The sequence below is a fragment of the Vigna unguiculata genome, chromosome 3 (genome assembly GCF_004118075.2).
Source record: "Vigna unguiculata cultivar IT97K-499-35 chromosome 3, ASM411807v1, whole genome shotgun sequence".
NCBI lineage: Eukaryota > Viridiplantae > Streptophyta > Magnoliopsida > Fabales > Fabaceae > Vigna > Vigna unguiculata.
Window position 1 is genome coordinate 23,272,614 of NC_040281.1, and position 72,089 is coordinate 23,344,702.

Consider the following 72,089-nt stretch of genomic DNA (forward strand, 5'->3'; position numbering starts at 1 on the left):
TTATTGAATGTAGTTTAATGGATGTGAAAGATGTAGTTGAAGGGTGTAATGAAGGAAACCAAGATTGAGAATGACCAATGTGAAATTGTGCTGTCATGTATTTTGTAGGAATATCTGATTTTTTTGTTAAGTACTGTTAGCCTTAAGGTCTTTAATATTCATTGGTTCTGGGTGCAAGGCTTATGACATAAGTACTGCTAACCCAGGTGAATGATTTTTAAAGAAATGTTATTTTTGCTTCCAAATAAGAGTGTGCAGTTTATGTGTTAACCCTTGGCTGCATAACTACTAAGTAGTAGTACTTTGTTTTCAGTAATATTGAGATATTGAGGAGGCCTTTAATATTGATTGTACTCCATCCTGCAATACATTACAGTGATATATGCACATGCTTATGTTTGTGTTCATTGGTTTTGTAAGTGCAAAACAATGACATAAATCTAACCCAAGTGAATGATTTTTAAAGAAATGTTATTTCTGCTGCCAAATAAGAGTGTGCAATTTATGTGCTAACCCGTGGCTGCATAACTGCTAAGCAGTAGTACTTTTTTTTCAGTAATATTGAGATATTGAGGAGGCATTTAACATTGATTATACTCCATCCTGTAATACGTTATAGTGATATATGCACGTGCTTATGTTTGTGTTCATTGGTTCTGTAACTGCAAAACAATGTTTGTGTTCATTGGTTATGTAAGTGCAAAACAATGACATAAATATTGCTAACCCAAGTGAATGATTTTTAAAGAAATGTTATTTCTGCTGCCAAATAAGAGTGTGCAATTTATGTGCTAACCCGTGGCTGCATAAGTGCTAAGCATTAGTACTTTGTTTTCAGTAATATTGATATTGTCAAGAGGCCTTTAATATTGATTGTACTCCTTTCTACAATACACTAGAGTGATATATGCGCATGCTTATGTTTGTGTTCATTGGTTTTGTAAGTGCAAAACAATGACATAAGTACTGCTAAACCAGATGAATGATTTTTAAAGAAACTTTTACATGGCTAACCCGTGCTGCCAAATAATAGTGTGCAGTTTATGTGCTAACCCGTGTGTCCGTAAGTGCGAATTTGTATGGTTTACAATTATTTGGGTTATGTGAAGTAAGACATAATAAGTTTTCTGTTCATTAACTTTTTGCTTGTATCATTAAACGTTTGTACATGGGAGGTATACCACCATACAATGTCAACAAATCGTTAATGCAAAATATACAAACAAAGTGCAGACATGATATTATGTGCAAACCTACAGCAACGTATGTGTTAAACTACATTGACAAGAATGTGTGTGTTTAATGTCTGATACAAAAAAGTGGAGATAACAGCACAAGTGCACAATTAACCTTCATCCACCATTTCATAATGAAAGATATAGAAGAGGTCCAAAAGTTGTCTTTCTACATTGCATAGTGTCCAAAAAGAGAATACAAAAGAAGCCTCCAAATCATGTTAGTGATTTCTGCAACCAAAATTTAAAATCATGACATATGTTCACTGGTTTGGATGTTAATAAATAATAGTAGTGTGATATGTTACCTAATGATGTCTTCATTTCCAGACATTTGAGTATCGATATTGTGTTGTAATGACGCTAGGAGAGACATAAAACTTGTGGAAGGTGTGGGTGATAAGAGGTTGTGTGAATTACCCGTGGTCGTGTCTACCTGAACTGTGGGCACTCCACTTTCCATGTTAAGTGAATTGGGTGTAATGAAGTAATTTTAAGACAATCCGTTTAAATATATTTATAAAGTGGATGAATTACTTACATCAAGATTCCTTGTCGATTTTTTCGATGCTGCTCTACATTTCCGTTTCTTGGAAACCTTCTCCACTGTTGATTGAAGCCTATTTGTTCGGGATCGACCCTTCCTCTTAACATGTGAAGGGCTTCGTACCATGTTGTCCATAGTGTGCATTGGATGTTGGGTTAATTTTCCCTTCCCCTTGTATGAAGGAAGACTTACTATATTGAATATAGATAAGTCAAGAGTTGCATGCATGGAGTCAAGTTGGGTTAACATAGACTTTGTCCCATTCTCAGATTGACATGCAACTTCTGTAATTTCATAAAATCTCTTACACATGAAGTCATACCTTTCTACATGGGGATCGTCCTTATTATGTTTGTATGACGCTCTTATATAAGTGTTCATCGTCGAATGTGTTTGCACCACCTCTTCAAAAAGTACTTCGATGATACACTTTTGACCACCTCTTGTGCTAGTACAAGAAAGCTGTGTCGGCATAAAATACCTATAAATTCAAACAAAAGACAAATACATCTAATTTGTTGTGTCACTTTATCAAATACAACTTCATTCATTTTGTCATCACTTTGTCCATTACGTATGCACTCCTCTTTAAACATGTACTTTGAATAGATTTCATCACATTCACAACTTTTGATATTGCAATTAATCTTACTCCTTAACTCTTGCTGAACTTCAGCTAGCTTTGCATGAGTGTATTCTTCTTGGAATTGCCTTTCAATAAATGATTGAGTGGCACAAGGTAGGGTGGTATTGGAGGAAGCAAAATCGACTTCAATTTCCTTTTCGGCTTCGACCGTAACACATTGTCATATTGGACGAAAATTTGTTTCAATGTTGTGGTTGAATTTATGAAACCATCAAAGAAGGCATTCATACCCTCACTTCTGAGTGGTGGACATACCAGCCCAAAATTGACACCTCAAATAACAAGGAACCCATCTACTTCTTTCTTCGTAAAGCGTTGAAAGTCATTCGTTATGCTGTAAGTCGAAATTGGATATGAATTGTTCCCAACCTAGCTCAAAATCAATAGTGGAGGTGGACTCGTATACTAATTGTTTCAAAGCATGCTTTATTGTCTTGTAGGTTGTCAATCCACCTAACTTTTTGAGGACTTCTTCATGATGTGCCACAAACACCAGCGATGCTTGGTGTTGGGAAATAAAACAACAATAGCATTTTTCATTACTTTGCATTGGTCAGTTATGATGTCATCTGGTGCCCTGTTCCCCATGCACCTCAACCAGCATTGAAAGAGCCATGTAAAAGTTAATGTATCTTCTGAAGACAACAACCCACATCCAAGTTGAATTGATTGCCCATGATGGTTAACACCAACAAAGGGTGCGAATGACATGTTGTATTTATTGGTTAGGTATGTAGTATCGAATGAGATTACATCACCAAAGTCCACTAACGTGGATCTACTCCTTGCATCTGCCTAAAAGACATTAATGATTCTATTTTCAGCATCAGTTCAATTTCATAATAGAAGGAATTATTCAACTCTCTCATTCTGGAGAAATGTTGCATCAAAGCCTACCCATCTCCCTCCTTGCCAAATGCTCGTCTTTGCTGCTCGATGTAGCTCCTAGCATCACGCTCAAGAAACTGTAAGTTGTCAAAACCTCCCACATGACTAACCAACGACCTAAATGTCTTGTTCAAATGTACAACAACCTCGTCGTTAATATCAAGTGTTCGCTTTGCATGTAAATTCAATCTTTTATTCCCACGTATTAACCTCGATTTTGTTGGATTAATGTCATGATTGTGATCATGAACCACATCTCACAGCATGTTGCTTGTAGAAACTCTTAACGTCTTCTGCACTTTCAAATTGCATTCTAACAGTGGGCACAACACCCTCTTGACTGTTGTTAATGACTTAGGCCTTATCATACGTATCATCTCCATCAGATGTACCTAGACCATATTCTTCCTTAAGTAAAGCAATATCATCCAAGCATATTGGGTCATCTTGTTCCCCATTTTGCATTTGTTCATCAAATTAAATTCACATTCAGTTAAGTTCAACCATACATTCAACATCCTTATGGTCATTTAATGAGTTACGGTATTTTATTTATTGGAATAATTAAAGAATTGTGTTTGTGATTCATGTAAAGGGTAGCATTGCATTTTAGAAAATAAATTTTACTAAGCTTAAGATTGGATTTCAGAAAATTTCACAAAATAAAATACATATTCATGAAGTATAACGTCAATGGAAGACTTTAAGAAGAGAATAACACACCATTATAAGTGGTCGAAGTTGGTTGTTGGTTAAAGTTAATGGTCGTATTAACTTCTTCTTTAACATCTTCAATGTTGTCCAAATTCTTTGCCACTGTTACCAGCTGAACATTAATTCCAGGTTCAATATGCTTTTAGTGGCTTTAAAGGTGTTTTATTTTTTTAAATTTTTTGTAACCTGAAAATTCAGACCATGCCCTTCATTGCAATGAATGCAATTAAATGTTGATGGCTGACGGGACGAGTGTGTGTGGCTTGTTTAAAAAGTCACAGAAGAAATGCAACGGGACAGTCTTTGGAGTGGGAAAATGTCATGTCACTTAAATTACCACTTTGCAAGGGTATTTTCGTCAACAACTTTGCATCAGACCCACTTAATGGGTTTTCTTCAGCTGGAATTAGAACGTTGTGTGATTTTGCATCAGAGAAAATGGAACCATGGGAGCCTCTTGAAGTAGACGAAGCAGAGTTGCAAAGCTTCATGCGATAGTGCAGTGGAAGTACGTCTTTTATCCCTAGTCCAGCAGGAAATTATCAAGCTATGATCATGAACCGTGAGGCAGGAATAGCGCAGTCCACGCAACAATTTATGGAGGACATTGTTGCAACAACATTTGCTCGAGACTTTGAATCAAATGCTTGGAAATGGGCGACCGTGTTCATAAAACACCACGGTAATTTATGATTGAAAGACTCTATTATACATATATGCTACGAACATGTTGTCATGACTCATGACTGATAAAATATGACTGGCCTAAATAATGCAAAATGCAGGTTTGGTGGAAGGGGGTGACATAAAAAATGTTACTCCCATGTATACGAAAAAGCTTTATGACAAATTGCCCTTTGTGGCCTGTGTTGTGAAAGGGTATAAGGCAAATGGGTTGGGGATCGACTTCTAACTATTAAGGTTTTTAAAGTTATATTGTGTTCTTAATTTCCTAAATATTTTGCCCACATAAACTACTAAAGAAAGATTATAATGGTGTTGAACTATTTTATCAGGACCCAAAGCATACTACCCAGGTCAGCGTTCACAAAAAAGCAATTTCACATCCTCAATGTGGTGCACTGATTGGTATTAGGGTTGTGATTTTACTGAAACAAGTGTCTGTATTCAATCCTAAGCCAAATAAGTTGTACTTAAATATCACACTAAGGAATATTGTTAAGGTCTGATATTTAATACCTTATTCATTATTTTGTGTCATGTCCAAACACATTGTTGATTATGTTGTCATCAAATGCATAGGTGTTCAAGCATGATATCAGTGATCCAACAATGGAAGAGGTAGCAACTTCCCATACGGTTGATGTAGAAAAGGAACCAACCCAAAAATGTGTTCAGCCACATATGAACCACACTGAACCAGTTCTTGTAAACAATGATGTTGAAGCAATTCTTCAGCAAAATGTGAAAATGAATGTGGATCCAAATATGGAGCATCTAGACCAAATCCTTGTGAAGACAGTAGAGGGTATCAGTGAAGAAGAGGACATGACCTACATCAGCATTTATGACAAAATTAAAAGCCTAATTGATCCTTTCAAGAAATTCAAGAACACTCAGCTAGGGCAATTATCAAAGTCACAACCATATGGGCAAATATTACCCCTTATATATTATGGTTTTGGATGTCAAGTTGAACTAAATGTTAAGTTTAGTTTTATTCGGTGAAACGTTTACTTATGTGATTGCTTATATTGTGGTTGTGGTAGACATTTCATGTTCGTTGGCAGTTAGGTTGTCAATGGAGTGTGGACCTAAATTTTGCTTCGAAGTAAACTTCAGGTTCGCAGTTACGATAACACAGTTTTGCACTTAAACTACAACTTTTTCATATGCAATAAGTTTAAACCAAACTCCAAAATATATAAATATTATTGTTTATGAATTATTGTGAGCCAACCATTTTAATGAAGTCTATAATTTAGTCACGCCTCCAAACAGGATACTTATCATCAAAGCCAAGAAGTGTTAAACAATTTTGTTGAAATCATATAAGGCAGGTTAGCCGATATGGAGTCCTGGATTGGCACTTACGTTGTAGATCACTTTTGACAGCACCACCTACTGAAATGGGTACATGTTGTACCACCCACCTCATCGACAAAAAATAGATGTTAAATTCCCAAAACTTAAGAGCTAGTACTTCTTTGTGTGTGAGGGAAAACAATATTATGCAAAAAAGTTCAGGTTGGCACTTACGCTAATTGTAACATCCCTAAGGAATATTACTAATTTTTTATAATTAAAATTACAATTAAAATAAATACCACATTGATTATAACTATTTCTCCTAAAACGCAGGAAATTTAAAACTATCACTGGTACCATACATAGTCTGAATGTACAATATCGAGAAATAGAAATGTTATTAAAACTCATCATAAAAATATTTACATCAAAATAAAAACTATAAAGTTCCTTCAAAATCCCAAGTAGCCCATGCTCTCCGTCTCTAAGCATCTCCTGGCTCACCTGTCACATCATCTGCTCCCGGATAACAAATTAACCGATCATCGCCAAACACACACAGATAGGGTGAGTTATGCACAATAAAAATATAAACAGATATATGAAATAAATATGTTTTCCCCAACCCAAAAATACATAATTAAAATCATCATACTTTCCAAATCACCCAACCATGACCTCATAGTCCTTCATGAGTCATATGCATGAACTAGGTCTTAGGACTTCCCTGTGCTCCCACGAAACTAACTCATTCGTGGTCCAACCCTATGAGCCTATCCCGCTCATAGTCTTGCCCTACAGACTCCTCGCCTGTAGTTTAAACATCCAAGTCTCATAACTTGGACCCTGGCACGCACGCAATCACCATACTATGGACTCCTCGCCCAATAGTAGCCGACGGGAACATCACATTTCCATGCCCATCGTGCGCCCGAAACATGTAATCACCATACTAAGGACTCTTCGCCCATTAGTAGCCGATGGGAACTCAACCAGTTCCATGCCCATCATGTGTCCAACCACCGAGCACATCCCAGACCCCTAGTGGATTTAGTCCTTCAAGCAAAAACATTACACCACATGCATATACACCTAACCATGGTATAAACAGCCAAAACACACTCTCAAGCACATAAAAACATAGTAATTCGCATAAACTCACTTAAGCTAGGGACCCCTCGCCCAAGCTAGACCCTCAGTCTCGCTTAGGCCAATCCACCTCGCCTGAGCGAGTTTAAATCAGCAACAATAGCAAGTCATCTCGCATAGACTAGATCCTCTCGCCTAGGCGAGATCGTCTCTCGCCCAAACACCCGTTTCAATCTCGCCTGGACTAAAACGCAAGCAAAACACCACACATGACCACGACATCTCGCTTAGGCGAGGCCATCTCGCTTGGGCGAGACCCTGGTTCGCTCAAAACCCACAAAACCCTCGCCTGGACGAGAAGTCGCGCTCAACACGCGCAACTCCTCCCTTTCTCGCTTAGGCGAACATCACTCGCCTGAGCGAGAGTCTGTGTCGCTCAAAACCAATCCTCTTCGCTTGGGCAAGAACCTCGAGTACGTTAAGAATGTGAGTCCCTGCATGTCTCGCCTAGGCGAGACCCGCCTAAGCGAGAATTGCACGTTCTGATACTGTTTTACGCACACAAGCACTGCACTAGAGAACCCAAATACGCTCCCAGATCACAACAATTCAATTTGACAATCTTACACTCATAAAACAACAAAGTACAAACACCATAGCGACTCCCACTCTCACTTTTCATACCATACGAGTATACACACCACATCATAACAATCATAAGCATCAATTCACATGAAATTGGCAATAAAACAATACCCAATTACCCCACCCCGAATTCACCCCACATTCAACTCGAATTCTCTGCCAATAGATCACCAATCTCATACAAACAGACCAAAAACTTAACAACAAGGGTTCAACTCCCCTAACCTGAATTCTTGATTGAATTTGCGAAGAGACTAGGGATTCCTTGGTGCACCAAATTCTTTGCTTCCACCTCTCTCTCTCACTCAGCCCTTGCACTCTCACTCTTCCAATCTCTGCTCTCCTCTCACCCAAAACGAAAATAGTTGCAAAAACCCCTTTCCACCTCAATTTTTGCCTTTTATATGTGTCTTATTATTGGGTTAAAGGGCTGGAACGAATTTAGGCCTTTTGGGGTGATTAAGTCTCATTTAATTACCTTTATAAGATGATTTCCAGCCCCCTCCTTGGCTGCCCCTTCTAGGTTTACTGTTGCCCTCTCATATTCCCTCCAAAACTACACTAAAAAAATAAAATTCAAATTTCATTCCCAACCAAGTTTGAACCCATGACCATTTAGTCACCCCTCAAGTGTATAACCAATTAAACCAATTCATATTCCAATCATGATAAGATTACAATGTCAATTCCATACCCATACATAGTATAAAAAAAATCATCTGCATGAGTCCTTCATGAGTCATATGCATGAACTAGGTTTTAGGACTTCCCTGTGCTCCCACGAAACTAACTCATTCGTGGTCCAACCCTATGAGCCTATCCCGCTCATAGTCTTGCCCTACAGACTCTTCGCCTGTAGTATAAACATCCAAGTCTCATAACTTGGACTCTGGCACGTACGCAATCACCATACTATGGACTCTTCGCCCAATAGTAGCTGACGGGAACATCACAGTTCCTTTCCCATCGTGCGCTCGACACATGTAATCACCATACTAAGGACTCTTCGCCCATTAGTAGTCGACGGGAACTCAACCAGTTCCATGCCCATCATGTGTCCAACCACCGAGCACATCCCAGACCCCTAGTGGACTTAGTCCTTCAAGCCCAAACATCACACTACATGCATATACACCTAACCATGGTATAAACAGCCAAAACACACTCTCAAGCACATAAAAACATAGTAATTCGCATAAACTCACTTAAGCTAGGGACCCCTCGCCCAAGCTAGACCCTCAGTCTCGCTTAGGCCAATCCACCTCGCCTGAGCGAGTTTAAATCAGCAACAATAGTAAGTCATCTCGCATAGGCGAGATCCTCTCGCCTAGGCGAGATCGTCTCTCGCCCAAACACCCGTTTCAATCTCGCCAGGGCTAAAACGCAAGCAAAACACCACACATGATCACGACATCTCGCTTAGGCGAGGCCATCTCGCTTGGGCGAGACCCTGGTTCGCTCAAAACCCACAAAACCCTCGCCTGGACGAGAAGTCGCGCTCAACACGCGCAACTCCTCCCTTTCTCGCTTAGGCGAACATCACTCGCCTGAGCGAGAGTCTGTGTCGCTCAAAACCAATCCTCTTCGCTTGGGCAAGAACCTCGAGTACGTTAAGAATGTGAGTCCCTGCATGTCTCGCCTAGGCAAGACTCGCCTAAGCGAGAATTGCAGGTTCTGATACTGTTTTACGCACACAAGCACTGCACCAGAGAACCCAAATACGCTCCCAGATCACAACAATTCAATTTGACAATCTTACACTCACAAAACAGCAAAGTACAAACACCATAGCGACTCCCACTCTCACTTTTCATACCATACGAGTATACACACCACATCATAACAATCATAAGCATCAATTCACATGAAATTGGCAATAAAACAGTACCCATTTACCCTACCCCGAATTCACCCCACATTCAACTCGAATTCTTTGCCAATAGATCACCAATCTCATACAAACAGACCAAAAACTTAACAACAAGGGTTCAGCTCCCCTAACCTGAATTCTTGATTGAATTTGCGAAGAGACTAGGGATTCCTTGGTGCACCAAATTCTTTGCTTCCACCTCTCTCTCTCTCTCACTCAGCCCTTGCACTCTCACTCTTCCAATCTCTGCTCTCCTCTCACCCAAAACGAAAATAGTTGCAAAAACCCCTTTCCACCTCAATTTTTGCCTTTTATATGTGTCTTATTATTGGGTTAAAGGGCTGGAACGAATTTAGGCCTTTTGGGGTGATTAAGTCTCATTTAATTACCTCCAAAACTACACTAAAAAAATAAAATTCAAATTTCATTCCCAACCATGTTTGAACCCATGACCATTTAGTCACCCTTCAAGTGTATAACCAATTAAACCAATTCATATTAGTGATACATTCCAATCATGATAAGATTACAATGTCAATTCCATACCCATACATAGTATAAAAAAAATCAATAATAAAACAATCAACATATAATTGTCATACATAGGACTTGAACCTAAGTCTTCTCACACAATAAAAGTACTCTCAACCATTTGAGCTAGTACTTTTCCACGTCACATAAACCAATAAATACTGTCATAAAGGTGCTTTCTACCCACATTTATTAATTAATTAAATATTTAATTAATTAATTTTTACGGGTCTTACACTAACACAACTTTCCACTAAAACTGGAAGTTTTTAATATGCAATAACTGTAAAACAATCTCCAAAACATATAAACATGATTTCTTATCAATTGGTGTGAGTTAACCTTTTTAATGAAGTCCATAATTTACTCACGCCACCAAATGGGATACTTATCATCGAAGCCAATAAGTGTTAAACAATTTTGTTGAAATCATATAACAGCTTCTCATTTACAACATTTGATGTTCTAAAAGTATCAATCTAGTGTTGGGAAATCAAATGTGTTGTACTGAATGGCGAATAGAACAGTGTCGCGGTGAATATTTTCTGCATCTAGAACCCAATCGCATATGTAGTCTTGCCTAAACTGTTGCAGCTCCGCCTGCAATCATAAATTAAAAACTTATTACATTCAACTTAACTTTTCACATCAATACATGACATAATAATTTCCTTTTTGCACCTTGAACTTACCCCACTATAAGTAGGCATACTTTGGCCATTGTACTTTTTGTTAGGTTCCCAATGCTCAAGATATTTGAGTACCATAATACCACATTCGAATCTGAACATGAAAAACAAATTCAGTAACATTAATGATTACTTTGAATGATAAACAAACATAACAACTTACAAATCTGGTCGTTGTGGCAGCTCTTCAATGATTACTTTGAAAGTTGGTTTCTCTTTGGGTGGGGGAGACATCAGCATTGAAAACTACAGCTTCAGATTATGTGCCTTTAAACATACCAATTCAAGTAACATGTCCTATTACTTAATAGACAAAACAAACTAAAAATCAATTCCACATACTGAACAACATAACACTACTTACAATATGGTTGTCAATTTGTTTTCTCTTAGGACACTTGTGTCTTAGGGAGTCAAGCACAAATAATTTTTTCGATTCTCAATGAAGGACATAGCACCACCAGTGGTTGTTATGAAGCACGGGTGCCATTAGCTGAAAGAAGTAAATCAAGTTAGGAGCACATAATTGATACACACAAGCTCAATATAGCTAGAACAAAGAACATTAACAATACTAACATATTTTGCTGTCAAAACATCATCTATAGAAAGAAGTCAATTTTGAAAAAATTCATTGTAGTCCGGTAAAGACCACACCCGTCTGTTAACTTTCCTCTTTGCACAATTACATATCACCTTATCCTGCATAAAATATGAATAGAATTAAGTTTGGCAAACAAATTGAAATTGTGTATAAATAAAGCACTACACATACTATGTACATTGGACTAAAAATTACTCTACTAATACTCTCAGTCTGACATTTTTCCTTATACATAAAGTGGCCTGCTGCAAAGAAAATGGACTACATACACACAAAACAACAAAGTAGTCAGCACCAACCTTACCATGTCAAATTAACTTGACTCACCAATCTTACCATGTTGTCAATTCATTCACGCTGCGCAAAGTTTTTCGTTTCAGAACTAGTCAGAATCTGATCATTGATTTCAACAAATAAACATATGTCATGTGAACAAGTTTATATTAAAGTCACTAAAATAACACAAACAATAACAAAAAATAAAATTGATTCCCATTACCTTTTGATTTCGAAGTTACAACTTTATACAAAACTAACTTCTTCACGTAGGGAGCAGGTACTTGAGAAAGAGGAGTAATTGGTTCACCAACATGACTATTGGTTGAGTAAAAGGACTACTGGGTTTCACGTAAGGCGCAATGGCTAGGCTATCCGGGTTCTCATAACCCACTTCAATGTTCATCACCTTTTCTTCCTTCAACATAGCCTCTACCACCTCATAAAGGGAAGCATGGCCTTGTTCATCACAAATCTGCACCAAATTTCAGACATGTTACAAGCTTCCTACTAAAAATATTAATTATTAAATTAACAGACCTCTCTATCAGGTGTGTTGTCAGCTTCTAGATCGCCTAGCTGCTACGAAACAAAGGTCAATGCCTCAACAATTATCAATGCATCGTCACTTAAACTGGAATCAATGGCATCCTTGTGCTCTTCAACAGTTTTCTCTTCTTCAGCACTTGGGGCTCTTTCAGTAGTATTTTTAGCTTCCTCAATGCCAAAAGTTGGTACTTCAGGACTTCCATGACTTGCACCATTCTTAGATTGAGATGTTGCGCCAATGTTAGTAGATTCCAATTTTGATGCTACAACGACTTCAACAGCTTCATCAATTTCATTTGTTGCATCAACCAATATCTGCTCACTGTCAATTGCATTTGCATTTCGTTGGGCGTCTGCAGCAGCTGTGTTGTCAGCCTCAATGTTGCCCTCTTCAGCATTAACATGTAGAGCATCATCTCTGCCACCACTCACCCCAACCGCATCAGAACCAGCAGGGTGTTCCTCATCAAATCCTTGTGTTGCAGCCCTGCTGTAAAAATATCTCTTCATCCTCTCCAGATCTTCTTTCATTTCCACCAGAAATTTGGAGTTTGCATTAAGCTTCTCCAGTAATTCACTTTTCTTCTTCTTTTTTTCACTGGAGGTGCCTCATCAACCAAGATTGGAAGGTTCATTTCCTCTTGGGTTAGTGCCCAATCCATTCGAACCTGCACCAACATTGAGTTTGGATCCAAATGGCAAGTCACATTTCTCAACAAACAAAAACATAACAAACACTTGTTCATATCACATGTTATGGATTTGCAATTACAAAAACACAGGTTTGTAGTTAAATACATTGAACTCAGACTGTCAAATTAAAATTCAAGTCAATTCTGCAAATAATTTTGCATGGCTTAGCAAATACCCACTACTAAACAACCACATAATTGATTCTGTATAAGCACTCAATATATTGCACTTATGCAATTCCACACTTTGCTTAGTGCTAAATTACGAAATCATAGAAACAAATAAAAGTTCAATTTTTTCCACCACCAACATCATATTTTTCTAAATAACCTTATGTAAAAATCAATTCTAATGGGTTCGTAGTTATACACTTCATACTTAGCATAAAAAGTTCTAATACACAAGTACTCAACAAATGAATACATATATGTTGGCAATTCTACACTTAACACAACTATAAACAACATAAGGCACCTGGTTGCGTTCAAATTACTTCTTGATTCTTTCTCCTCGCATTCTTAACAACGACAAAGACAAAAATCGAGGGAAGGCAAGTGTATCAATTATATCTCCCAAAGAAATCCTCTGACACGCCCACACCTTTAACAAAGTTGCCATTATTATAATAGCTCCAAAAACAAATACATCAAGTTATTATTACAATATAAACAAATCTGTACCTGAACCACAACCACTGAGCTAGACACAAATATAGTGTGGTCATTTGATTTCTCTCTATACACTATCGATGATCTATTCAATGAAGAAATCAGAAAATTGTGAACATAACTAGCCCACCGATACGTCCTCAGTGTATCTAGGTTATCTAATAACCTAAAAGGTAGGTTTGTCAGAGTCCTAGACGTCCTAGGAAAAAACAAAACAGCAACACATACAAGCCCATAAAGTCGGCAAACATTCTCCACATCATCTGCCTCACTAACCAACTCACGCATCCTTTCAATTATGTCACTGATCTTTATTTCCTTTGAAGGAAAAATCAACACCACTTCCCCACACAAATCACTATGAAAAACAACATCATTGCCCGTTGAACTTAAGCCCAAACATATACTCACATCTAAAGTACTAAACTTAACCAACTACTACCTAACTTGGATGAATTCCCCGTTCGGAACCCACTGACTCAAAACCTCTCTTAACAAGGCACATTTGATGTTCAGCTCCTTCTTTATCCATCGGCAAGAAGAAAAAGGGGTCAATTCAAGTCTGGCACAGTGATTACTGCTAAGTAAGGCATTTTCTTCAACAATGTATTTAGTTTGGCATCGGTGCTCAATGCAGACCTAAAAAAATAAATATATTTCAACTTACAATTAACACAAAGGTCAACAATGTAACAAATATATGAAATTTAATGCATATATACATTTATTATTTAAGTTACCTCTTTGTTATCACAAGCTTTCGCATCACTCACATATGCTTTCTTTGTGCTACAAAATGTCTTTCCTCTATTCACATCCTTCTTCAATTTCTCTGATCATGAATTTCTTTTTCGTTTCCTTTCCATTTCGCTTTCAACAAAAACCAAATCAGTAACAACTAGCTTGCACCCAAAACTAAAATGTAGTAACCAAAGAAAATTAAACCCCAACAAGTAACCTCATTTCTTCCTTCCAAAACAGTAACCAAAACACTCGAACATGGATATAAATCAACCCTAAACGAAATAAGAAATCCCCTTTCAGAAACAAAATTTCAACTACATCACAACCCATCATGGCAACCAAAGATAGAAATGTCGAATGAATGATTTACTTACCGCGCAATAACTTCTTCAAAACAAAAACCAAATGTACCTCCTCCAATATTCACACCAGTTACAACAGTAGTGCAAAAATGGCAGCTTTCAAACAGAAATGAGAAGGAGAACAAGATTGAAAATGAGATTCACCCACCCCCAACTTCAGCAACTCTGTCAACCTACACTTCTTCCACCAACTACATCGTGGCCAACAATGGAATGAAAGGAATGAAACGACAAAATGGGGTTTCACCTGAGGTGAAAGGAATGAGCTTCACTGGAAGACGAAGAACTTCAGAGCAACAGGAAGACGAAGCACCTCTAACTGTAATGCCACTTGATTGTTTCTGCAACACAAGGTAACTGCTATCCACTCCTCACACGAACACAAAAACCTTCATTCTCTCGCGCTTCTTTCAAAACATGGCTTACGTGGATTTAAAAAAAAAATTCTCTCATTGTTGTAAGACCCAAGAAATTTAAATAATTAATTAAATAATTATTTAATAAATACGGGTAGTATGAGCCTTTAAGGCATTTAATGCGGAGTGCTATGACGTGGAAAAGTACTAGCTCAAGTGGTTGAGAATACTTTATTGTGTGAGAGGACTTGGGTTCGAGTCCTATGTATGCAAATTGTATGTTATTTTAATTTGTGCATTATTTTTAATGATATGTTTGAATGTGGATAGTGATACTGTAATCCTAAAATTTTAGGAATTATCACGAGACATGTATTGGTTGAATTGGTTGTGCATTGGCTTTGTAATTGAGTGGTTGTGGTTACAAACCTTGCTAAGAACGAATTAACTCTCTTTTTGCCAAATTTTCTTTTGGCATGGATATGAAAGGGTTTAGGAACCCTAGCAGCCAAGAGAGACAGCTTAAGGGGGCAACCAAAGGAGCTGTAAAATAACAATAATGGGCTTTGAATAGCCACTAATCCCATGATTAAGTCTAGAATTCGTTTTGGGATCATTAACCCTCATTAAGGTGTAATTAAGAGAGAGTAAATTGGTCAGAATAGGGAAATTTCGAGATTGCAATTCATGAGTGCTGGTGAGGGAGGTATTCAGAGGAATCATTGGTGTTTTGGGAGAGGGACATCTGAGTTCTTAAGAAATAGCAAAGAGAGGCCCTTGGACATCATAAAATAAAGGCTAGGAGACCAATTAAAGTGAAGATTTCCAAGTAAGAGGAGTTGTCTTCGTGTGTTTCTATTATATATAATATACATTGCATTGTGCGATCCATATTATATGAAAATTTCCCCTATCTGTGCCATTTATCGCAAGTTTATGGGTTTTCGCCCAGAAACTGCCTGACGGGTTTGAGTATACTGCCAGGTGACACATCAGCACTAACCCAGTTTTAGGTTTTGTGACATAAGCTGCCTGGCGGCGACATGGAACCGCCAGGCGATGCGTGTTGGCTTTCACTGTTTCATTGTGTTACTGCGAATTTTATGAATTTCAGAACTTCCCATTGTTTCTTTTATGTTGTGCGATTGTATAATGCCATGATATATTTACTGTTTGGGTGCTTGCGAGTTTAATTTGGAATATGGACAAGGAGAGTTTGTATTAAGACCAAGAGGTCATTTTGAATTCTGGATTCAAGGAAGATTAAGATGTGATTAGAAGTGTTTGATAGGGTGGTATAATACTAGTGGGATGGGTCTAGTAAACCATGTAAGATTGTTGTATTCTGTTATAATTGGATGCTGGATCAAATTCTCGGAATTTGATATTCTTCGCAAGTACAAAAATCTGGGATTTGTACCCATGATCTGATGTACCGCTTGGCGGCCAATAAGATTGGCCACCAGGCGATAGTGAGTAATCAGGGTTGTTTTGGGAAGCTTGGAGTAGTGCCTGGGAGAGAGGTGAATGGTGAATCCAAGGTGGGAGGAATTTCGGTTCGATTAGATGATAAGAGTGGAGGAATAGGAATCTAGTCATTGTGTAGATAGTGCATGATGTGGGGAGGGTAATTAGGATGCATTGATGTCAATTAGGTAATGGAAACTTTAGTGAGGATAATAAATCTGATATAAGAAAATGGTGGCAGGAGAGAATAACCAGATTTAAATAGTGAGTGTATGATCTTGGGTCTTAGTAGGACAATTAATAATGGTTGAAGGATAAAAGAATGTATTAAATTGGTTAAGCATAAGAATTGGAGCTGAATGGAAGTATATGACAGTGGACTTAGAAAATTATTTTGATATGAGCTCGTATAGCCTAAGGTGGCAACTGAATTATAACTTTCAGATTGGAGTAATTTCATTTGGTTGGATTAGGCAATTTTTTTAAGCTTGATTGAACAATTATGCTTGGAAGGAGAACTTGGTGAATCACATAGTTAGAATAAATGAACATATGAATGAGATATAGGGAGTTAAAGTGATAGTGGGATGGCTGGAAACTAGCAGGTCCTGAAAAGCAATGTGTAATATACCTTTCGAGCAATCGGGATAGGAGAACAAGTCATTTTGGGGTGCCAAAAACCAGCAGATTCGCTACTGATATAGCTTGGCGACACTGGTAGTTGCGTTAGGCGATAGGAGCTCTAGGGAAGCCTCTGCACCGCGTGGCGCCTGGCGGCAGGGTGTGCTCTGCTAGGCGACAAACCCTAAAATAGTGGGTATGTTTGGAGCATGGCGCCTAGCGGCGAGGAGGTTCCACCAGGCGGTCTGTGCAGGTTTTGCCTAGCGGCGCTTAGGTTGCGCCAGGCGATAAAGCTGCAATTTGGACTTGCGTGCGTTGCTTTTAAGCGGTGATGCTATACTTGGATCAGGAGATGTTGTACCATGAGCGAGTAGGTTCATGGATGGTGGTGAACATGTGATGATATGAGTGGGGAGGTTCATATCCAGTTACTCTCGTGTGGGGATACGAGCGAGGTAGGTTCGTATGTTCCGTGCTCACACTTGAGAGATGCTGCGTGCATGGAGGTACGTAGCTGGTGGATCATATATGTTGGACTACCGGCGGGCAGGTGCGTAGAGCAGGACTACGAACGGGGAGGTTCGTAGAGTAAGACTACGAACGGGGATGTTCGTAGAGGCAGGACCACGAGCGGGCAGGGTCATGGATGGTGGTGAACATGTGATGATATGAGCGGGGAGGTTCATATCCAATTACTCTCGTGTGGGGATATGAGCGAGGTAGGTTCGTATGTTCCGTGCTCACACTTGAGAGATGCTGCATGCAGGGAGGTATGTAGCTGGTGGATCATATATGTTAGACTACGAGCGGGCAGGTGCGTAGAGCAGGACTACGAGCAAGGAGGTTCGTAGAGTAGGACTACGAGCGGGGAGGTTCGTAGAGGCAGGACCACGAGCAGGCAGGTTCGTATGAGCATCATAAACCCTGAATTTGAGGCTAACTATCTGTGTGTTGTGAAGGTTGAAAAGTCTTGGGGATAAGGTCTTGGCCAAGAACTAAATAGGATGAATAAGATGGGTGTATTGCTTACATTTTGTTATGTATATGTTGTTTTTATTTTTATAAGCTCACCCTTTCTTTTGTGCTTGGCGATGATCGTGTAATTATTTACACATGAGCATATGATAATACAGGTGATGTTGTGGATGGCTAGATGACGGAGAGAGGACTAGCTTGGGGACTTGAGCTAGGGATTTTACCATGTTTTTTTACTATTGTATTGGATTTTGGAAATTTTAATACTTTTATTACTACTATTTCATAATTTCTGGCGCGTTTGGAAATAATAATATTGCGACGTTTGAATTTCATTTTTATAATTATTTATTTAATTAAGTAGTATTTCTTAGGGATGTTACAACTGTCACGTCAGGTAGTGAGAGAAGTTGTTAAAAATGGATTGTTAAAATATCATATTCCAATGTCATATGCTCCCCATATAATTTATTTACATAATTATTAATGTCATTAGCAACAATGAAAACAAGAGTAAATATTAAACCAAATACAATGAGCATAAATATTTATGAAAAACAACAATTCACGTATACTTTCTAATCTGTTTGATTATTTAAAAAAGTTATTAATTTATCCATTTCCAACAAAACCAAAATTTTCTAATTTGTTTGGTTATTTAAAAAATTTTATTAATTTATCCATTTCCAACAAAACCAAAATGTATAAGTAAATTATTTTTCAAGTTTATATTCATTATACGTCTTACGTGACTAAGAATCTTCAACATAGTCTTCTTAATTTGAGAAATCTTTCACATAATACTTCTCAGATTAAAGTTACACATGACATACGCTATTCTCTAAAAAATTTATAAACTCTCTTTAATAATAAAATTACTTAAAATAGTTCAGTTCACAACAATAATAATATATTTAAATAAATAATAGAAATAATAAATATATTAAAAATAGTAATAATATATATTAAACTTGATTTTAATATTTTATATTTTGAAATATGTTTTTTCAAGGTTCAATAGAAAAACAACACTAAAAATGAAGAAGAGAATCTAATTCATAATATTTCAATTAAGAGCAACAATAATTCACAATAAATACATTAATAATTCATCATAACAACAATAATGTTATAAAATAAAACTAATAATAGAAAGAATAATAAAATGAATAATAGTGGATAGAGAGAAACTTTTATGTGTCATATTATTGGTAGGAAGAAGAGTCATATTTATACTTATAATTTATAGTATAAAATGTAACTCATTAAGGATACAAATCAAATAGTTAATACCAAATATTTAAATCTTTAAACCTCATAAAGAGAGTAAATAATCATATAAGTAATTCTAGTAAATCAATCAATGATATCAATAAGCGATCATTAATTCGCGATCATTAATTCTTAACACTCTCTTCCCTTGGGTGTCCATTGATAAGAGAATATGTTTCATTAAAACCTTACTAGGAAAAACTCTTTGGGATAAAAACTTAGTGAAGGAAAAAGAGTACAACATTCTATATTCTTGAATAGAATATTGTTCATCACATATTATATTTCTCCCCTCTCATGTAAACTCGCATCATTAAAATGGCAAAATCAAATCTTGTGAACCATTACTCAAAAGTTCTCTTTGGTTTGTAAATAAACTTGTCAAATTTTCACATGAACAAATCTTTTGGATCTTTATATCACCATTTCAATAAAACAATGCAATGTTGTCTTCATATATGATTGTTGATTCCATTTTTTTCGAGGATAAACCACAAGTTTGTCGCACATATTGAATTATAGACCTTAACCAAACACATTCACGACTTACCTCACATAATGCTAAAATTTTGCATGATTTTATAATGTTGCTATTATGGTTTGTTTTAGAGACTGCTATGAAATCATTGTGTTACCACATGTGAACAAATATTTTGTTTGTGATCAACCACTATGACATTGTGAGGATCTGATAAATAATATGCATCTGCATAACCCATTAGATATGATTTTGAATAATTTGGATAAAATAAGCCCATATTCGTAATACTATTAAAGTAACAAAGTATATAAGGTACTTCTGGACCAAAAAGATCTTCATTTTCTTGAGGTATAAGAAGAGCCTTTATCAACATCTAACAACCTCATAGCCATTAGAGCGTATAATGGATGTGACTTATCCATTTAGAATCTTTTAAGCACCTTAATTATATAAGCATCTTGATGTATAAAAACACATTTATTTAAATACTTAATTTCTAATTTCAAACAAACTTTGGCCTTAGAAGATCCTTCATCTCAAATTCTTTCTTTAAGCAATCAATTGTCTTTGTGAGCTCATTAAGAGTTCTAAAAATGTTTATGTCATTTACATAAACAACAATTATGGAAAATTTGTTTTCTAATATTTTCATATAAATACAAGGACAAATATGATCATTTTTATACTTTTCTTTTAACTAGTACTCACTAAGACTGTTATACCACATACATCTTAATTGCTTTAATTAATAAAAGGACTTGTTCAATTTTATTGAATAAGCCTTTTTAGAATTTGTCTTGTTGGACAAATTAAATCCTTCGGGGATTTTCATATAAATATCATCAAGAGAATTGTACAAATATATTGTAACATCATTTTGTTAAATATAAACGCAAACCTTTTTGTGCAACGAGAATAGTCAAATATCAAAATATTGTTGCATCAATACTATTGAATATGTCTCTTCATAAATCAATACCATGTTTTTTTGTGAAAACCCTTGAGCAACTAATCGTGTTTTGTATCTAACAATTTCACCATTCTTATTTTGCTTTTGCACAAAAATTCATTTGTACCTAACGGGTTTCACACCCTTAAGTGTCAGGTAAAAAAACCTTTCCTTTAACATGCAAAACTAATTATGTTTCTTTGTATCTTTTCATTTTGGCCAATCATTTCTTTATCGACATTATTCAATGATCATTGGTTCTTGATCTTCATTGTCAATCATAACATTCATCGCTATATTATATGCAAAAGTCTCATCAATGTTGACTTCATTTTGGTTCCATATTATATGATTTATGACATAATTTATTGAAATCTCATCGTTTTCAACAATTTCAAGTACCTGAGGTTCTTCTAGAACAAATCTTTAATTATATCAAATAATCTTTTGGGATTTGCACCTTTTCGATTAGGTCATCAAGCATTTTAGCTTATTTTCTCATTTGAGAGTTCTTATCTTTGGAACCAATAGGCCTACCACACTTCAAGCGTGTCTTTGGAACCAATAGGCCTACCACACTTCAAGTGTGTTATGAATTAATATCAAATCTATTTGAAGCATTAGCAACTAATATATATGTTTTAGTTACCATTTCTGTTGGTAAAAAATATGGTAATTGATTGACTAATATTGTAAAGGAAGTATCTTTTGAACTTCCAATTCACATTCTTTTGTAGGATGATCAAGATAAAATAATGATAATTCATTCCAAGCAATATCTTTTATCAATTGTTTTCTTTCTCCCCGTAATGTTGGAAAAACTTATTTATCAAAATGATAGTCGAAAAAATAAATTGTAAATAAGTTTGTTGTTGATAGTTCAACATATTTTATTATTGATGGAGGGTCATATTGATCATATATTCTCTCAATCATATTTGAGGACCCATCATAGTCCCTTTTGGTGGGGAAAATGGAACATATGCACCACATCCAAAAATTCTTAAATGAGAAATATTAGGTTACTAACTGAAAACCAACTGCATAATAAAGTATTTATGATAACTTGATGGCTTGATGTGAATCAATATTGTAGCATGTAAAATTGCATATCCTCAAGTAGCCATTGGAAAATTAGCTCTCATAAGTAATGGTCTTGCAACTGTTTTTAAATGTTTTATTAACTATTATTCAAGCCCACTTTTAGTATGAACATGTGCTACTGGATGTTCAACTTCAATTCCAATTGATATACAACACTCATGAAAAACATGTTATAAATTCACCAACATTATCAAAACGAATTTTCTTAATCGAATAATTTGGGAAGTTAGCTCTTAAGTGTGCTAATAACTTTACAAATGTCTGATTGCGAGTTGATAATAAAATTAGAAACAACTAAATAACAAACACATAGAAAGGCATTATAAAGATTTAGTGATGAATTATGCAATGGATTTTCAGATGAACAATATAATTTGAAAATATGGAATAATGAGATGGGCTGAAAGACACACATAAACATATAAGAAAACAATATGAATTACAAAACACAAAGATGGGTTGAAAGACATAAGAAAAACCCATTTGAAAAGGATACTTACTTGGAGTGGTGTAAGATATTCTATGATGGGTTAAAGCCAACACTTTTATTTTCACTTGATAAGCTCCTCCCTAGGACTTAAAGCTTCTCTAAACTCTTAAAAGGGACTTGAAACCAATAAATTTAACCAATGACACTATATATGTCTCCACCAAAGCTTGGAAGTCAGGGAGTAAAGAGTGAATTGAAAATCAAATCAAATAGGTGAAAAAGATGAAAGAACACACCACCTTAAGATGCATTAAGGATTAGTACATTGTTGATTTCTCGAAGGTAAGAGTCTAGTTAAGAAAATTAAAGTATCAAGACAGTAGCGGATCTTGACTAAAAATGTTGGAGGGGCCAAAGTAATATAATTTTGAGATCATTATATTTTGTCATTAGTATAATGCTTCAAAAAATGGCTTATTTACTAAACAATTTGATCATTAGTATAATGTTTCAAAATATGTGAAGAAGTATAGTCTATCTTGTCTTCATCAATAGTTTCTTTTTCTATCACTTTTTAATAATGAATTTATTCTTTTATTCTTTATCAATATACTTTTTTTTTTGTACATAATATTAAAAAATAATTTATCATAATTTAATAAAAAATTGAGGCATATAATTATTAAAAAAATATTATAATTAAGTCACAGTTAAAAATCGATTATGAAAAAATACATGATATATTTTTTTTCTATATTCATAAAAAATGAATAGACAAAAAGCTAATGAGATAAAAAATAATGTTTTCATTATCAAGTGAGACAAGTGACAAGAAAGGAAGAGGATAAATGAGAAATGAAAGCAAAAATAATGAGTTTGTGTCTAACTTTTTTTTCTTCTTAAAAATGAAAAAGAAAATATATGAGAGTGAGAGATTATTACAATTTATGAAAAAACTAAAAAGACAATAAGAAGGAAATTAAAAATTATCTTAATAAATATTTGGTTTAAGTACTCTTTTGATTTATGTTTTCATTTAAAAATGTTAAGTTGGTCATCCAATTTTTTTAGCCTCAATTTGGTCCTAATTTTTTTGAAAAACTAATGCAATTTGGTCTTTTACTTAAATTTCTTGAAACGAGTTGATGATTCTTTCATTAAAATTGAAACTCTTAATATGGATGATTTGCTTTGTTGATGTAATTAATATAATCCTAATGTCAATTTTTTGACAAAAACAGGAATCAAAAGAGAAATTAAAGCTAAATATTTTTATTATCTATTAACATTAAATATTGTGCTTTATAAAAGAAATAAAAAAAAATACATAATTTAGTTTTCATCAATTCCTAAAATATATTATTACCTGTAATTTAAAAAATTCAATAAATTTTTAATATTATATATATAATTAAAAAAATTTCAAAATTTTGTGGGGACCATGGCCCCTCCCTATCCCCATAAACATCTACCCCTGTATCAAGACTAAGGATGACTATAGGGCGAGACAGGTGTGTGTTTAACTATCTCATCTTCACCTCCAAAGTAGGAATTCACCATCATCCTCATTTGAAGTAAAAATTTATTTCCATCCACATTCCCTTACCTAATTGATTTTTGTTTCATCTTCATTCTCACTGGGGAATGAGTATATCCATACAACACCCAAATTTGTAAGACCCGTTTTTCTTTTGTGCCTTTTCTTTAAAGGGCTGCCCCATCTTGTGGGCCTAAGGGCAGACCCAAAGGGGAGGATCAGACCTAATATGCCCCAAAACCCTAATTCTGTGTTTTTTTCGTAAAACAGAACCCTTGTGCCTCCTTGAGCAGCCGCACTCTCCGTTAGGGTTTGCCTTCTCGCCGCTTCCAAGTCCGCTCAAGCTGTTTCTACTCCACGTAAGTCATCCTACATCTCATGCCGCTCAATTCTTGGTGTCCTTCCATGTTTTACCCAACTAAGCCTCTGTGATGATCTTACCGTGTGTTATTTCCGTGTTTTTCCAGCTCCTAAGAGTGCTCCTTGTTCTGTTGAGTCTGTGTCTACCATCGAGGTCCCGTATTAACCCTTTCCAGGTAAGGGAAGCTAGACCTTACCATATCTTCGGTAGAATTTGTTTGTTTTGATGACTATATGATGTTGAGCGGCCTGTGTGTGAAAATAATCGGTTGGAAATGCCTGTTGGACTACGTGGGTGTGTGTGGGTTATTGTCGCTCGAAAGAACAGTGGCGGACACTGGTTTTCTCGCCCAAGCGAGCATGCCTCGCCTAGGCGAGACTGACAGAGGCTCGCCTAAGTTTTCCTGCACGAAAGGCTGGCTTAGTTTTTGAGCGAGGTACAATCTCGCTTAGGCGAGAAGGGGCTCGCCTGAGCGAGATCCCGCAGAAGGCGATGTCCCCTTGTCGCGCTCTCGCCTAGGCGAGATGGGATCTGCCTGAGCGAGAGGGTCCCCCTCGCCTGAGCGAGCCCTGTTAGCTTGGGCGAGGTAGCAGGCAGATTTTTGATGTTTTTGTTGAGTGATTCACTGATGTGTGGTTTGTTATCTGACCCAAATGCTTTACTAGAAGGGTTGCATGATGATGGCATGATTAATATGTTACATTTGAAATGGAAATCGCATGTTAGTTGATTGGGTATGAATTGAAAAGCATGAGTTGTATGAATTGTTGATTATACATGATATTTATGTTATGGGAAACTCTTGATTGGTGGGTGGAACATGTTTAAAGTATGAGTAGGGCATAATTCTATGACTCTTGTAGTGAGAGATCTTGGTGGCACCTCATCGGTTGGACGTAATTCCATGGACCTCTTAAGGGGAGTCCCTGGTGGTGCCTCGACAAAAGGACGTAATTCCACGGGGGGTCGTGGTGGTGCCTCAGGGCCAAGGCGTAATTCCACGAAGGCCACATGGTGGTGCCTCCTTTAAGGGTATAATTCCGTGAAGGCCTCACGGTGACGCCTCAATGCTAGGACGTAATTCCACTGCCACATGGTGGTGCCTCAGGTACATATCCGGATAGTCAAGTCTTAGGTTTGATATTGATGAGTACTTCACATGTGGGAGTCTGCTATGTATGTTTGAATGTTAATGGTATGTTGAGTGCATGATATGATGACTTCTTCGCTAGCTTACCCTTCTGCTTGCTTGTGTGTTATGTGTGGACTCTACCTTTGCGATGATCATCAACCTTGTTGATGGGAGCAGATGTGAGAACTCCTGGTAGTGATGATGGTAATAGGGATGCTGCAGCTTGACGTACTGGACAGGTGTTGGGCCCACTGTGGGGCCCATTACCGGCGGATTCTATTATTTATGTTTTCTTGTACGAACAAGACCTAGTATTCTTAATTGTGTTATGTTCAGTATATTTCTGGTTGAGCCATGTGAGGCTCCTTTTTCTTGTAATCCGGCTTTTTGACGTGTTGTATACATTCCTACCCTAAACCCCGTACTCTCTGATTATTCAAGTATGTGATGTTTTATTAATTGAAGTTATTCAGTTTTTGGGACGTTACAAAATTCACTACTTTACTATTCTAAATAAATTAAATAATATTTTTACAAACATAAAAACCACAACAATGAAAACATGATATCATTAAGTATTTAATGTCAAAAAAAGATACACACTTTTTTTCTCCAATGTTAAATATCAATAAAGAAATTGTAATTTATAAATATCAATAAAAGTATCAAATAATAATTTTTAAATAATTATAGAAAAAATAAAAAATAATTAAATATGTGCAATGTTACAGGTTAAAAATGTAGATGGATACAAGGATAAGAGTATGGGCTGAGAATACAACAAATATACCTATGATCGCGGCTGTTCATTTATATATATATATATATATATATATATATATATATATATATATATATATATATATATATATATTAATACATTAATTCACTATTAAAAAAGACGAATTTAAATATATACTATATACCGAAACATGTTTATTTGCTATTCTTATACCATCAATGTCAGAGTCTTATTTCTTTACTTATAAGTTAAATATTATAAACGAAGTGCTATAGAACTATAAGGTAACTTAAAAAAAACTTTTTATATTGTGCAAAAGAAGCTGAACAACTAATCTAAAATTATGTTAGTTGGTTGAGAGGATATGAATTAACTTTTTGTTCTAGTAGGTTATATTACTCTATGAGACTTGATAATTCTATTTTTTTTTTTTAACTTCTGTAATGATAATATACTGAAGGCATGAATTAACTCACAGTACTATTAGTCTATGAGGCTTAATATGTTATTCTATAACATGCTATAAAGTTCTATGATATTCCAACATATTTAGAAACAAAGAGTCTAAATTTTTCAGAGGAAATTTTTATTTTATGCTTTTTAATACCCTTATATAATTTCTTTATTCTTACTTTTATTACTCTCTCTAAACCTTTATTTCACGTTTTTCCTTTTATCTTTTAATACTTAGTTTTCTTTTGAGGCTGTCCACACATTTTTTTTTACAATTTTTCTCGTAATATTCTAATGACGGTTTCTTTTTATTTTAATAGTAACTGTTTTTTAACTGTGTTAATTATTTTTATCCCTGAACACATAACTACCACAGTACTATATTTGTACCGATACCTGTATAATTATTGTAATATTTATATTATTATTCTAAAACTTTTTTATTTGAAATATTGAATATGTTTTAATACTAATAATTTAAATATAAAATATAGATATATCAAATTATATATATATATATATATATATATATATATATATATATATATAATTTTAATTTCTTTTAATATATACAGGATCAATCAATTTAGTTAACAATCTATCCGATCCATCAATTGACTCTTAGTCTAGGATCTCAATTGATTTAATAATGGATGGATTTTGATAATATTGCATCCAATACTATAAGTTTTTTTGGAAGTCTTTTTGAGTTGAAAGAAGAGGAAAAATAAAAGGGATAAAATAAGTGAAAAAAAGATTATACTGTCGTGATTCATATTTATTAATTTAATAGATCGAACTGACTAAAAACTTAATTTAAAAAATGTACTTTTCTCTTGAATCTAAAGTGTAATATTGTTTATTCATGCACGTGAATGCACAGGTTCTCATAATTAATTCTAAATAAAATTATTTATTTATGTTTTAATTTGAGTTAATGAAATATTTGCAAGCATGATATTCAAGATTAAAAATAAAAGATAGACTATTTTATGATATTAAGTTATGATTACGCTAATCTCATGAAATAAAATTATGATTTTCTACTAGAAGGAATAATAATCGGGTGTGTAAAAGTCTAAATCCCGTTTTTTTTATGTTATCCTTGCCGTTTAGTTCATTCAGGCAACAAAAAAAAAAGAAGGCAAGAAGACGAGTGCAGTTGTTTGACACTTCGCACTCTCTTTCTTTGGCTTCCAACGGTCCAACTTTGACTCTCTTTGTTCTTTCATCAACTTCCTCTTCTTCCCATGGCTTCGCAACATTCCCTAAACCCTAGAACAACTCCTTCACCGCTCTGTTTCTGATTCGTTACTCTCTCCATTTACGTTGCCACTTGCGACCATCACCATGAGCTGGACCGTTGATCCCGCGCTCTTCGCTTTTCTTTTTCCCTCTCTATGGGAGATCAAAGTCGCTGTCGCGGCCTCTGTCTTCGTCATAATCGCCTATCGCTTCTTCACTGCCCGAACCGCACATTTCCACACGGATCCATCGCTTTCCGACAATTCTGCCGCAGTCGATGTCGCCGACGATAAGGACAAGGACAAGGTTATTTTCGTTGTTTTCTGAGTTCTTCGGTTACTTCCGCACTTCCAATGCGTCGTTATTATTTATATGTGTTTTTAAAATCATGGAAGAATTTCGGAGATTCGTTTTTTTTTTTAATCTTTTCTGAGGATCACTTGTGTTGTGTTCTATAGAATGATCTTGCAGTTTAATATTGAATTCCTTTTATTTTTTTTTGTATGGTTTTAGCCGAATTGATCAGTTTCCCTGAAGTGAAGCAGTTATGTGGATTCAATTGTGTTGAGTTCGTTATAATTGTGAATTGTGATCACCAGTTCGTTATTTGTTTGTAAAGAATGGAAGTACTGGTAGTGGCTTGAAATCCTCGTGATAGTTGCTTCACGGAGAGATTTTTAACTTGTTGACGTTCAATTTTTCTCTACTACTAGTTGGTTAGCATCGTAAATTGTGATCACTGGTTCATTTTCACATGTGGCTTGTCAAAAATGGAAATGCTGTTAGGGTTTATAACTTAGTGGATCAAATTTTTTGCTAGTTACTTCATGGAGTAATTTTGAACTTGGTTGTCATTCAGTTTTATCTCTGCTTGGAGTTCCTTAGGATTTGAATTGCAATCACTAGTTATTTTGAATTTGTGTCAAGAACAAAAATACTGTCTGGGTTTATAACTTAGTGGCTCTAGATTTTCCTGTTAGTTGTTTTGTGGTGTAATTTTTAACTTGTTGACATGCAGTTCTGCATTATTTTTGTAGATGGAGCAGCCTAAAGTGGATTCTCAAGCCAGTTCAGCGTACCTGATCAAGGTATAGGTTTTCTAGCAATGTATAATCTGGACCTCCTTCCCCATGGAAGAAGGCAACTTGTCTTGCACTGTATGTATGCTGGAATTTATTGATGATATGTGAATTTGTTTTCAAATTCTCTTTGAAGTTAGAACTTTTGGCTGCTAAGAATCTTGTTGGTGCAAATTTAAATGGCACATCGGATCCTTATGCTATCATCACATGTGGCAATGAAAAGCGATTCAGGTTTGCTGATCTAGTTATTTCCCTCTTTTATTTGAATTTATCGGTCCAAAAATCTATGGGGAAGAGGAAAATTGTGTCTTAAGAGGAGGGGGAAGGGGATTTTTTTCCATCTGAAGCCATTGGCGTTTTAGTTTAGAGCTCTCTACTGTAAATCAGCCTCAGTTCTCCTACTTTCTTTTGTAGAGAAATTTAGTTTGTAGCTAATATTATTTGTACTTTGCAAGTTTAGGATTAATTAGGAGGAGGAATAATACTGTGATGCTTGGGAATAAGTGTACAGCACCCATATATCTATGTGATTGCACGCATATACATATGTATATGTATTGTTTTCATAAAGATTTTTTTACTTTAATACACATAGTTTCTGAATTGACCATAGAATGACAAGAAAATAAGGAATGTGTGCTGTTAGAGTCTGTTTTAGAGGTGTTAGAACGGATAGGATAGTACTTTTCTCATGCTCAGCATATTTTCTCAAAAGAAATATTTTTTTCTCAACATTGTTTATTGGGCCCTGGTGTGCTGATGCAGTTCCATGGTCCCTGGTTCAAGAAATCCAATGTGGGGCGAGGAGTTCAATTTTTCTGTTGATGAACTTCCTGTTCAGGTATCTCTGACTTCATCTATCTAACTTATGTGTCGAATTGGAGTAATTATCACCTATTCATGATATTTGTTTTAATTTTAAATTTTTCTTCTAAGAACATGCTTAGTATTCTTTTCTTTCTGCTTGTTTTACCTCGATTTATGTCTTAGAGGACAAATTTACATTTAATGTAATAATATATATGTTTTGTTGTGGATAATGCTTCTATGTAATTGTTTTGATGTATGAGTAGATTTTATCTCATGGACAATGCGACCTATTGACTACAATGAAATGACTATTTTATTTCCAATGTAATTAATAAAAAAAGATTTGTCCAGGAATAACACATTAGAGAGAAATTTGGGGCAACAACTTAGGTGGTTTGGGCATATGTGGTGAAGACCTGTAGAATCCCTAATAAAATAAGGAAAGAGTAGAATAGATGGAGGAGGATAGTTGGTAGGATATAAGGAGAGGGGGGATGGATGTTCATTTTATAGATTAAGCATTAGCTCTTTGTGAAAGGAAATCTTTTGTGGAGGGGAAACTCTTGGAGGACAGAGTGCTGTCTTCTTCTTGTTGTTGTTTGTAACTAATAATCTTTTACTTATTGGATTCTGGTTTTGTATTTTCAAATAAAATTTAAGTCTTAAGTTAGTTTTTAGCTTTTAATTTGGTGTAAATATGATCGTGGTCCAACTGATCTTTTTAGTCCTTTTAATTAAGAAAAAAAGAAACTTCTTTAGTCCTTCTACCCAAACACATCTACCTAAATGTCATCAAAATTAATACTTTGAAAGGAAAGTAAATGGGGTATGGTGTTTGATGATAAGAATGCAAAATTTATCATGTCAGTGACTTGTGATCCATCAGCCATAAAGTGAAATGTTTGACAGTAATTGGGAGGGACAAACAAGCTTTTTTCCAATTACTGGAACTAACATGATTAATTTAAATCTGGAGGACCAAAAATTAGCTTACTCCAAATTTGAGGGTTTAGTGTAGAAATACATTTTCTTTTATAAACTCAGACAAAGAAAACTGATGAGAAGAATAATGAAAATAAATATGCCTATGCAAGCGTAACTTTCTGAAGCTAATTATAGTGGTCAAACATATTTTTTTTGAGCATGTTCTGGGATTGGTATCTATAAAGGAGTGTCAGCATAACTTGCACTATGTCAGACAAGCTTCTTATTTGACAGATTATATCTATTATGTAGGTTTTCGTGAAACTGACTTCTTTCCCTGCTGACGTAGCAGATCAATGTCACAATTTATGATTGGGATATAATTTGGAAAAGTGCTGTTCTTGGTTCAGTGACTGTTCCGGTTGAAAGTGAAGGTCAGACTGGTGCAGTGTGGCATACTTTGGATAGTCCATCAGGGCAGGTAACCTCTTGTCAGAAGAAATTATTTTGGTTCTATTACTTTTTTATGTCTCAAAAGTATGATTATTAACATGTAACTGCATGGCAGGTTTGTCTTCATATAAAAACAATAAAACTATCTGGGAATTCTTCCAGGTGAGCCTTTTGGTATTATTTTAAAAAAAATGTATGTATTATATAATTTATGTTGGTGCTACATACTTTGGGTGTTATATTATTATTGTTAGAATGGGTAATCTTAAATAGGCTTTATTGAAATGATGCTGTGTTCTGTATGCTATACCTAGTTTCTAGGTATGACCTTTCTCATTCTTTTCTCTTCCCTCTCATTCATTTTATCTGAACTACAAATGTCATTATAAATATGAGAACATAAGAGAGGGGAATCATTCATTCTCTATTCTTTTGTATTCATCTCAATTATTATTATTATTACTATTACTATTATTATTATTATTACTGGTATATGATTATTATTATTGTCATCATTTATTGGTCTCTTTCTTATAGTCATAATTGCTCTTATAGGATAAATGGATATGGAGGAGCCAACCCCAGAAGAAGGATCCCACCCTTGGAAAGACAGGGGCCCACTGTAGTCCATCAAAAGCCAGGGCCTCTTCAGACAATATTTTCTCTTCATCCAGACGAGGTTACTGATGGAATTTGTTCTGGTTAACAATTACAAATATAGAATTTTGCTGATCTGACAATTTAGGCATATTTTTCAGGTTGTTGATCATAGTTATTCTTGTGCACTTGAGAGGTCATTCTTGTACCATGGTCGTATGTATGTCTCAGCATGGCACATTTGTTTTCACTCCAATGTGTTCTCAAAGCAAATGAAGGTAAGACTGTACTTCTGTTTTGTCAAGTACTGAACACTATAGCATACTGCATTGTTTCTTGTTCAAGGTTGTTGATTCATCATCCATGTTGGCTGTTTTAGTTTTATGATTTTCTGATAATGTTTCAAGATTAAAAATTTGAGTTGAGAGTGGTTTAGATTTCTTGTGAAGTTTCTTGTTTGGAGAAACAGTTGTATTATTAGTCATATGGTTTGCCTAGACCTTTATTTTTTATGGAACTGTATTATTGATATATATTACTGTTGGAAAAAAGCCTTTCTCATACTTATCGACACTGCCAATCTGTTATTTGTTGTCATTCTTTGTTTTTTTTTTTTTGCATTTTTAGTGTTTTTTCTAGTTTTGGTTATAATGTTAATTTCTTTGGAATATTTGACAGGTGCGTATTCCATTTGAAGATATAGATGAGGTATGATCTCAAACTCTTTTTTTCTTCCCTTCCTTACTAAATATTTCAGTGAAATTAAAACTTTCATCTGGTGTAACTATTCTACTTTTTCTTAAAGATTCGACGGAGTCAACATGCATTTATTAATCCTGCTATAACAATTATACTTCGCATGGGTGCTGGAGGACATGGTGTCCCTCCTTTGGGAAGCCCTGATGGTTAGTAATTTGTTTGAAACACTTAGTTCTTTATTTACTCGGAGGAACTTTATTTCTAATTCGTGATTCAATTCACTGCATATCCTGATTTTTTGTAAATATGTCAATCCAATTAAACTCAGCTTGTCCATATTTTATACAAATAAATCAATCCAATTAAGCTCAAGGGATTGCATCTACTTGGCACTATGGTTATCGCATTCTCTATATGTATCACAACAATTCATTTGTTGCCTGGGGATTTCCTTAATTGTTGAATGACTTTCAGTTTTTTCATAATACTGACGAATTACTATATTGCTGGATACTGTTTATAATGTTATTCTGAATTTTGGTAGCATTTCTTTTAAAAACTTACTGTTTATGGTTTTCTTTAGTGAATATAAGTGAGCACTGCATATTATCACCAATGACCTTTGTTAGATAATTTGATTAGGGCTGCATGTTTCTTGTTTATTACTTCAGGTAGGGTCAGATATATGTTCGCATCCTTTTGGAACAGGAATCATGCATTCAGAAATCTCCAGCGTGCTGCAAAGAATTTCCACGAAATGTTGGAAGCTGAGAAGAAGGTTACAGCTCTTACCTTAGTCAAATTGGTTTTGTTGGCTTTGAATAAGATGCTTTTTATTGTAAAACCTTCAAGAGATTCAAACATAGGAGTTTGACTCCTCTACTATGATGGGTACTCTTTTGAGGGTAAAGTCAGGGTTTTTCAATATATTTTGATCACAATCTATACTGTTGCTTTTTCCCTAAACCGTTATTGTTTACTATTCCCTCTGAAGTGCACCCATCACATTGACTAGTTATAAAATCTTTATGCCTTTTAGTTTGGGAACATGTTATGAAGCTGATACATGTGTTGAGATGGAAAAAACAAGGGACATTTGATGAATCGTGTGTTCCTTATCTATGCAGGAAAGGCTCTTATTTATAATGAGTGATAAATACAATGGATAAAGGTTATCCTAATTGGCATAATTACATGCAGCGCATATCTCTTATTATCCCTATTTATAAATTTAACTTAATCTCCAACACCGCCTCAAGTTTGAATTCTTGCTATGTATATAACTAATTCAAGGAACTCTCAATGGGGTTTATTTAGGATATTTTCCAATTGATCTTTGATAAACCCAAGGATGATGTCTCTAGATGAGATCTTACCCATGATGATATGTATTTAGTCCTAATTTGCAAATAGAAGTTGATGTGCATATATTTGTTTTCTTTTCCTTTCAATTTTATATTAAGTTTTGTCCTCAAGTTTTTTGATAAATAGAGGACAGGTTCAAGTAATTAAAGTGTTCTTGTTAATCATTATATAGGAAAATGCAGAGTCAGAGCAGCGTGCACATAGCAGTTCTGTAAGAGGCAATAAACTGCTGGATAAGGCTCCTGTAGAAAGCATGTCTAAAACTGGAAAACTTCCACATTTTATCAAAGAAGAGGATTTAGTTGGTATATACAATGTAGGCATTGTTTTCATCTTTTATCTTCATGAGTTTAACTATTAGGTTAATTATTTACATATAAGTTATAACCAGTGATTCTTCTACAGGATGTTTTTCCCTGCACAGCGGAGCAGTTTTTTAACTTATTGTTGAATGACGGTTCAAATTTTACTAGCAAATATCGTTCAGTACGAAAGGACACTAATCTTGTGGTAAATTGTCTTCAATTGCTATTGTGATTCCTTATCAAAGCTGTGAATTCTCATGTGGAGTTATAATGGAAATCAAATGTGAAATAATAAAAAGCTTACTTATTCATGTGTCCCCAGACACTGCTATTAATCATTGTGCAAACTAGTTTGGTGTTTTTCTAAAATTTGATGAACTGTTTATTGGCTAATGTTGAAAGCATACTAGATGCACAATGAAATATTGTTCAAATTAGAAATTAAGTCTTTGTATACCTAATAACAATAATTCCTTTCTTGTGTTGGACATTCTCATATGATCTTGTGGTTATGTCAAAGAGTAGTTTTACCAAGGTTCAGCCTGTTGTTCACAGGGAACACTTGAACGTATAATAAATTTGAAGTTATAATGTCTAGTAATGTGTTTTATAATGTTTTGGTCTCTCCAATTACAAGAGCTAGCTTTCTCCCTAAAATTGATATGCATATACACTTTCTACTTATATGCTCAAGAAAATCCTTTGATGTCAATGTTTGTCTCAAAAGCTCAGGTTTAGATTTAACTCTTCCCTTGATTCCTCAATTAGATTATATCATTCATAAACGGTGGTCTCACTGCTAGGAGTTCTCATACTGTTGTTTACTCTATTAATCATTTGCAAATGAATTGTTGATCTTATTGGCGTTGATGCTTTCTCACCCTTATAGGACCCTTCTCTCCTTTTTCCTTTGTAGATTTTTCTTTTATTGAAAATAAATAAAGTACAACTTCATATTTGTTTGTTTTCCATGTATTTATCTTTTGATAGCCAAGTGACTTTGGGTCTTAAGGTGTTGGTTTGCTCAATGGTTATGCTATTTACAGATGGGCCAGTGGCATACGGCAGACGAATATGATGGTCAAGTACGAGAGATAACCTTCAGATCACTTTGTAACAGCCCTATGTGCCCTCCAGATACAGCCATGACAGAGTGGCAACATCACGTTCTATCACCAGACAAGAAAAACCTGGTTAGTCTGTTGTTTTTATTCACTGCATACTATGCAATATCAAAGAGAATATAATGATAAATGTTGATAGCTTTGCTTTTGCAACTCATCTCCTTTCCTTTTTCTACCAACCTCTGTTCCAAAAGAAGAAGCAAACTTTTTCTTAGGTGTGTTCAAAGTAACTAATGAGATGCTCTCGTGACTTCTTTTAGGTGTTTGAGACTGTGCAGCAGGCACATGATGTTCCATTTGGATCCTATTTTGAGGTTGGGAATACTTTGGATATCTTATCTGGATAATTTTGTCTGTTTCTGTACATTTTTCTTTCAATTTATTTTTGTTCCTGTGATCCGATTTGAATGATTCTATGTCTAAATATATTTTTATTATTCATTAGTTTAATGGAGGCAGATTCACGTATGATATGTGCAGTCAAGAAAGTTCCGTATTGCCTGAATATGATGCTCTGTCATTTAAGAGTCTGCATTGCTCGTAAACCATATTCTACTGATTGTCCTAAATTTAATCTTTAAACTTGATGGTATGACGAAGAAAGGAAGGAACATGAGAGTGCCAGACACATACTTACCAAGTTCTTTATCAATAATTCTTTTAATATAATCCTCATTGCAAAAGTGATTTTGACTAACATGGAATTGAGCCATGAAACTCTAGATATATTTGAATGTGACACTGGAATTAATCCATTATCTTACCCTCTGAAGGCACATTGGTATTGCACATACAGATGCTTAGCACATTTAGAATAGTGTGAAGCTGCAATCTACCAAACAAATATGCTAGCTTTTGTTATGGTGTACCCTCCTGTGTACTTACTTGTATACCTTGTCAAAGAAACGCCAACCAGAAAGGGAAGGATAGTTGGCACTTTTAAATATTGATGTAAAAACACTTACTATCATCAGATGTTCATTTGTGACTTTCCTAGCAAAAGGGCGAAAGAACGAGTTCTAACCTTCAAAAATACCTGTTTATAAAGTCCTAGATGCTAAACTCTGAATTGGAAGGATTAAAGTTTGTAACTAATGTATGAAATATTGAATTAGAATAGTAACGTACCAATAATCGTCCCTTCATGAATCTGTGATATGTTTGTCTCCCAGCATATTGTTTCTAATGTTATATCATATTTTTCTGATAAAAGATGGTTTATGTTTTTGGTCCGTTAGGTACACTGTAAATGGAGCTTGGCGACAATTAATGAAAGCTCATGTAATCTGGACATCAAAGTGGGTAAGTTGTGGTTGAACGTCCTGAATATTGTCCCATTCACTTCTTATTATTCCCTATTTAAGTGTGTCATTGATTATGCTATCTTCTGCTAATAACCAACCACAAAAAAATGCTGACTAAAAACCCGTGATATTTTTTGTTGTTTTGGGTTATTTCCACGATTTTTCCCCTCCTGAATGATTTGATTTGAAACCATTTTCTCAGCGAAGCTTTTATTCACAGATAACACCCTTCTAGCCAGCATTTCCTGGCACACCCATTTCTCTAATTTACCCACATATAGTCTGTTTATTATTATTATTTTTTTTTTCTGAGTCCTCTAATCAGTTTTCTTGCAAGTTATCTGAATGGAGAAATGTTTTCACTTCCACTACTACTGTTCCTTTGCTCACTCTTCCACTTTTTTTTTTTCCTTTTGTGTGGGTGATCATGTTTTGAAAGTCCTCATTCTGCTATACCTGTTCAACCTTTCTGTTCTGTTTTGTTCTGATTTTTTTCTTAGCTTCATTAATGATCCTTCATATCCTGCGCAGCCACAAAAATCACCCACTTGACTTTTTCTCATAATGTGTTTAATTTAAGACTGACTTTTTTTAGCACTTACAAATCTGGTAACATAAATTGTTTAACTTGCATCTGGTCTATATACAATAATATACTGGCCATCCTACTAGAATGTTAGAATCAGGCACAATCTAAAATTCCATTCCAGGACATCAAGAAGGGAAGCCAATACGAAAATGATTAGGGAAATATTAAAGTAAAAACTAAAACCCGAGTCATTTCCTTCTTTCGTACAGGTGCACATTTCAAGAAATGGTGTGTTATGCAATCCAAAATAAAGTCAGGGGCAGTCAATGAGGTTGGTAGATGTTTTGTTGATAGTTATTTCATATATAGTAGTTCCAAGCTGCAGGTATTAACAGCGTTTAATTAATAAAAGTAATTTTTGTTTAACAATGTAGTACAAGAAGGAAGTTGAGGTCATGTTAGATGTTGCTCGATCGTTTATAAAATCAAATACTTCTAATGACGAGAACGATGAGGTCTCTTTGCCCCTTGCACTGACCCTGGAAAGCTGATATTTTTTGGCAATCTAAAGATTATGATTTTATTTATCTGTGCAATATTGTAACTTTTTTTCTTATATGTAACACTCATAGCCGAATATATATATGTATATGTATATTTTGAATGCAATAGGTTTTTTCTCTTTTTTTTTTTTTGTGTATCTCCGTTGGAAAATTTCTGAGGGGGGATTCTGCGGCTTTTTATTTTTCTAGTCGAAACGCTTTTTGTGGAAAATGAGAATTTCCTCAGCTCCTCAAATCTCATTCAAGAAAAATAAATATCTAGCACTGTGGAGCAGTTATGCGACATACGTAAATAATGGAGTGGGTAATTGGGCCTTGGCAGCACCTTCGTGTTCTTTAAAATTTCAATTTTGTTCTGTTTTCATAGAGTTTTAAAATATGCAATCCGAAAACATTCTAGACCGAAATACAAAAGTTATATTCTAGATTTGTGTATTCTGGAATAGAAAAATTGTACTCTAAAATAGAATTCAGATACAAATTTTGTACTTTATATCGTGTATTTCGGAATTCATAATAAAAATATATATTTCCGATTTTAATTGTGCATTTCAAAATACAAATTACCACTTGAAATGTATATTTTAGTGTAGAGAAAGGAGATGCGAGTGGAGGAAGAAAGGGTAAAGAGGATGCCGATGGAGGAAAAAAGAGGAAGAAGAAGAAACAATGGAAGAAGAAAAAGGAAAGAGGGGCCAACGGAGGAAAAAGGAGGAAAGGATGGAGGAAGAAGAACGAAAGAGATGTGTGTATTGGTGGAGGAGGAAATATATAGAAAAAGAAGATAAGGCGTGTATTATGTAGGGGTGCGGGTGCAGGTGCAGGTTGAAATGTATGAAATATATGGCCGACTTTAACTACTGTAACCTGACAAAGGTTGCAACGAACTCCGAAGTTAATCAACGTATCAACCCAAAATTAAAAATTTCAGCATAGTATCTTTTCCAAGTAGCTATTAATTAACGTAATGGTTTCATTTAAATTTTTTGGTTAAATCTATCTTTTTTTTTCCTTAATTTTTTATGAAAATTAGAATTAGTTTTTCTTTAAAATTTTAGTCTAATTTAGTTCTTTAATTTTAAAAATACGTTAATTTAGTTATTATAACAAAATTTTGTTAAGTATATTTAATGTTTTAAATTCACTTTAAGTTGTTTACATTAATTGACGACACATTTTTGTTTAAATATTATCTGAAAAATATATTTGAAATAACAAATAAATTAAATAAAATTTGGTTAAAATGATTAAATTCATAATTTTTTTAAAGATAACAGAATAAATTAGTTAAAAGTTTTAAAGAAATACTAATTCTAATTTTATTATTGAAGGACTAAAATTATATTTAATCCTAAAATTTTTAAATATATAATTTGATATGTATATTTAGTCAAAGTTTAAAAATTATGTAATTTTTCATATTTTCGATTTCCTTTCAGAAAATGTCTCTTTGAATTTATTTTTCACATCATACTCGCTTATTTCCAATTTATGAATTGATCTAAGAAAATATTAAATCCAATTGTGTATCTTTTTGTAGAAAAAGTAAAACAAATTTGAAGGGTTAATTTTTTTGTACTGCGTGAATAAAATAAAGTGAAAACTGCCAAATTTTGTTGAGGTTTGGTTATTCACTTTGTTTGTTGGTTATACACACACCCTTTTATTTATTTTTTTTATGAAAAACACATGTATTGTACGTGCCCGAGATCACCATGGCTACCTAGCCTGAGATGATCTCAGTTTATTCTCAATCTCAACTCAAATAACTGAATACCTAACAATCTGTCGTACACGATCAAAATCTCTTTAGTTAATAACATGCTATGTCGATCGAGGCTTTATGGAATTGGAAGTAAATTATGGTTAACAACTAAAGCATGTTAGTAAAACATTAAGAAAATTAATCAAGTTAATTATCTGCGTGGGTTAGATCCAAGCAGGTAAAAACTTGTAGTATAAATAGTACAGTTCACAAGGTAAATTAAATAAGTTCATTAGAGAAGCTTGAAGCATTAGAGAAATTTGTCTGGACTGCTCCCTTGATAACACTTCCGGAGAGTGGGTACCTGCAGGCACTCCAACGCTCAAGTTAGGAATCTTTTGATAAAATATCTCAAGGATGATTGAACTTAGAAAATCATACTTACTGTAAACACAAACCCTTACTTAAAATTACCTACCATTACCCTAACGTTATTACCTCTTTATTACTAATAATTCTTCATCAATGTCGCATCGTAACTGCCGATACTGTCGAACACCCCGTTACATTTTCTCACTCAACCTGGAAACTACCACTGCCAATACGCCTGTACACTGTCCGCACTAGGCCAGGACATTCACACCCCTTGCCTGGACCAAGATATACTCGACCTTCTCTTATGCCTAGCTGGGCCGAGATATACCCGACCCTCTATGCTCCCCCAACTCCTTTGTACACCAACTCCTCTGTACGCTAATTCCTCTATACACCAGCACCCTTGTACCAGCTCCTTTGTACATTAACCCCTTTGTACCAGCTCCTTCATACACCAACCCCCCTGTACCAGCTCCTCTGTACACCAACCCCTTTGTACCAGCTCCTCCATACACCAACCTCCTTGTATCAACCCCTCTATACCAGTTCCTCTGTACACCAGTCCTTTTGTACCAGTTCCTCCATACACCAGCCCCCTTGTACCAGCTCCTCTGTACACCAACCCCTTTGTACCAGCTCCTCTGTTCACCAACTCCTTTGTACATAAGCCCCCATGTACACCAACTCCTCTATACATAAGCCCCTTATACACCAGTTCCCTAGGCTCGTAGTGAATGAAGTAATACGAGAGGCTTTGATGCATTATACTAGACTAAAAGAAAGTGAGAATGGGGTCCGTTGTATTCTCGATCTTCTCCCCTTTCTAAACCAATTGTTTATTGTAGGAAACTGAGAAAGAAAAAGTGGTTGAATGTGCTATTTTTTGAGGCATCTCCTATTGATGATACCTCATTGTGGGTGAAAAGCAAATAATGTGTGCCTTAACCACCGTTGGATGAGATTAAATCTGACGGTACCAAATGCTCTTAAGCGTGGAGGAGGACCACTATAAACAGGAGAAGGGGCCCCCTAGTAGGGCACACATTCTGGCTAACAAGTGAACCTGCCTCACAGCCGAGATATACTCGCAACGCGCCAGTCCTAGGCATGTCGTCCTCCTTTGTTTATTCTTATTCCAATAGACCTAGTTCTGAAGAAGAGTGGCATGCGTCCAATCTCCACAATACCACTAGTTCGTAATGGGAGAGTGAGTGTACTGTTAGTAAGGGAGCGTACTCGACCCTACACCATCCTAGGTACGAGTGGATAGATCCTAGAGTTAAGTTGTCCCTCTCCAGGTTCGGGGAGGCCAGTGCCATAACGACCTTACGCAAAAAGGTCAACATAATTGCAAATATAGTGGATGGGAAAATCGTAAGGGTAGAACGAGTTAGAATCGGGGATAGCGTATGTCACGGTCGGGAAGGTCAATCCCATGAGTTCTTCTACATGTAGTCGGCCCTAGTTACGACCCTGCATGTGTGCCTCCCCTTTGTTGACTTCACTATGGGAGTCTTGAGGGTATTGAATGTGGTTCCTAGTCAGCTACATCCCAATAGTTGGGCCTCCCTTCAAGCCTTTAGACTGATATGTCATGTCTTCCATTTGAAACCCTCCCCTCAAGTGTTTTTGCAAAATTACAGTACGCAACCAGGGGAACTGGTAAGTTGGCTATCGTTAGTTGGCCAAAGTCATCGTTGTTTGTTGGCATCCTACACCCAATCTCTTAAGAAATTCAAAATCGGGTTCTTTAAAGTAGCAATAAGGTCAGCCGGGGCATTGACAATCATATGCCCAAGTTCCCATTTTACTCGACCAAAAATCCCACCCAATATCGTGTTTGGCTAAGAACGAGCCTTTTCCTAGAAGACCATCATGTGCTATCATATTTGGATCAGTTGTCCATGAAACTTACTTCTAAGAAAATCATCAAGGTGTGTAGATTGTCGCACTCACTCAATGACCTCTTTGGTATGTATATTCAATTATTTGAACGTGGTCATCCTGTTGTTAACTTGTTGTAATACCTTGAGGTCATTGTAGATATCATGACTACCTCTGGTTCGACTAACAAGGATTTGTTCCTAGAATTGAGGAGAAAAAGGGTAGAGGAGGAGAAGAAGAAAGTTAATGGAAGCTCTGGCATAACTATTACGGAGGCGTCGACTCATAGGGGTGATATGATGCCCCCACCTATTGAGAAGAGTAAAAGCAAATGCAAGGACCGGTCTTCCAAGTCGGGTACACCTCGTCCTTCCTCACCAAAGAAGGGTTGCACGACATTTTTTGAGGGTGGGGTGGATGCTTTAGCCACTTTGTTTGACTCCACACTGAAGATCAATGAGGGTATTAAGGTGACATTATCAACGGATGAGGCTGACATAGTCTCGACCATACGGCTAGAGGCTCTGTTATATGCCTTGAATGAGTTTCAAGCCAGGGCCATAATAATGGTCAGCACTTGGAGACAATATTGAGCAAACTACCAGACACCAGTAAGCTAACAACGGCTGAGATAGAAACACTACAAGAAGATTTGGCAGAAGCCAACAATAAAAGGCAAGAAGTATCTTTATAGTTGGGAAGTGTTAAGAATGAAAGATCACAACTGTTGGCCGAGCGCAATACATGGAAGGCTTGCTGCAAAGATCTGGAGCAACAAAGCGAAGAATCCCAAGCGTCTGTGAAACAACTAGAGGAAGAGTTAGCAGCCTCCTGTAGCGAGCACACTGCAGCTCTGAGTAGGATATACGGGCTAGAGGTTTATGTCATGTCTCAACACGAAGAAGGTTTCTACAAAGCCTTGTGCCAGACTATCTACCTATTTTAGATCAACGCTGAAGATGAGCGCTTTGACATCGACAAGGACATTCATAATGGGATCTTCATGGCCATTGAGGACATACCTTCTTCAGGGAGACCATCCTCCCCCCAGACACATGAGATCGATCCCACCCTATGATGTTTAGACAAAACCTGATCTCCCCTATATGCACGATGATGTACCCTTTAATTTTTATGTTGTACTGTGGTTATTTCTGTAGTTAGGAATGTAGGTAGGAATCTAGGCATGCCTAATTTGCCGCTTTGTTTGTATGTAAGTCAAACGCTTTTGGTTGGAATGATAATGCACTTACTTCTTTGGCCACAATGTTCCAAATTATTACTACGGTTTGATTGCATATATGAGGGCTCTTGCACCAACTTGGCCGAGTGTTCCTCATTCGATGTGAGGCCAAGAATATCTTGTTACTTTTGAAATTGTTGAAATGCCAAGAAGGGGGGAGTTAAATTGGCTAGTTAAAAATTTAGGTTATCTTTAAAAGCTAAAAACCACTTTGATTGAATCAATTCGATCACCAAGTTAGGATGCAAAAGCCACTAGACAGTATACTTTCAATCGGTCAAAAACAGAGTTAATCGATTGATTTTACTATACAGTTTATGTACTGGTAAAATCAACCGATTAAAACAGAAAAAAGAGTCGACTGAAATACTGGGAAAAATGTAGAAATGCAGATTCGAGTTTTGAACCAAGAACAATGCACAAGAATGATCAAGACAAGTTCTAATTGATTATACAAACATGCTCACTATTGCAGATGCCATCAAAACACATAAGAACATGAAAAAGATGATTTAAACTCAAGTTCTTTAAACTTTAAATGATTATGCAAGAGAGAAGGGTTAGAGAAAAGATTGGATCACAAGATTTTTATACTGGCTCAGTGAAACCTGAGCTACATCTAGTTAGTCAAGGCAACCCGAGCCTGACTTTGCACTATTTCAAAATATTTACAAAGTTTCCACTCTTTACACTTTCAAAATAAGCAAAACCACACACAAGACTCTTGAATCACACAAGAATCACACCAGCACAGTAAGAACCCTCTTGCAAACCTGGAAAACTACCAGGCATACACACAAAGCTTGAGAAAGATCAAACCTTAGTGGTAGCACAACCCTGCCTACCACAAACCACCTTCTCCAAGCTTCAAACACAAGCCAAAAATTCCAAGAATTGATCCAATATTAATTGTTAGAAGTGGGCTTTAAGCCTAACTCAACCCCACAAAACCGATTTTGTAATGTGAGGTTTGCACCTCACTTATATACTATGAAATTGTCTTATCTCTAGTCGATGTGGGACTTCCAACACACCCCCTCACGTCGAGGTATATACATCTCGTGCGTGTGACTAGAAATTAATGGGTAGTCCATTAACAACCCGATTGCGGGTGGAAGAGAATGAACAAGAAATCTCACTAGGATAGGCTCTAATTTGGCTTTGATACCATGTTAGAAGTGAGCTTTAAGCCTAACTCAACCCAAAAAAATCATATTTGTAAGGTGAAGTTTGCACCTCACTTATATATTGTGAATTGACCTTATCTCTAGTGGATGTGGGACTTCCAACATTTTTTTTAATAATAATAATAATAATGAATTAATTAAAATTTAAATAACCCGACCCAAAACCTAGTTTATAATTGTATATTATACTAATTTAGGTCAATCAAAGAAAAAATTAAGGAAAATAAAAAGATCTAAGAAACAAAACCTTTCCGCCATGGATGATTTCTCTAAAGACTTTACTCAGGACTTCAACGTCGGAGAAGGAGGATCAGGTTCTAATGTCGGAACAATAGAAGGCTCCAACAATGTCGTAGAAGACTTGGATCACGATTTTTCTTTTGCTTCGAGGAATGAATACGCCGCGATAAGGAAACTCCATGCCTTTCGCGCGAGTCACCATTCTAATATCGGGAATTATGGGGCCGCCACGGAAGAAAGCAATGCGGCAGCCAAGTGTTACGCTGCGACAACGAACACCTACGAGGGTTGTAGGAAGCGGAAGTTGTCGCCGCCCAGCAGCGTAGGAGGGTAAAACCTCACCTTACAAAGTCGGTTTTGTGGGGTTGAGTTAGACTTAAAGCTCACTTCTAACACACTCCCTCATGCCGAGGTATATACATCTCGTGCGTGGGACTAAAAATTAATGGGTGGTCCGTTAACGACCTGATTGCGGGTGGAACAGAATGTCCAAGAAATCTTGCTAGGATAGGCTCTAACTTTGCTCTGATACCATGTTAAAAGTGAGCTTTAAGCCTAACTCAACCCCACAAAACCGACTTTGTAAGGTGAGGTTTGCACCTCACTTATATACTATGAAATTGCCTTATCTCTAGTCGATGTAGGACTTCCAACATTAATGTTCAACAGCTGTAGTTTGAATGATCACGAAAGATAGAGATTTCCAAGGTTTCTAGAACAATTTTGAGCTAAGAAATAATCAAGTTACCTCTCTTTTGAAAATCACAGAACTTATAGTCAAACTGTTACGAAATTCGAACTATTACTACTACAACCAACCTTTTAACTTGTTGAAAAACCATTCAACAGATTAAAAAAAGGCATTTTAACCTGTTAAAAAACCATTCAATACATTAAAAAAACACAATAAAGTTTAAAGTAAGCACAAACTAACTATAATAAAATTTCAAGTTGGAAGCATTCCAGGTTGTTGACATAGGGACTCCTAACAAATGTTTTAGTATGTACGCACCCTTACCTACGACCTCTCGCATCCGAAACGACACCTCACAGTTAGGTGAAAACTTTCATGCTTGAAGGCATCACTCGCCATCTTCCAGACTAGATCTCCCTGTTGAAATGATCTGGGTTTCACCTTGGAGTTGTACCTTCGCCGAGCCCTAGTCTTGGATGTTTCTTCTCGGATCCTTATGTTATCCATCAGTTCCTATACCAGATTCAAGCTTGTAAGCATGCTTTCTTCATTCAGACGAATATCAAACAAGCATCTTCGTAGACTAGGCTCCCCTATATCCACAAGGATCATTGTGTCGACCTTATACGTCAAGCTATAGGGTGTTTCCTGAGTTATGGACTAGGACGTGCAACGATACACCCATAAGACTTCCAACAATTCGTCTGTCCATCGACCTTTGGCATCGCCCCAACCTCTTTTTTAATTCTTGGAAAATGACTTTATTGGCCACCTCAACTTGCTCATTGGTTTATGGGTGCTCTACCGAGCTTGTGACATGATGAATATACAGTCCCTTCTAGAACTCAGCCAAGCCCTTATCAACGATTTGCCTACCATTATCGGTTATAATAAAATTTAGCATTCCAAACCTGCAAACCACGTTTTTTAATACAAATTTCTGCACCTGGTGAGCTGTAATTGAGGCAAGAGGTTCCGCCTCAATCCATTTAGTAAAATAGTTGATTGGTACCAGCAGAAAGTTAACTTGGCCCTTTCCCGGGATAAAAGGTCCCAAAATATTCATGTTATCATGTTGTTGACACTGAATACACTTCTTGACGTATTTGTCGCAATCCTCTTTTAGAGTTGGCTAGTAGTAACAAGCACGCAAGAAACAGGAGGTCATGGCCACAAATACTTGTATGCAGCTTCTCTAGGATATACTAAACTTGTGTCGCCGTTACACATTTTAGGAGAGGGTTGGAGAATTCTCGCTTATACAATTCTCCTCCCACCAACGTAAATCGAGAAACTTTTTTCCGAATTGGCAGGGTATTGCCACCTTCTTCACCATCTTGTATGAACTTGATGATAGGTTTCATCCACTCTTTACTTTCAAGTGCCCCCACCTCCGCCATATTACTATCTTCCATGGTTACGGTAAGTTGGTCGAGTGTAGCGTGAATCATTGTGCGGTGTTGACTCTTCACCTTTGCAATAGCTAGCTTGGAAAGCAAATCGGCCCTAAAATTTTGAGACCTGTTCACGTGTTCTAGTTTGGTTGTTTTGAATTTTTCCAACATACCCTTCACCACTTGGTAATACCATAAGAGAAGGGGATCCATTACTTGAAAGGTACCCTCAAAATGTCCTATCATCAGTTGAAAATTCAACCTTCACGTTAAAGTATAGACTCCCATGTATGCTGCTAGCAATAAGGCCGCAAATAAGGCCTCAAATTCCACTTAATTGTTTGAGGGCTTGAAACATAACTGTAAAGATTGTTGAGTACCGTATCATTCTGCCATTGTAATACAACACTAGTTCCTCCTCCGTTCGTATTAGATCAACCATCCATTGAGAGGACCCATTCACCTTCGTTCAGATCTAGGCCTTCAGCTAACTTATTTACAAAATCAGCCAAACATTGTGCTTTAATCAGCCTCGTGACACCCCATGAATGTGGTATTCAGATAGCTCCACTGACCATCCCACCATTCAGCTAGCTAAATAGTGTCTTTTGAGCACTTTGTGTATCGGGTAATCTGCCTTTATAGTAGCCTCAAACCCTTGAAAATAGTCTCATTGTTACCATCAGAGCTAAGACTACCTTTTTGACCATCTGATAGCACACCTCTACCTCATGCAACACCCTACTGATGAAATATATTGGTTGTTGCTGCCCTTTGTGGTCTTCTACTATCGTTGTGCTTATAACATTATTAGAAATTGCCAAGTACACTAGAAGGGTTTTACCCTTTTCAGGTTTGTGTAGTACGAGAGCAAAGCCAGGGATTCTTTCAACTCTTTAAAGGATATTTCACATGTCTCATCCTATACAAACTTCTTCGCTTTCTTCACCAATCGTAGCATGGGATGCACCTTTTTTGCCAACTTTGGCATGAATCCTGATAGCACTGTCAACTTACCTATTAGCCTTTGTGCTTCTCGAACATTAGCTGGACTTCGCATGACCATCACTGCCCGACATTTGTAAGGATTAGCCTCAATGCCTATGTGGGTTAGCATGAACCTTAGGAAATTTTCGCTAGTTACCCCGAACACACATTTGTCGGGGTTCAGCCTCATGTTATACTTGCGAATAGCTGCGAACACTTCCTCCAAGTTCCTGACGTGTTGCTCAAGTGAATCCAACCTCACTACCACATCATCAACATAGACCTTCATACATCTCCTAATGAGGTGTCAGAACACTTGATCCATTAATATCTAATAAGTTGCCCCCGCATTCTTCAAGCTAAAAGGCATAACTTCATAATAAAAGTTAACTTCATCTGTAATGAATGCTATTTTCTCCTTGTCATACGAGTACATTTGAATCTGATTGTACCAAGAGTAGGGCATTGAGAAACTAAGCAATTTATGACTATCTGTCCCATCCACCAAACTTCTATGCTGGGCAACGAGGATGTGTAAGACCCGTAGAATTTAATTAATTAATTAATTAATGCGGGAGGGGAAATAATTATGACATTAAATTATGGTTGGTATGACGTGGAAAAGTACTAGCTCATGTGGTGTAAAGTACTTTGATTGTGCGAGAGGACTTGGATTCGAGTCCTATGTATGCTAACTTTTGATGTTATGGTTTTATTATTTAAATCTATGAAAACATGTTCTTGTATATTATGATAATTGAATTATGATTTCTAGCAAGAACTATGAATTGGTTAAATGGTTTGATATAGATTTGGTGATTGCATGGTTATGGGTTCAAGCCTTGGAGAGCTTACATTAATTTTATATTTTTTTGGCATTTTGGATGTGACTTGAATATGGAAAGGTGGAAAGGAAACCTAAGGGAGTTGGCAGCCAAAGGGGGGTTGGAAAGGCAGCCGTAAGGGGGGAGTTGAATGGCACAATATGTCTTATTCAATGCCATTTTCGTTTTGGGTAATTAAACACTTAGTTTAGGCACACTTTAAAAAGGAAAATTAGGTTAAGAGCTAAGGTTTGACAAGTTGGGAAGCATACCAGAGAGAGAGCACGAAAATCTGAGTGTTGTGAGACTTGAGGGAAGGGTTGTGTCGCTGAATAGTGAGGAAGCAAGGAAGGTGGGTGATCACAAGGGGAACCTTACAATTGTCAAGCTTAAGCGAAGGAGAACCAGGTTAGGGGAGCTGGTCTCCGCTTTTGACTTTGTTATTACTTTATTTCTCGAATAATATGTTAGTCTTGATGAATGATCATTGCTGTTCTGGTAAAATTCTGGGTTCTGGGAAATTTCTAGAAACCGCCTGGCAGGCTCTACATAGCCGCCAGGCGGCTCATATGTGTGTGTGTGATTTTCTGGGTTCCTGAAGGAACCGCCTGGCGGTGAAACCCTGTACCGCCAGGCGACGCAAACCTGTCACTATGTTTCTGGGCGTTCTGTTGAACTGCCTGGCATGGCGGTGATGAATTCCTGCCAGGCGATACGAGCCCGTTGAGCTCGATCTTTCTGTGTTTTTGGGGGGTTTTGGAGGGAATTGATCGAGGAACTCGAGGAGGAGTGGTACCAGGGACGATTAAACTTGATTGTTTGTGTAATCCAGCGAAATGCATGGTTTGATTTGATGAAACAGTGTAATGAAATGGTTAGGGTGAGGGTATTAGCAGATTGGTAGGATTAGGATTTACAAAAGTTAATTATAATGTAACTGGTTTGTTGGAAATTAGACTATGTAGTGCAGAGTAACATTATCATCGGGTTCTTAGAGAAAATGGGTTGCGAAAGAGATAAGAGAGCCTTCAAATTTGAAGGGGATCATTACGCAGGGGCTGTGAGACTGGGAAATGCCCAGAAATCTTTGTGCCGCCAAGCGCTCTCGCGGCAGTGAGACTTGGGTGAGTGGTCGCGTGAAACAGTGAGGGTAGTGGCTGTATTGGAAAACAAGTTGGAGGGTGAAGAGGAAAGATGTGAGGAGAGAGTATGGGAGGAGATTATATGATTTGGAAAGAACAGAAGGATAAGATGCAAACTACTGGAGGTGTAATGGTTGTATAGAATAAAAATTAATGTCGCACTAATGAACCTGAGGTTCGATAAATCAGAATTTTGTGTTGGGTAATAACGACTGAATGGGGAGAACTTAAAGTTAATTAATAATGCTAGCTTTGGATCCTGAGAGCAAAGGTAGTTATCAAAATGGTGAGAGATATTGGCCCTAGTACTACTGTATTCATAGCTGGATAAATCAGAGGGTAACAGGGGTAGGAAATGCTTAAGGGTACGTCTCATATGTTAAATAATAGAGTTAAACCAGATTACCCTCTTATAAGTAGGGGTAGCGAACCCAAATGGAAGTGTAGAGTTTGTGTAATGGGTAAGTTATTGGGAGTGTGTGTAAGATGATTAGAAAGAAATTACATAATGAAGTTGGTTGAATTGAGTCATGGTGTATTCTGGTCGAGCAATCTAAAGATAGTACTGTGCAACTTACTGATATGGCGCCTGGCGGCGGGGTTGAGATCGCCAGGCGATAGCCAATACACAAATGGCTCTGGAGTGAGTGGCGCCTGGCGGAGAGGGATATTCCGCCAGGCGAACGAAGCAATAACAGTGACGTTTAGGAGCGTTGGCCCCGGGCGGTGGCGACGAAACCGCCGGGCAGTGGCGACTAGGATCATGTGTTTTGAGGCGCTTAGCGCCTGGCGGTACGTGTCCCCCGCCAGGCGATTTATACTGTTGCAGCTTTGAGTTTTGATTATGAATTTGTGATCTATAGTGCGTCTAGTGATGCTTTAAGGGTGAGATTGCTGGTGTTCCTTGAGTTGTGACTCGGAACGTATCCCTTGAGTTGTGGCTCGGGATAGGGGTTAAGGACGTGATATTCCTCGAGTTGTGGCTCGGAATAGCATCTCTTGAGTTGTGGCTCGGGATGGCGGATGAACACGAGGAACACTTGAGTTGTGGCTTGGGTTGGCGAGTGTTGCCGGTGTGAGTGTGCTGGTTGTGGCTAGTACGGATGGGTCCAAATAGATTGCCCTTCTCAGTTGTTGGCTGACGAGTTTGGTAGTCTTGGGACAATACGGGCTTTGTTCGTATATGGGAACTCTACTTGGCGTTGCGGTGTATGATCTGTAGCATGTTTTCCCGCACGTGCTCTATCGGTTGTGGCCGATAGGTATGGCAGCAAGTCACCTTGAAGTAATCCTTAGACGTTGTAGAACACGAATAATCCGATTGGGAGTCAGATGGTAGGAATTAAAGAATAGGGCAATGTGAGATATTTATGTTATGTATGGTCGCTTGTGTTTATATGATTATATTTCTGTAACTTCACATATGTGATTTAATTGTTAAGCTCATCCTATCTGCGTGTGTGTGGCGATGATCGTGTACGCGGTACACGGAAGCAGATTCTGTTGATGCAGGTGGCTCAGGTGACGCTTAGCCGCGGAGAGGGGTTAGACTTGGGAAAATGCTTATGTTTTCTTTATTGCCTTTGAAAAAAGTTGTAAACCCTGATGGGTAATTTTATAACATTATGGTGTTGGTATTCATAGACTTTATTCGATGGTTTAATAAAGTTTTGAAATTTTCCCGCGTTTTGGAAAAATGAGGTATTATTAAATGCGCGCGGTTTTAATTTATTTCTTTTATTTATTTATAAATCAGTAATATCCTGACGGGATGTTACAGGATGTATCCTTAAGGAAGCTTTTGTTAAGGTCAGTGTAATTAGTGCACAACTTCCACTTTTCGTTAGACTTTCTAACTAGTACAATGTTGGCCAACCAAGTCATGTAGGTGGCCTCTTTGATGAATCTCGCGTCCATCAACTTCTGCACCTCTACTCGAGCCACCTCCCTCTTTTCACCTCCAATTTTTCTTCTCTTATGGGCCACCGGTCTTGCCTCAGGAAAAATGGATAGCTTGTGGCTTAGAACTTGGGGATCGATACCTGGCATGTCAGCGACGCTCCAGGCAAACAAATCAAAATGCCACTACAATATCTGTTGGGCCTCCGTATCATTGACAAAGGCTTGCCCAACGTGAGTATACTTATGTTCACTATCAAATTGGTATTTTATCGTACTTTCAATTGGTTCTACTCTTACTTCGTCATTTAGACGAGAGTCTAAGTCTACCTCATCTCCTCCTATCACATTTTCAATATTGTGCACCGGTCGTCGGGGAGTTGACTTCAGCATTACCTTAAAATTGTTTGTGTAACATTTGCGCGCCATGGGTTGATCTATGTGAATCATAATCACATCACCAAGTGGATGGAAACTTCATTGCCAAGTGGTAAGTTGACAGCACTACCCCTAGCTCGTTTAGGGAGGGTCTCCTTAGTGATATGTTGTAGGAAGTGTGAGCATCCAATATGAGATACCTGATCTTCACCGTTCGCGTCGCCCTTCCCTTTTCAAACTTGGTAAGAAGATCAATATAGCCCTTGGTATCCACGCGCTATCCCGAGAAGCCTATAATCGGTTCCGAATATGATTGAATCTTTTTATCCAACATCTTTAACTTTTAAAAGTACTCCAATACAAGATATCTACCAAACTGCCCTAATCTACTAACATTTTTCGTACTGCAAAGTCCTTAATCTCTATTGAGATTACTAATGGATCATTATGTTATAGGTCAATTGCCAGGAAATCCTCATCACGAAACGTGATTGGAGGCATATGGCTACGAGGACATATGGACACAATGTTCACACTTTGTATTGCCTTTACGTACTTTTTCCTAGCCGATGTGGATGCGCCGCCTCTTGCAAAGCCTCTAGTGATAGTGACAGTTATGAGATCATCTTGTAGGGCCTCTTCCAGAATTCTCGCCCTGTTTGATATGAGAGACGTGTATTTGTTATACTTCGGCTGCTTGTGTTCCTTGAACCTGTTTCCCGGCCGAACAACTAGCATCTTGTCCTTCTCTGGGTACCTTTGGTCGGCATTTTCTGCACTAGTGGTGCTGTGAAACTCCTTGAGTTCCTTTATCTACATGAACTTAGTCGCTCTCGTCTTAAGTTCATCGAGATCAACTACAAGCTTCTTACATAAGCAATCAACAAATGTGTCTGGCCTTAAAGTTGTAATAAGATGGTGTATCGCCACCTCTGGATTCAAGTTACTGAATATTTAGCGAAATCTTTGCAAACTGCTCCATAAACTCCCTCAAGGATTCTTCCTTTTCCTGGCGTATGTTCACGAGGGCCAGGGAGGTAAGACAATGAGGCTTGTTAGTGGCGAACTAAATGTTGAAACATGTTGTCAACGTTTCGAAAGAATCAATCGAGTTAGGTGGGAGTCTCGTATACAAATTGAGGGCAGGGCCTTTTAGAGATGTTGGAAAGATACGACAAAGGATTGCGTCTTCCGAGGTGTACAATCCTACCTAAATGGTGAAAACATTGATGTGCTCCTCTGGGTTAGTGGTACTATCGTACTGACTCATGGTTAGTCCCTTCTACTGTCTTGGGAGCTCGACATCCAGGATCCCATCCATGAAAGGATAACGTCTCGATGCCCCTATTCTCACCCCTGTTTGGTTGGTATTGGTCTGTGCCCTAGACCCTTCCTGTCTTAAGTTGGGAATCTTTCAATAAAATATCTAAGGGATGATTGAACTCACAAAAGCATACCTTATGTAAACACAGACCCTTACTTTATAGTACCTGCCATTAACCCTGACTTCATTACCTCTTTATTACTAATAACTCTTCATCAATGGCGCATCGTAATTGTCGAACATTGCGCTGTATTTTCTCACTCAACCTAGAACTACCGTTGCCAACACGCCTATACACTGCTCGCACTAGGCGAGGACATTCACACCCCTTGCTTGGTCCGAGATATACTTGACCTTCTACGTTGCCTAGCTAGGCCGAGATATATCTGACCCCCTATGCTCTCATGTTCCCACCCCTCCTCCTAGCTCCTTTGTACACCAGTTCCTCTATACACCAGCACACTTGTACTAGCTCCTTTGTACATCAGCCTCTCTGTACCAACTCCTTTATACACCAACCCCCCTATACCAGCTTTTATGTACACCAGCCCCCTTGTACCAGCTCCTCTGTATACCATCCCCTCTATACCAACTCGTCCATACACCAACACCCTTGTACCAACTTCTCTGTACCAGCTCTTTTGTACACTAGCCCCTCTGTACTAGCTCCTCTATATACCAGCCTCCCTGTACTAGCTCCTCTGTACACCAGCCCCTCTGTACCAGTTCCTCTATACACTAGCTCCTTCGTACATAAGCCCCCTGTACACATTCAAAAACATAAAACATAGAATTGAAACATAAAGCATTAACCCTACTTTCTTACATTCTAAGGAGTTTCTCAAAATGATAAAGACCAACTAAATTGCAAATAACAAAAAGACATACTAAAAACACATTTGAAAATAGATCTGGAACATATTACGATTACTTGTCATTGATAGAAACATCAATTTCAACATCCTGACACCCCTTTTGTGCATGGAAAACGATAACATTTCCCTTCTTCAATTCTTGAGCACTACAAAACATCTTCCACCTAGCTCTACTCTTAGTGGACCTCTTTGGGGAATTTTAGATGAGTATCTTACACTTAATCTTCTTTTAGCTTCCCTTGAGTACGACGTATGTAAGCTTCCACTTTCGCACATAGTCTGCAAATTCAGTTTGAAGAACGTAACAAATTTCACAAATAGAATTTAAAACAGAAAAAGTCATTGCACTTTAGTTGGTATTAAGCAAGGTAAAATCAGAGAAAACCATTTAAAACAACATTACCAGATGGCTTCCTCTACATTGTGCTTCAGTGAGTGTAATCCATAATACAGAAATTATGGTTTGCCTTGCCTCTTCAAGGTAGAATCTCTCTATAAGTGAATCCTTGCATTGGCCTAGAAGAACTATTACTTGGAAAAAACAGTAGCCCACGTACCTTTAGAAAAAAAAGTGACAACAAAATAGTTAAATGTAAAAGAAGTACAAAAAAGTATAAAATGTTTCGAGAAAAATAATGAAATGAAAAAAAGAGACCTAAAGATGACATGTTGAGATGTTAAAAAATTTTCTAAGGTCCCACCAGCCTTTCGTAAGTCTTGGACGGTGCACATCTCTATTGTAAATAACCACAACTTTGTTATCTAATTCATCTACCAAAACCCATTCTTCTAGGATTTCTTTGACAAAAAATGAAGCAAAAATCATGTCGACAACACCTTTATTCTCCATCTTTCAAAATTATTTGAACAAATACAGTTAGAAAAAGGAAAGGAAAAGAAGAAATAATGAAAACGAAGAAGAAATGACAAATCTGAAAATAAACAACAAAGGAAAGGGAAAGAACACGAAACATTACCTCATTTTCAAAATGAATGGTACAAAATTCACCTCTAGTAAACCTAGCACATATTGCTGCAGAAAATTCCATTCAAGGATAACAAAGAAGCACACAAAAATTGAAGGAGGGATGTAGAAATGAGAATACTAAAAAAGAAGAAGCTCAAAGCAGGTATTTAAAAGAATCTTTTGACTGTTTGTATTAAGACTTAACTTTCCCCAAAATAATTTGAAATCAATCAGTCAATAAAAAAAGTTGGCTTTTGGCTTTCCAATAATAATGATGTAGAATAATAAATTTTACTTTTTTTAATGTATAATAACCGACACTTGTAAAATAATAATTTTAATTTTTCTAATGTATAATAACTGGTACTTGGCTAACTTGTGGCACTGACACTTGGCTTATTCCTACTTATACTTGCATTAGCCATCTAACAACAACTACCACTAAAATATTTGTTTTGATAGTTTTATAATCACTATGAAATTTCTCAATTCATTCATAAAATACACAGCTTTTACCATAATTGTCTTTCAAAAAATTGTAAAACGTAATTCAGATTAAGAAAATGAGATTCATGCTAATAATGGTTCAAAAAGAGTTTATCATGCTCCTTTCCATTTTGAATAAAATGAAATTCATTTATTAGTTGTTAAAAATTCCTAAAGTGTAATAATTTTAATTAGCCAAGCTACAAATTTAACCAAAACTACATCACCAAAATTAACCACATACTAAATGCTAACAAAAACAGAAATCTAAGAAATTCACACCATTTGTCTACTTGATTAGTATCCTAGAATCAATAAATGTTTGCTTTATAGTAAATGAAAACGTGAATCTAAGATTAGAGAGTGGTTTCCACTTGTGAAAGGTAGATAAATGTTTATTGTTCCAAAGCATGCAAAACCATTCGTCTACTTTATTAGTATGCCAGAATGAATAGATGTTTGCTTCATAGGAAATTATATATACCATAGTATTTTTGTATGGGGCAAGGGTTGCAACTGATTGCATTTTCATTTCCAACTGGATTAATAACGAAATCAATTCTATAACCATTACAAAAAAAATTGTTAAATACGATGATTATTTGGAGTATAAAATGGCAGTTACGACTGCTATATTTTGCGCATATGGTGGGTACAAGTACCGCCATATATCCTGCCGCGACAATGAATAATATGACAGTCTTGGGTGAAACGTCGCAACACCCACAATTAAATGTACTGTGAAAATAATAGCAGTTTTGACCGTCATATTTTGTGTGCAAATAATGATAGTCAAAATCATAATAATTTATTTATTTTAAAGGAATTCTAATGCGAAATACGACAACTACAAATGCCATTATTATCACTATATTAACACGTTACACGACGTTTCAACTGCCATAATTTGAATCTAAATTTTTTTAAATCATTTTTTATTTAACATGCTTTCCATAAAAATTTAGAAAAGTAAAAAATCACATAGACAACATTTCAATGATTAATATTTTCATTCGTAATTCATATTAAAGAAGTTGATATTATGGAACACCATCCAAAAGTTTGCATATTGAAAAATAAAACCAAAAAAAAAAAATCCTACACATTATTATCATACATTTTTCTAAATTTCTATAGTTATGTTCCTATAGCTATGTTCTTAACTAGTCTTTTCTGCCCCGCTTGATCTTCTTATTCCAATAGTGATGGATAGAGCACCACTTCCAACATCGGGTACCTATAATAGAAAAAAGAACTTATAAGCCATTCAAATATTCAAATTCACATGTGTATTATGATAAACTTATATAATTTCTTTTTGAAAAAATATGTTTCCTGTTACAACAGAACATGAGACCAATATGGAATCATCCATTTTAGCTAAACCCGAGACTTGAAAATGTAAATCTTGTTCTTATCATTCCAATAAACACCTACAAAATAAATATATATATATATATATATATATATATATATATATATATATCTCCTATGAGAGTTTTCCGTTACAGTCTAATTTATTCTAAATACCCCAAATTCAATTTAAATATTAGTCAAGTATAGAGTTATAATAAGTGTGATATTGAAATCTAATTTAAGAATGCACATATAATTTCTTAGTAGCCAACCATGCACATAATATGGTTTGTTCATGAAAATAAGTGTGCCGAATAATATGATTAACCATATACTAGGTTACACATATTCTGATTATGATTCAGGTCTATCATATATCAAATGTATTAAAATAAGCACAATTACAAGCATGCTTTACTTATCTAGTATGTGCATGGCTGTGAAAAGTGTTAAGATGTTACAAAATATGATACTAAATAAGCCTAATTTGGATATATAGATATATGACCCATGTATTGTTCTAAGTCACTATAATTTTATTTATATTGTTTAAACAAGCAAACCAATTTTTAGTGATACGATAGTAGACAAAAATATGTGTTAGGAGTTTGGATTTTCTTTCTATGGGAAGAATAGACTCAAATATGTAACATTCACTTCTCTCACTTATTAGGAGGATCAAACTGTGATGAGAGTGTTTATTGTGAGGAATATGTATACTTTTTAGGATGAGAGTGTTTATATTGAAAGGGTTTCATATTTTAGTATGTTTTTTTTTTCTGTGTGTAAAAGGTAATTACAATGAAAAACACCCTTTTAAGGATTTGGAAAAAGGGTAATCTAGAATTAAACAAAAGAAGCTTGTGGTGTTTATTTATGTGCATATGTAAGATGCATGGTGCGGCACATAGACATGGGTGACGCAACGTGGGGGAAGCAACTTGGGTTAATGGATAGTTTATTTTATTTCTAGCACAATCTGTGCCACTTGTTACATAGATCAAACCATTGTTTTAATATAAAACAAGCAAAAAAAAGAAAGTTTAGAAGAACCCTCTTCTTCTGAAAAAATAGGTGTGCAATAATAATTAACCCCCTTACAAATCAAAGATTATAGTTTCTACTTTTATGGCTTAGCACTAATAGATATGATGAATCAACCTTTATCCTTTTTTGGTTTCTTAAACCTGTTTCAAATTCGTATTCAAATAGGCTAGGCTTTGGTTCTCATTGTGGGGCAAAACCAGTATGAAATCACACAATTTCACAATGAAATTTATAGAACTAATTTTCCAATTTTTATCCAAATACACATTCAAACTCACAATAACAGGGTAACAAATTTCAAACAAACAGATGTTAGGAACCCATATCCTATGCTTAAATATGTTGCCTTGCAAATCGATTTCGCAACCCCACTCATTAAATCCCTTCGTTTCATTTCCAAGTATTTCATGAATTCAAATCAATCGAACAAATAACCAACACACATCACATCATCAGCAAAAAGGTGATTTTATTTTCACTATTGAAGAATGGTGCACTAACTTGGGGAAGAAGAAGAAGAAGTGGGAACTCCATTGGGGTAAAAGTTCTAACTGATGTAACAATTTTGAAGATAAACTGCGCGAAAATGGAGTAGCCACACTGATCCTTAGCCTGTTCCGCAACACTCCTCATACAAACCCCACAATATGCATTTCCCAAATTACCCTCGCACTATCCCAACACATAGAGGCTCTGGTAAATCCCGGTGTAGAACAAGTTCCCACTACTCTGCACATCGTTCTCCACCATCCCAAACGCCGTATCCTTCCTCGCCTCGAACCCCCCACCATCAACCACCTTGTGGGCACCGCAGACCTTGTACAACAGTTGTGTCGTCGCAACTTGCTTGAACCCGACCACCTTGTACCTCAAATAGCACCCACTGAGCTGGACTCGCGTCGTGCAACCGCGTCGTCGCACAAGCAACCCAGCATGTCCGAAATTTGTTCCACGCAGCTATGGCAGTCAGAGCCAGTGAGGTCTCCTCGGCATTAGTACGCGCCAGTGAGCCCATTCTGCATAGTCACAATGAGGCATTCTGGAAACAACTAGGTGTTGGCTGAGGGTGGGGATGATTGAGTGGATTTTCTAGGTTTTGTCTTCACTTTGTCTTGTCTCCTACAAACACTATATTAAAATTCAATTTTTATTTGGTAATAAAAAAATTAATTAAATGAGAGATGAATAAAAAAAGTATTGTGAGGAAAAGATAACACCACGAAAAAGATGTCTGCCAAGAAAGATGTATAATGGGAGTATAATGACGCTTGTAAATGCCATATTTTGCATACAAAATGTGGCAATTATAAAATTGTCGTATTATAAAGCAAATTATGGCAGTTTTTCATAACTACGATATTAAAACCACCATATTTATCTCAATTTTTTGTAGTGAACTTGAAACAAACTAACAAGCTCCATGATCAGATTAAGATATTTAGCAATCTTTAGAAAATGCAACATAAATCCACACCAAACATGTAATCAGTATACAACATCAACTACGTGAGAGATAATCACCCAAAGAGGATTTCAACATAAAAAATTTACATCGATGAAAAACTTCAATAATCCATATGAAACTTCAAAACATTGACATACAAATTCTACTTGTATAAAAAGAGTCACTCACCTCTTTCTTTCAAACATTGTGTGCTATTAATGGTCCAAAGCATGAGTGTGCCCAATTATTCTCTACTTGTTCTAGCTTTTCTGCTGTAAGAGGAATATTCCAACTTATACACTCATACTATAAAAACACACAAACATAAACAAAAAGAAAATTGAAGGCTAATTATAAATAATGATGATAAGTATGATTTAAAATAAGAGGCCATAATTACAATGGCATTTGTTAGTTACAAAGTTATCCACACAATGAGGGAAACTGCCACAAACCAAGTGAAAAATGAAACTAAAAGGTTGTAGCAGTTGTTCTGAACAACGATTCATAATATCCATACTTTTATTTCTTGGTCATATGAAAAATGTATCAAATTATCTAAGTAGTTTGATATCATGTTAAACTTTACAGAGCAAACTTAAAGATGGTAATAAAGACACAAAAATAACCAATCATTGACTAAAATTGCCTTTTATAATAGACACAAAAAGTGCATCAATTGATCTCTATCTAACATGTATTGTCACGGGAAAATAAAGGTTTTTCTTATTTTCAAATTGTAAGAAATCCAAAAACATTTTGCATAAATAAATAAGGAATGGTTGAAATTCTACATTATACTCTCTCAATTAAAATATCTTAAACAAAACATATACTTATCCAAAATTATAATTATTTCCAAGCCCTCCTCTTTGAACTCTTCCACCAGAACAAAATCATCTGACTAATCTCAAAAGAATAATTGTATTACAAAAACAATATTAAATTATGAGACAAATTAATCAAAATTACCCATGTAATGCTCTAAAACTTGTCGTCAATTTATCCATATTCTCACTAGATTGCAACTATGTTCAAACTTGGTTCTCCAAATCATAAAAATCATCTCCAAAAAGCCACATGAACAAAACACAAACACAAAAACAAAAAAAAATGATATTAAAAAACATTTCTTTACGATGAGAGATACACATTCATAAAAAAACTAAAAACCTAAAACCTCTAACAAAATGATACAACAAAAGATTAAATATCAAAAAAATACAAAAAAATAATAATAACATATATGAACAATGACACATTAAACCCTAAACTCCACACAAATATAGAAACGGAAGCTGTAAATGAAAAAAAAAATCAAGAACTTCATGTTGTGGACATACAATAGCAAATGAAAAACGAAAAAACAAAACTTAAAAAAAGAGGAGAGGTGGGGACCTTCATGCTATGGACATCGAGGATCACGAATAAGGTAGAGGAGAATATGGAGAAGAGAGATAAGATAACAGTGGAAGAGAAAGAGTCGGAGCAAGTCTTGAAAATGAGAGAGAGATAGACTTTAATTTTTTTAAAACCTGAGGAGAATGAGTGAGAGCAAAGTCTTGAAAATGAGAGAGAGATAACTTTAATTTTTTTGAAACCTACGACTAAGGTTTTTGATCAAAGAGAGAGAAGAGAAGATATTTTGAGAGGGAAAGAAAAATTAGAATTGGAAATTGTACACTTGGCGAACAAAGGGTATGTTGTGAATTTCTTTATTCTTTTATGTTAAAAATACTATAAAAGGTAAAAAAATTTAAATTTTAAAATGGAAAAATGAGATGATTGATAAGAGGATGACATGTGTCAAGATTTTGCTATTTGTACTTTCTCTTTTGTATTTTTTATAGATGTACATCAAACACAATTGGTTACTCACGTGTACTTGTTAGAAACTATCACAATTAAGTCAAATCAATCAACATACAATAATCATCTTAATCAACTGCAAGACTAATATATGTAAGTGCAACCATTAACATTTGCCCAAAAACTTGCATGCAACTAGTATAAAATGAGGTCCATTGCTTAACTTTCACATAACAATAACTAGGCAATAGTATGTTCACAATTGGAATGAGACAATCATCCTACAACTTCCCTTGCACAAAATGTACTATGACTACTTTTTCACACACATGAATTAAATTCTACGGTTGAAGGCAATCTCCTCTAACTAATTCATTTCCATTTCTTATATATCTCATTATATTAGACTTTTTCATGTTTGATAACTTGTGTATCTCATCACATATTTTAGTCTAATATTCTGTCTCTCTAAAGTGAATACAAACTAACACAATAACTTCCAATGTCATCATGGATTATCATGTATAATGTAAAATGAGACTTAATAATACAAAAATTTAGAGAAATTTATGTTTCAAATCATATAACTTTGAATAAAAAATTATATTTAAATTGTACAATACAAAATGTAAATTAAATTATACAATTCAAAATACATAAAATTAATATATTTTTTATTTCAAATTATATAATCCAAAAAATCTACATATTACAAAATTTAAAACTATAATTCAAACACCAAAAACAATTTACCCACATCAAATATAGTAGTAGAAAGCTCTTCCCGACCCTCACCTAAGTAAGGATGGCAACAGGGCGGGGACGGGTTTCACTATCTCATACCTATCCCCATAAAAAAAATTCATCCCAATCCCCATACCCAAACCCAACAGGTATCAAACTTTTGTCCCATCGCCATCCCCACCGAGTAACGGGTATAATATCGTACCCATACCCGTACCCGTTTACTTACTACTTTAATATTAATTTTAACTAATTTTTATAAAATAATAAAAATTACGGTAAAGGAAACATAATATTATCAAATATTCAATATTAGGAGTATGGTTGTTTTTTTGATATCAAATACTTTGAAATAAATTATAACTGTTTACATTTTAGATTAGAATACCAAATAAAATTTAATGAGAACCAAAACATTTATTAAATTTGCAAACATTAATGAAACCTAGTTGATAAACTTTAAAAATATTTTTTAAAAAAACTATAAAAGGAAAAAATATTTTTTAAAAAAATATAAAAGGAAAAAAATATTTAAATTAAAATATATTTTAAATGTTTGTTTACTTCAATTTTTTAAATTATAATGAATCTATATTTTATACACTAATAAAAGTTATAATACATCACTTGATCAAAATAACGCAAAAAACAAATAATAAACATAATAATAAAATTTTAATATAGATCTTGTATCTTTTGAACCACAATATATGTTGGATGGTGGTAAAAAAAATATTCAAGGCAATTACATTAAATTTTTATATTATAGTAAATAAAAATTATTTATACAATTATATTGAAAAAATTAAAGTATGATTGTAATGAGTTAAAAAATAAAAAATAATTAGATAAAATTTATCAAAATAGTATTCTACATGATGAAAATAAACAAAAAATAAAAATATTAAGAAATTATCAAATGTGTGTCTTATAAACAATTTGGAGACTATTGGAAGGAATCACACAAAAAGAAACAAATATATAATTAAGGGTATGATAAGATGAAAAATATCTTAGAGATCTAAGAAAACTTTTCAAATATCAACAAATATACTCAATGGTTGATAAAGAAATGACGCAAAGAACAAATAATAAACATAATAAAATTTTATCATAGATCTTGTATCTTTTAAACTCCAATATATGTTGGATGGTGATAAAAAATATTCATGACAATTACATTAAATTTTTATTTTGTAGTAAATAAAAATTATTTATACAATTATAGTGAAAAACTTAAAGTATGATTGTAATGAGTTAGAAAATAAAAAATAATTAGATAAAATTTATCGAAATAGTATTCTACATGATGAAAATAAACAAAAAAAATATTAAAAAATTAACAAATGTGTGTCTTATAAACAATTTGGAGACTATTGGAAGGAATCACACAAAAGAAAACAAATATATAATCAAGGGTATGATAAGATGAAAAATATCTTAAAGATCTAAGAAAACTTTTCAAATATCAACATATATACTCAATGGTTGATAAAAAAAATGACGCAAAGAACAAATAATAATCATAATAAAATTTTATCATAGGTATTGTATATTTTAAACTCCAATATATGTTGGATGGTGATAAAAAAATATTCATGAAAATTACATTAAATTTTTATATTGTAGTAAATAAAAATTATTTATACAATTATAGTGAAAAAATTAAAGTATGATTGTAATGAGTTAGAAAATAAAAAATAATTAGATAAAAATTATCGAAATAGTATTCTACATGATGAAAATAAACAAAAATAAAAATATTAAAAAATTAACAAATGTGTGTCTTATAAACAATTTGGAGACTATCGGAAAGAATTGAACAAAGAAAAACAAATGTATAATTAAGGGTATGATAAGACGAAAAATATCTTAGAGGTCTAAGAAAACTTTTCAAATATCAACATATATACTCAATGGTTGAGAAATAACAAAAATTGTTTTAGCGAAATAAAAGAGTTCTTGAAATGAAATAAAAATTAATAATAATAAGTAAAGATTTTTTTTATATTACCAAGTAAATGAAATGTTTATGCTATTAAACACTTAAATTAAGAGTATTAATATACAATAAATAAAAATATTAAAAAATAATAGAAATATTCAAATGTTAGACATAATTTTTTTAATTGACATACATCATTTTAACATAATTACATAAAAATTATGATAAGATAAAAAATATATTAGAGATGCGAATGAGTTTCATGACAAACCAAATATTTAGAAGAAATAAAAAATAAAAAGAATATATATGGTTACTTAATTAATTGTGAATATTTTAATAATTTAAACGAGGATGGAAATATGACGGAGATATATTCATCCCCATCTCCATCTCCATACCCAATTGAAAAAATCGGGGATTTCCCATATCCATATCCATACCCGGTCAATGCAGGGATTTCCCGTCAAAACGGGAACGGGTTCGGACAATACCCACGAGGACGAGTTTATTTGCCATCCCTACACCTAAGCCAATTATAACCACGACCAATAGGACCTAAGCCAACTATCAACCACGACCAATAGGTACTGACCACCACCAAGCACTACCGACCTCCACCGAGACACACACCTCAACCTTCCCAACAAACCAAAACAATCCAACAAACATTGCATTTTTATTAATTTCAGTGAAGGTATAATTTGTATTTAAAAAATATGAAGGGTGCAAGAAGAAAACATGGGGTGCAGGAAGCAATGGCCCTAAAAAAGATAGAAGGATTGAAGTAAGAGAACCAAGCCTTTTCACCTCCTTCGCTGTCTCCGGTTCGATTGGAAGAGATGACGAAGGGTTTGATGGGTGGCTATGGCGTTGCCCTCATTGTGGTGGTGTCGGCATTGAGTTTACGTGCGTCATCGGAACAACTCAGTTCGAGAGAATGCGAGAATCTTGGTTTCACTGGACTCGCCTTGTGCTCTGACTGTAACACTCTCTCCCAGTACGTCAAAGACGAAGGTCAATACATTTCCGATCTCTCTCTCTCTCAATCAATCACTTATTGTTCAAATTCAATTTTTCTTTGTTTTATATATTCCAATTTCACTGTTATTATGTTGCTCGGTGAGGCGCGATTAGAGTTGCAGTAGGTTAGCTAGGGTTCTGTCAGAGTTAGCACAAGAATTGTTCTAAGCTTATAATTCGCTTGCAGAGTTGGTATCGGATTGTCTCAAGTGTTGCACGGAAGACTCCGATGATGCCACTACCAAGGTATGATTCGTTTTGGTTGGGCTACGTGATCGCTTGCTTTGTATCTCGGCAATAATTTACCAGTTTTTCTTGTGATTGAAATGGATTTTTAGACCTAATATAACCTGGTTGCAAATGATACAAATATGCAGCTTCTCATTACTAAATCGATCTTCTAAAGAAATTTGTGTCTGTTGAGGTTAAGAGAAAATGGAAAGATTAAGGACCTGTATGGTGTGAATAAAAATGTTTTCTGTTTTCATTCTTATTTTTGCTTTACAATGAAGTCACCTTTTACTCACTTTATTTTCTTCTCTAAATGTTTTTATGGGAAGTACTGAATATAGCAAAATGATTTTTAACCGATTGTTTGAACATAAGAAACAAAGACATAATAGTGAAACTTTTTTATGATTATTAATGAGGGGAAATAAAAACAAGAAATAATTTTTTTTCAAACAGACATGCCCTTGCCTGGTGTTTGATTTATTTTATGTTTTCATTTGTAATTGATAAGTTTTACTGATGATTACAAAATGGTCAGAATAGTGAAAACATCTGAACGTTGCGTTTGTCATTTCCTTCACAACATCTAGAAAACATGTAACAAACGTGAGAATAAAGTGGCATTATATGGGGTTTTATATTTGCAAAAATAAAAACCATGATGCTTCATGAGCTTGACTTTGCAGTAGCTCCAATTATTTTGTGATTTCAACATTCCCACAATTTTCCCCTTCCCCAACACACAACAAAAAGGTGAAAGGTAGATATTGTCATTAATTGTTTAAACTTTTAGATTACGTACTCTGGAGCTTTGCTGGAGGTCTGCATGAGAAAACTTGTTTTCTACCCTGAAGTTGTTGGCTTTATTGAAGAGGAAAAAGATAAATTTCCATCAGTAAAAGTTCAATACGTTTTTAACTCTCCACCAAAGCTGATTATGTTGGATGAAGAGGGTCAACAAAAGGAAACAATCAGGTGAGATTTCATTTATTATCTGCATATTAGTACCTTGCTAGCTTCTTGTTATCAGAGTTTATCATTGGTTTTATTTTCTAATTTATAGTAGGGCCTTGATTACAATGTTGATTTGTTTAAAAGATGCTTAGTGGTTGTTATTCAAAGGATAATACAGCAACCAAGTTCTTTCCCTCTATCAAGTCAGCTGCATAGACCAAACAATGTCATAATGTTGCATTGTGAATCTTATTTATGAAAAAACCATTGATTTCTAAATTATTCTTTAATGGTTTTCTCTATAATGTTTCTTTGAACCTCCAATACCTCTGGCAATAGTATTTACTATAAAGAATCCAACTAACAGCATATTTCTATCAGAAACACGAAAAGACATAATTTTGATTCACATTGTAGAATTTTTACGAATGTTTAAATTTAAGTTGACTATAAATAGTCATTTCATTTGCAACATTTTCTTACAAGGTTTTCTGGGTTTACGTTAGACAATAGTCATTATGCACTTGATGAATAGCACTAAGCTTGTGGAGATGCGTGTATCATAGTTGTAAGGGATTGATTTCTCCATTTATATGAAAGAATCTAGTAATTACTATGTGACTTGTCTACCAAAAGGAATAATTTATTTTTGTTGATGGCTATGTGGATTCCAATAAAACTGCAGCCATAACCAAGAATAACCACAATGAATTTGAAATCTTTCTTGAATGTGATTCAAAAGCTATTACGTAGCCGGATTCTCGTTACAAAGAAGCGATGTTGAAAATTATATTCTCTAGGAGTAGAAATAATCCTTTTCTTTTGTCATTTAAATGAGAATGAGGTTTAGCTTGTTTTTTATTGTCTTTTATTTTTGTCTGTTACAGGATTGATAATTGGAAGCGTGAGCATATACTGCAGTTCCTGCGAGAGAAGGTGAAGCGTCTGGCTTCTAATTGAGAATCTTTAATCAATTGTTTGGCATGTCCTAGAGTTATTCCCATTTACAGAAAAAAAAAAAAAAAGTGGGGAGTATATACAGTGCCTTTGAGAACTACCCTGTTTACAAGTGACCTGAATAACATAAAAATTTTCATTAGTTGGCCAGTTAAGATAATTCTGGATTTTGTGACAAGTGATTTCAGTACGACGATATCCTTTTTGGAGATTTTGTGGCAGCTGTAAAAATGAAATATCAACTGCAGTCTTCTATCATTTCTCTGGGACAAGACAAACACGTTTCTGTTATAATGCGTGAATAGATAATGTAATTCATTTTTAAAAAAGTATATGTATGAACTGTCATGTAACTTTACTCAATTGTTTTAGTGAGCCTCTAATTCATGTTTTTTGGGAAATAGGTGTACACTTTTGAACTAATTGTGGTTTGTTATTTGTAGCGTTTGCATGTGGATTGGGAAATTAGTGTAATTCATGTTGGGGCATTATATAATAGAGGTAATAACGTAAATGAGGAATTATTCTTTTGCTTGTTACCAAATGAAAGATTCTTCAACTGATTAACACTAAACTAGATAGAAGCAAATTTAATATAGATAGGGCACTGAAGGGTATACCTTGGGGCTTATTAGGTTTTATTTTATTATTATAAAGTGCAACCCTGGATGTTATTAGTTGGAGTTTCCCTCATGAGGAGGATGTTGATTGATTTTGTTTAAAAGCAACACCACTTCATTTAGAAAGAACGGTGAAAGGCGAATCTATAACTGCAGAGACGTGGACAGAGGGAAATTGTGGGGAGCAATTCCAAGTAGGTTGATTTTGTGTGGTCCGAAAGTGAGCATATGTAGCATTAGCATGAGAGAGTGAAGTGGGGAATGAAAAGTGTAATGTCCTTTTCTTTCTTTGGGGCTCTGACATTCTCTGTATTGCCTTTCTTTGTAAATTCTGTTTCATTATGTTTGAATATTCATTGCTTTCAACAAACGGTGTTGGTGGATAAACAGAGAAAATTTCGATAATTACTGGTTCTCTGTCCCGTTACGAGACTTTGGAAATTGCGGTTGATACCTTGCTGAAGCAGAGCAGTGGTAATGGAGTGAATTTGTATCGAAATGCAAGGTAACTAACTCGGGTGGGGGTATGTCATCTCATCCATCCTTTCAGATGCGAAATGTAAAAGTCGATTTTTCTCACTTCGACGAATGTAAAGTTCTCCATGGATCTTCCAGGCAAAGCATTTTGTCCATTATCATAATACTCTGGATGCTCAACGTCGTATGATTGCAACAATTCACATGGATAAAGGGGTAGTCCCCTGGTTTCCAAAAATGAGCAATAGATCTACTCCATTTCAGTCTTGGATTGACTTTACTCATGCCTTATATTAGAACAATGGCCCAAACCTGTATAACCCAGTTCTCAACCCATTCTAATTCTTGTAAATATCTATTTATGTAAACATTTTCTATTATGATATCGAGTACATTCCACGACAATATGAGTTGTAATTTGTTAGGCAAAACGTGTATATAACAATGAATTTTTATTTGAAATCAATCCATAAAATCATTCTCAAATCATTACCTCGGTGTCTAGAATATCTTATTTCTTGTCTATTTTATGATTGTTTTTATCAAGTGTGACCAAATAGTCTTTGAGGTAGTTGACCCATGTTATTGACGTGTGATCAAACTCCAAATCATCACGAGGGAGAAGTTTACCTGCAAGAACTCTCCAATACTCAAACCAGTAAAAAAGTACTTTAGTGAGTATTTATGTGTAAAAACAATTATGAGATGGATTGTACTTCCTATGATGACATATTTATAACATTTTAAGGCCTAGAGATATCTATTGTATATTAACGAATAAATATTATCAATAGATTTAACTTTTATCATATATCATATAATATCATATATCTCATAAATATTATCATTCCCTTATTTCGAGTAGTTAATATATCATATGGATCTCATACTCTAATCCTTAATTTATTGGGCCTATTAGGACATTTTAATATTTACAATTATAGTGTAATTATAGGTCAACACCTCCCATGTCTTCAACACCGCCCTCCAGTCCAAAGAAACACAGTCCTTTTGTTTCTAGTTCCAATGACCCAATGCTCAACCCATCAAGTCCTTATTTCATCCATAATAGTGATGTGCTTTCCTCTGTGTCTATTACTCCTGTTCTTGATGGAACCAATTATTAGTCTTGGTCTCGTGCTTTCCATATGGGCTTCATCTCCTAAAACAAAATGACATACATTCTTGGCACAATCATGGTCCCTTTAGTCAAAGAACCTCTTTACTCTACATGGGAGAGATCGAACACTCTCATCATATCCTAGTTTTTGAATTTGTTTTTTCCCCTTTATTGCCCAAAATGTCGTATTCCTTGAAAGAAACTGGATAATTGTTGTCCTTTTGTTACCTATTCTTGTGAGGCTAAGAAATACCATCGACATAATTTTGTCATTAGATTCTTGAAGAGATTAAATGGACATATTTCTGTTGTGCATTCCAAAATCTTGCTTATGGATTCACTTTCAAGAGTCGATCGATTTTCTTTCTACAGTGGTTCAACAAAAACATCACCTTAGTGTCATTCCTACTTTCTCTACTAAACCCAATAGCTTTGTCAACGCTTCCAACACCTTTGGTGAAGGTCACGATGTCTTTGGTTTGTCGCCCAACAACAAAAGCGCTTATTGCCACTAGACCAGATACATCATTGATATTTGGTGGGGGAAACATGACTATCGACCAAGTCACCCTCGCTACCCTGGCCGCGTATGGTTCAACAACTGTCACTCTTATTCTTCTACCAACAACATTGCTCCAATCGACCCAATGATGAACCAACTGCTTCTTCAAGCCTTATTACTTTGACCCAAACCCAATACTAATATCTAATGGCCTTGATTCAATGGCCCAACTCTCCTTCTGATGCTACGAGGAACAACCTTGTTCAAGCCAAAAGTGTCAATCTCACTCATGTTTGTTTTAATCAAATAAATGGTTATGACTCTAATGTTATATGCTTTATTTTGTGAAACACAATTCACACACAATACTTCTTCCACAACTTGTAAACATAGTGTGTCGTGGATCATAGATTCAGGAGCTAGAAATCTCAATGCATCCTCTTTAAAGGGTTTTTTTCAAGCTATTCTAAAATAAATATTATTCAAATTAATTTGCCAAATAAATCTATTGCCATTGCTTATATTTCTGAAACAATTATTTTTCTTCAAACTTCATTTTTCACGATGTCCTCTTTATTCCCGAATTTCATTCCATATCTTGTCTATGTCTAGGTTGGTTAAGACTTATAAATTTACTCTTATCTTTGGTGATTTCTTTTGCACTGTACAAGACAACCATTCGTTGTAGATGGTTTGGATAATCTAGAGCAAGGTCTTCACCATCTATATATCAAAAAAGAAACCAAGGTCCCTCAACCAAACAAAATATCATTAACAACAACATTATTCACACCATCTTCTCTTCTAAACTTTGTCATTTAAGATTAGGACACCTTTCAGAAACTATTTAAATATGGTATGTGAACAATTTCCTTTTATTCCAAGTCAATTTAATAAGAATTATGACATTTTTCATTTTGATAACAAAGAAAACTATTACAATCTTAGTACTAGTAAAAGCTTAAAGATTTTTTATTTAGTCCATATGGACATTTAAGGTCCTTTGTTCGAAGTTTCCATTCACAAGGAAAAATATTTTTGATCATTGTCGAGGATTTTAGCACATATACTTTGGTTGTATTACTAAAGTAAAAACTTGAAGTTAAAAAGCATGTATGAAATTTTATTTCTCTAATATAATATCAATTTGATTCCAAAATAAAGTGTATTTGTTTAGATAATGGACCCAAGTTTTTTCTTAAAGATTTATTTATCATAAAGGGTATCATTCATCACACTACCCCTCAACAAAATGGGTGTGTGGAAAGATAATCTCAACACATTATTAACGTTTCACGTGCTCGTGTGTTTCAATCTCAATTACCTAAATATTTGCGGTCCTATTCCATGAAACATTCACTTTTCCTTATTATCAGAATACCTTCTCTAGTCACAAATAAACAAATACCTTATGAGCTTTTGTATAATCATAAACTAGATATTCCAATGCTTAAAGTATTTGGGTCTTCATGTTATTCTTCAACCAATGGACCTCATAAAAAATTTGACCCAAGATCTAGAGAAGGTATTTTTCTTAGATTCCAAATTAGAACAAAATGGTACGTCACTTTAAATTTCTAATCAAAAGAATTTTTTTCTCAAGAAGTGTCGCATTTTATGAATCAATATTCATTTTGTTCAAAATAATTGGGTTACCTTGAAGGCCCAACATGATCTTCTACTTATGCCAATTAATGCCCAAAACCTTCATGAGGAAAGCCTAATACAAATTTCCATTCCGGATTTAACTCCTACTTACAACATCCAACAACCCAATTTTATCCCATTTCCAAATCGACATTTACCATCTTTTTCACTTTAGTTGCAATCACAAATTCCCTCAATATCTCCACAATCAAGTTCTCATCAATCTACGATACTTGATTCTCATTTCCACCCTTGACACTCATTTGCACCATAGCCTCACTATTATCTTTGTCCTAAGACATTATTCTCGACCTACCAAACCCAATGTTCACCTTGTAGACCATATCTGTAGTGTCGAGATGAAGCCAAATCAATCATCATCTAAATAAATGTTTGCATCCTCTCCAATTTGTTCTATCTTATTCTAACATCTATGAGTCTGAGCATCATTATATAACGAATCTATCCTCTGAGGTTGAACCTTGAAGTTATCATGAAGTGGTTTTGATTCCTTTTGGTTTGAAGTTATGAAAGATGAAATTAAGGCTTTAAAACTTAACAACACCTGCTAAATTGTTGATACCCTAGTTGGTGTCAAATCCATAGGATGCAAATAGATCTACAAAATTAAGAGAAAATCGGATGGAAGCGTGGAACGATACAAAGCGTGATTGGTTGTAGAGGGTTTGTTCAAGTGGAAAGAATTGATATCTTTAAAACATTCTCTCTCGTGTTAAAAAGGGCAACTATTTGTGTCATCCTCACTCTTACTCTTGGAAATAAATGGAAACTTCAACAACTCAACATGTGTAACACCCCGTTAGGATATTACGAATATTAATAAAATAAAGAAAAAAAATTAATTGCACTGCATTTAATATTACATCATTTCCTAAAAACACGGGAAATTAAATCTTTTTATTAATTCTAAATATAACCAAAGTTCATAAACCATAAAAACTATAAATAATTAAAAAGCCTCTCATTAGA

General features: G+C 35.3%; 2 protein-coding genes, 1 long non-coding RNA gene and 1 pseudogene across 7 annotated transcripts; 3 read left to right on the forward strand and 1 right to left on the reverse strand.

Moving 5' to 3' along the window:
- Nucleotides 1-24,130: 24,130 nt before the first annotated feature.
- Nucleotides 24,131-25,863, forward strand: LOC114175623. Of its 2 annotated transcripts, XR_003602868.1 has the most exons (4): nucleotides 24,131-24,290; nucleotides 24,399-24,467; nucleotides 25,156-25,400; nucleotides 25,602-25,863. It is a non-coding gene; the product is annotated as an uncharacterized LOC114175623 (long non-coding RNA). The 2 variants fall into 2 exon arrangements; XR_003602867.1 differs by lacking the exon at nucleotides 25,156-25,400.
- Nucleotides 25,864-27,734: 1,871 nt separating this feature from the next.
- On the forward strand, nucleotides 27,735-37,919 carry LOC114179182 (BAG-associated GRAM protein 1). Of its 4 annotated transcripts, none has more exons than XM_028065421.1 (18): nucleotides 27,735-28,170; nucleotides 28,902-28,952; nucleotides 29,080-29,177; nucleotides 29,712-29,787; nucleotides 31,033-31,161; nucleotides 31,249-31,295; nucleotides 31,689-31,812; nucleotides 31,892-32,008; nucleotides 32,409-32,438; nucleotides 32,536-32,635; nucleotides 33,101-33,207; nucleotides 33,967-34,110; nucleotides 34,200-34,304; nucleotides 35,146-35,292; nucleotides 35,484-35,537; nucleotides 36,462-36,525; nucleotides 37,326-37,387; nucleotides 37,491-37,918. In XM_028065421.1, the coding sequence occupies exons 1-18, from the start codon at nucleotides 27,970-27,972 to the stop codon at nucleotides 37,605-37,607; spliced, it is 1,773 nt and encodes a 590-aa protein (XP_027921222.1). In that variant the 5' UTR covers nucleotides 27,735-27,969; the 3' UTR covers nucleotides 37,608-37,918. The 4 variants fall into 4 exon arrangements, with proteins under 4 accessions (XP_027921222.1, XP_027921223.1, XP_027921224.1 ...); XM_028065422.1 differs by having other exon boundaries at nucleotides 37,469-37,616; XM_028065423.1 differs by having other exon boundaries at nucleotides 27,928-28,170; nucleotides 28,883-28,952; nucleotides 37,491-37,919.
- Nucleotides 37,920-57,876: 19,957 nt separating this feature from the next.
- LOC114175179 lies at nucleotides 57,877-58,648 on the reverse strand (annotated as a pseudogene).
- A 5,682-nt stretch (nucleotides 58,649-64,330) lies between these two features.
- LOC114175672 (selenoprotein F) lies at nucleotides 64,331-67,096 on the forward strand. Its single transcript, XM_028060453.1, has 4 exons — nucleotides 64,331-64,585; nucleotides 64,779-64,837; nucleotides 65,616-65,797; nucleotides 66,664-67,096. The coding sequence occupies exons 1-4, from the start codon at nucleotides 64,411-64,413 to the stop codon at nucleotides 66,734-66,736; spliced, it is 489 nt and encodes a 162-aa protein (XP_027916254.1). The 5' UTR covers nucleotides 64,331-64,410; the 3' UTR covers nucleotides 66,737-67,096.
- The last annotated feature ends 4,993 nt before the right edge of the window (nucleotides 67,097-72,089 follow it).

What these genes read in the sequence shown, in the direction of transcription:
- LOC114175672 (XM_028060453.1), top strand. Translation starts at nt 64,411, where the DNA reads ATGACGAAGGGTTTGATGGGTGGCTATGGCGTTGCCCTCATTGTGGTG. An exon ending in CCAGTACGTCAAAGACGAAG is followed by an intron (nt 64,586 to 64,778) that starts GTCAATACATTT and finishes ATTCGCTTGCAG; the next exon opens with AGTTGGTATCGGATTGTCTC. An exon ending in CAACAAAAGGAAACAATCAG is followed by an intron (nt 65,798 to 66,663) that starts GTGAGATTTCAT and finishes TGTCTGTTACAG; the next exon opens with GATTGATAATTGGAAGCGTG.
- LOC114179182 (XM_028065421.1), top strand. Translation starts at nt 27,970, where the DNA reads ATGAGCTGGACCGTTGATCCCGCGCTCTTCGCTTTTCTTTTTCCCTCT. An exon ending in CATTTGGATCCTATTTTGAG is followed by an intron (nt 35,538 to 36,461) that starts GTTGGGAATACT and finishes TTGGTCCGTTAG; the next exon opens with GTACACTGTAAATGGAGCTT. An exon ending in AGTCAGGGGCAGTCAATGAG is followed by an intron (nt 37,388 to 37,490) that starts GTTGGTAGATGT and finishes TTAACAATGTAG; the next exon opens with TACAAGAAGGAAGTTGAGGT.